We start from the raw sequence: 72,089 nt of genomic DNA, 5'->3' as shown, positions 1-72,089 counted from the left end.
AAATGACTCGTCTAGGGTCACACAGCTAGTGAGTGTTAAGTGCCTGAAGCCGGATTTGAACTCAGGTCCTCCTGACTCCAGGGCCGGTGCTCTATCCACTGTGCCACCTAGCTTTCCCCAAACCATAAATTTTTATATAAAACTTGGATTGTGTTATTATCTCCACATTAACAGTACAGGTTTGGGTTTTCAGTCTAGAGCCCTGGGTCATCTTATATGTCAATTCTGTGGGTCCTGGGCTCAGCATGGTACAGGGGAGCCTATGGAAAGGTTGGTGGAGAAGCAGCTTCTAGGGGTCAAATAGAGTCTTCAATTTCCTAGGAGTTGGCCAGCCAGTGTGGGTAGGTACAGTCAACCAGTCAGTAAATAAACATTTATTAAGTGCTTTTTCTATGCCACACACCATGTTAAAGTGTTGAGTATAAAATGAAAGGCAAAAATAGTCCCTGTACTCCAGGAAGTCACAGTCTAATGGAGGAGATAACACGCAAACAACTATATGTAAGCAACCTATATATAAGATAAGCTGAGGGAAGGCAGTTGCATTAAAGGGAACTGGGAAAGTCTTTCTTGCAAAAGACAGGATTTTAGCTGAAAGCTGAAGGAAGCCAGAGGGTAGAGACAAGGAGAGAGAATGTTCCAGGCCTGGAGGACAGACAATCAAAACTCAGAGTTGGGAGACAGAGTATTTTGTGGGAGGAACAGCAAAGATGCCAGTGTCATTGTGTTGTAGAATACATGGGAGGGATGAGCATAAGAAGACTGAAAAGGTAGGAGGGGGGCAGATGATAAAGGGTTTTGAATGCCAAATAGAAGATTTCATATTTGATCCTGGAGGTGATAGAAAACCATGAAGAATTACTGAATAGGGAGTTGGGTGACACTTTAGGAAAATTAATTTGACAGCTGTTTGGAGAGTGTTCTGGAGCAGGGAGAAACTAACCAGCAGGCTATTGCAGTAGTTAAAATGTGAGCTGGTGAGGACTGGACCAGGGTTTTGGCAGTGGAAGAAAAGAGAAGGCAGCATATATGAGATATGTTGCAAAGGTAAAATTGACAGCACTTGGATACAGATTGGATATAGGGGTTGGTGAGAGAGAGTGAGGAGTCAAGGATAATCCCTACGTTGAAAGCCTGGGTTATTGGAAGATTGGTATCATCCTCTACAGTAACAGAGAAACTAGAAAGGAGAGAGAGTTTTGGGGAAAAGATAATGAGTTCAGTTTTGTTTCATGCTACTGAAGGGACACTGGGACAAATACCCATTTATGCAGGGAAGATTTCTCTAGGTCTGATGAGAGATCTAAACAATGCCTTCCCTACACACTAGGCTCAGAGCAGTGAGGTTGAGATAAATTACCACCATGACCTTCCTATAATAATTAAAATTAAAGCCTAATTCCAAAGTTATCATAGGGGAGAGAATGTTCATATCCAAAAAGAGGAACCAGGGTAGGAAGTAATGTGTCCATATACTTCTGCTACTCAGTAGGAAATAGAGGGAAAGAATAAGCAATTCCAGGGGTTAAGTGTAGAATTAATAAGTACCTGAAAACCATGACTAAAACAAGAGCTTAGACACCATCCTCCAAGAGATTGTCAGGGAAAATTGCCCTGATATTCTAGAAGCAGAAGGCAAAAATAATAAAAAGGATAAGGAAGGAAGGGTGAAAAAAAGGGAGTGCAGAGAGGGGGAGGGGACAGTCAGATGTAAAACACTTTTGAGGAGGAATAGGTTAAAAGAAGATAGAAAATAGAGTAAATATAATGGGAAGGGAATAGGATGGAGGGAAATGGTTATGTTGATTGATTATAATGGCAAAAGGTATGGTACCTACCTTGCTGGGCTATTATGAAGAAAATTCTCTGTCACAAGAACAATTTATATAGCAAACAGACCTGAGAATGGCCTTTATACTCCTCAAAAATTTATAGATAACTGAATCATATCATCAAAGTATACAGTGTGGAATTTTGTTCCAAAAAACTTATTTAAATAATTCAGAAGAGTAGCAAACTTTTATTTTCTTATTATCTTTTTGGTCCAGCTTATAATTGATACTCCTACAAGTCCTGTTACCAGCAGACTTCTGTAATTCTTTGTGATAACCGTAACTGCCATAAAGACTGGTTATGGCACAAATCAGATAACGAAGTAAATGGAGCACCTGTCTATGTCATTCGAAGTGGTGGCCTTGTGAAAACTAGATCAAAAAACATCTGGATAGGGGATATTGTCAGAATTGCCAAAGACGAGTCAAGTATAAGATACTATATACACGTTATCATGAACAGGATACTATCAGAAAAACCTGGAAAGACCTACATGAACTGAAGCAGAGTGGAAGGTACTGTATACAAAATAACAGCAATAGTGTAAGATGATCTGGGAAGCATGTGATTATTTTCAGCAAGGAAATAATCCAACATAACCCTGAAGGACTTATGAAAATTGCAACCCATCTAAGAGAAAGAACTGATAGTATCTGAAAACATGTAGAAACACATTTAAAAAAAATTTTTTTTCCTCTTTGACAATTTCTCAATCTGAAGTTTTGGGGTTTTTTGACAGTTTTCTCTCACAACCTAGCTAATGTGGGAATATTTTCCATGACTACTCATGTATAACTTAGTTTAAAATGCTTAAGTTCTAGTGGGTGGGGGGTGGGAATGGAGGAGGAAGAGAAGTTGGAACACAAAGTTTTAAAAAATTGATGTTAAAATTTGTATTTACATATATTTTGGAAAATAAAATTCTATTCCAAAAATTGATGAAATTAAAACAATATAAATTTACTCCTGCTTAATTCACTAGCCCATATTTTTCAAAATTAAATGATCCCATTATGGCCTTTTAAAAATCCTAATGTAAAATGAAAAATAAATTGATGCAGTCTTAGTAATTCTAAATCACCAGTCTCTTTATATCAAGAAATGTTGTCAATATCAGCTTCAAGGTCACTGTTAACTTGGTAGGTCATTAGGAAATAAAGTGATTTAATTAAAGCAAAAAAAAAAAAACAAAAGCAAAAAAAAAAAAAAAAGAAAACTACCTGTTCATTTCCTTTGACCATTTCTCAATTGGGGAATGACTTACCTTCTTATAAATTTGATTTAGTTCCCTATATATTATAGAAATGAACCTTTTATCAGAAATACCGGCTGTAAAAATTGTTTCCCAGCTTTCTGCTTCCCTTCTAATTTTGGCTGCATTGTTTCTGTTTGTACAAAACCTTTTTAATTTAACATAATCAAAATCATCCATCTTGCATTATGTAATATTCTCTATTTCTTGTTTGGACACAAATTGTTTCCCTCTCCACAGATCTGAGAGCTAAACTACTCCTTCCTCCTAATTTACCTATGGTATCACCCTTTATGTCTAAATCTTGTACCCATTTTGATCTTGTTTTGGTATATGGTTTAAGATGTTGTTCTTTGCCCAGTTTCTGCCATACTATCTTCCAGTTTTCCCAACAGTTTTTGTCAAATACTGAATTCCTAACCCAGAAGCTGGCCTTCAGGTTCATCAAACACTAGATTACTATAGTCATTTACTACTGTCTCCTGTGCCTAACCTATTCCATTGATCCACCATTCTATTTCTTAACCAGTACTAAATAGTTTTGATGGCTGCCACTTTACAGTATAACTTCAGATTTGGTGCAGCTAGCCCACTTTCTTGTGCATATTTTTTCATTAGTTCCCTTGATATTCTTGACATTTTGTTCTTCCAGATGAATTTTTAAATTATAACTCTATAAAATAATTTTTAGGTAGTCTAATTGGTATGGCACTGAATAAGTATATTAATTTAGGTAGAATTGTCATTTTTATTATTTTAGCTCAGCCTATCAATGAGCAATTGATATTTTTCCAATTATATAGATCTGATTTTATTTGTGTGAAAAGTGTTTTGTAATTGTATTCAAAGAGTTCCTGGATTTTGGCAGGTAGACTCCCAAGTATTTTTTATTTTCTACATTTCCTTTAAATGGAATTTCTCTTTCTATCTCTTGCTGCTGAGCTTTTTTGGTCATGTATAGAAATGCTGATAATTTATGTAGGTTTTTTAATATTTTAGCAACTTTGCTAAAGTTTTTAATTGTTTCAAGTAGTTGTTTAGTTGATTCTTTAAGATTCTCTAAATATACAATCATATCACCTGCAAAGAATGAAAATTTTGTTTCCTCTTTGTCTATTTTAATTCCTTTAATTCCTTTTTCTTCTATTATTGCTAAAGCTAATATTTCTAGTACAATATTAAATAATGGAGGTGATAATGGACATCCCTGTTTCACCCCTGATCTTATTGGGAACGGCTCTAACTCATCCCTATTACATATAATGTTTGCTGATGGTTTTAGGTAGATGCTGCTTATTATTTTAAGGAGAGCGCCACCTATTCCTATGCTCTCTAGTGTTTTTAATAGTGTGATATTTAAAATCTAATGTGTGGGGGCAGGTAGGTGGCACAATGGATAGAGCACCGGCCCTGGATTCAGGAGGATCTGAATTCAAATCCAGCCTCAGACACTTAACAATTACTAGCTGTGTGACCCTAGGCAAGTCACTTAACCCCAATTGCCTCACCAAAAAAAAAATCTAATGTGTGTCCTTACCTGCTCCAACATTTTACCTTTACTCTGTGTGTAACTCTCTGCTTCATATGTGTTTCTTGTAAAGAACATATTGTAGGATTCTGATTTTTAATCCACTCTGCTATGTGCTTCCATTTTATGGGAGAGTTCATCCCATTCACATTCACATTAATGATTATTAATTGTTTATTTCCCTCCATCCTCTTTTCCCCTTTGTTTGTACTCTTTTTTCCCTTCTTTCATTCTATTCCTCCTGATCCGTGTTTTGCTTGTAACCACTGCCTCCCCCAATCTGCCCTCCCTTTTATCAGCTGTGCATCTTTTCCCCCACTTTTCTCCTCTGCTTATGCCTTTCCTTCTATCAATACCACCCTTTTCCACTTCCCCTTTTGCTTCCTTAATGAGTAAGCTAAGTTTCTTTATACAATTGGAAGTGCATGTTATTCCCTCCCTGAACCAAATCTGATGAGAGTAAGGTTGAAGCAATGCTCACCCCTACCCTCTTTCCCTCTATTGTAATGGGTTCTTTTTGTGCCTCTTCATATGATGTAATTAAACACATTATTCCTCCCCTTTCTCTTCCTCTACTCTCCTTTTATTCTGCCCCTTAAGTTTCTTTATATCATCACATCAAAGTCAATTTAATAACAATACCTTAATAGAGATACAGATTCCAAGAGTTAAAAGTAGTATCCTCCCTCGTAGGAATGTAAACATTTTAACCTCACTGAACAACCTTTCTGCTCCCCTCCCCCTTATTTACCTCTTTATACTTCTCTTGAGTCTTGTATTTTGAGATCAAATTTTCTGTTCAGTTCTAGTCTTTTTTTTTTCAGGAAACCTTGGAAGTCCACTATTTAATTTAATGTCCTTCTTTCCCATGAAACAGAATGCTCAGTTTTGCTGGGTAGTTGATTATTGGTTATAATCCAAGCTCCTTTGCCTTCTTGAATATCATATTCCAAGCCATGCGATCCTTAAATGTTGTAGCTGCCAGTTCCTTTGCAATCCTGACTGTGGCTCCATAATATATTTTTTTAAATGTATGAGGTATTTTATTTTTTCCATTACATGTAAAGATAGTTCTCAACTTTTGTTTATACATGCTTTACAATTTCAGATTTTTCTCCCTCCCACCCCTCCCTCCCCCCTCCCCTAGACAGCAGGTAATCTGATATAGGTTATATCTATATATCTCTATACATATACATATAGATATATATATATACACACACACACACACACACATATATATATATATATATATATATATATATATACACATAATAACATTAATCCTATTTCTGCATTAATCCTGTTACAAGAGAAAGAATCAGAGCAGTGATGCAAAACCTCAAAATAGAAAGAAAAAAAAAACCAACAGCACCCAAAACAAAAGAAATAGTATGGTTCAATCAGCATCTATACTCCACAGTTCTTTCTTTCTTTTTTTTTCTTGGATTTGGAGATCCTCTTCTATCATGAGTTCCCTGGAACTCTTCTGTACCATTGCATTGGTGAGAAGAATATGGTCCATCACAGTAGGTCAACACTCAATGTTGATGAAACTGTGTACAATGTTCTTCTGGTTCTGCTCATCTCACTCATCATCAGCTCACATAAGACCCTCCAGGTTTCTCTGAACTCTTCCTGCTCATCATTTCTTACAGCACAATAGTATTCCATTGTATTCATATACCACAACTTGTCCAGCCATTCCCCAATTGATGGGCACCCCCTCAACTTCCAATTCCTTGCTACCACGTAAAGAGCAGCTATAAATATTTTTGTACATGTGGGTCCCTTTCCCCCTTCCATGATTTCTTTGGGCAAAAGACCTAAAAGTGGGATTGCTGGGTCAAAGGGTATGCACAGCTTTATTGCCCTTTGGGCATAATTCCAAATTGCTCTCCAGAATGGTTGGATCAGCTCACAGCTCCACCAACAATGCATTAGTGTTCCAATTTTCCCACAGCCTCTCCAACATTTATTATCTTCCTTTTTTGTCATTTTAGCCAATCTGATAGGTGTCAGGTGGTACCTCAGAGTTGTTTTAATTTGCATCTCTCTAATCATTAGAGATTTAGAGCATTTTTTCATATGGGAATAGATAGCTTTGGTTTCTTCATCAGAAAACTGCCTGTTCATATCCTTTGACCATTTCTCAATTGGGGAATGACTTGGATTCTTATAAATTTGATTTAATTCCCTATATATTTTAGAGATGAGGCCTTTATCAGAAGCACTGGCCTCAAAAATTGTTTCCCAGCTTTCTGCCTCCCTTCCAATTTTGGATGCATTGCTTCTGTTTGTACAAAAAATTTTTAATTTAATATAATCAAAATCATCCATTTTGCATTTCATAATATACTCTATCTCTTGTTTGGTCAAAAACTGTTTTCCTTTCCAAAGATCTGATAGGTACACTATTCCTTTCTCTCCTAATTTACCTATGGTATCACCTCTTATGTCTAAATCATGTATCCATTTTGACCTTATTTTAGTATAAGGTGTAAGATGTTGGTCTATGCCTAATTTCTGCCATACTATCTTCCAGTTTTCCCAGCAGTTTTTGTCAAATACTGAGTTCCTATTCCAGAAGCTGGAGTCTTCGGGTTTATCAAACACTACATTACTAGTGTCATTTACTACTGCATTTCCTGAGCCTAGCCTATTCCATTGATCTACCACTCTATTTTTTAGCCAGTACCAGATAGTTTTGATGACTGCCGCTTTATAGTAAAGCTCCAGGTTTGGTACCGCTAACCCACCTTCCTGTGAATTTTTTTTCATTATTTCCTTGGATGTTCTTGATTTTTTGTTTTTCCAGATGAATTTTGTTATTATTTTTTCTAGCTGTATAAAATAATTTTTAGGTAGTCTGATTGGTATGGCACTGAATAAGTAAATTAATTTAGGCAGTATTGTCATTTTTACTATATTAGCTCTGCCTATCCATGAGCAATTGATATCTTTCCAATTATTTAGATCTGATTTGATTTGTGTGAAGAGTGTTTGGTAGTTGTGTTCATAGAGTTACTGGGTTTGTCTTGGCAAGTAGACTCCCAAGTATTTTATATTATCTACCGTTACTTTAAATGGAATTTCTCTTTCTATCTCTTGCTGCTGGACTTTGTTGGTCATGTATAGAAATGCTGATGATTTATGTGGATTTATTTTATATCCTGCTACTTTGCTAAAGTTGCTAATTGTTTCAAGTAATTTTTGAGTTGATTCTCTAGGATTCTTTAAGTATACCATCATATCATCTGCAAAGAGTGATAGTTTTGTTTCCTCCTTGCCTATTCTAATTCCTTTAATTCCCTTCTCTTCTCTGATTGCTAAAGCTAACATTTCTAGAACAATATTAAATAATAGGGATGATAATGGACATCCCTGTTTCACCCCTGATCTTATTGGGAAGGCCTCTAATTTATCTCCATTGCATATAATACTTGCTGATGGCTTTAGGTAGATACTGTTTATTATTCTAAGGAAAGCTCCCCCTATTCCTAAACTCTCTAGTGTTTTTATTAGGAATGGGTGCTGTACTTTGTCAAAAGCTTTCTCTGCATCTATTGAGATAATCATATGATTTTGGTTGGTTTTCTTATTGATGTGGTTGATTATGTTAATAGTTTTCCTAATGTTGAACCAGCCCTGCATTCCTGGTATAAATCCCACCTGGTCATAGTGTATTATCCTGGTGATCACTTGCTGTAATCTCCTTGCTAATATCTTATTTAAGATTTTAGCATCAATATTCATTAGGGAGATTAGTCTATAATTTTCTTTCTCTGTTTTTTCTTTGCCTGGTTTTGGTATCACCACCATATTTGTGTCATAAAACGAATTTGGTAGAACTCCTTCTTCACCTATTTTTCCAAATAATTTGTATAATATTGGAATTAATTGTTCTTTAAATGTTTGGTAAAATTCACCTGTAAACCCATCTGGCCCTGGGGATTTTTTCTTAGGGAGTTCATTAATAGCTTGTTCAATTTCTTTTTCTAATATGGGTTTATTTAAGGATTTTATTTCCTCTTCAGTTAACCTGGGCAGTTTGTATCTTTGTAAATATTCATCCATTTCATTTAGATTGTCAAATTTATTGGCATACAGTTGGGCAAAATATTTCCTAATTATTGCTTTAATTTCCACTTCATTGGTGGTAACATCACCCTTTTCATTTTTGATACTGGTAATTTGGTTTTCTTCTTTCTTTTTTTTAATCAAATTAACCAATATTTTATCTATTTTATTGGTTTTTTCATAAAACCAGCTCTTAGTTTTATTGATTAATTCTATAGTTTTTTTGCTTTCAATCTTATTAATTTCTCCTTTAATTTTCAGGATCTCTAATTTAGTGTCTAATTGGGGATTTCTAATTTGTTCTTTTTCTAACTTTTTAAGTTGCATGCCCAATTCATTAATCTCCTCTTTCTCTTTTTTATTCATGTAAGCATTTAGAGCTATAAATTTTCCCCTAAGCACTGCTTTGGCTGCATCCCATAGATTTTGGTATGTTGTCTCATTATTGTCATTCTCTTGGATAAAGTTATTGATTGTTTCTATGATTTCTTGTTTGGCCCATTCATTCTTTAGAATGAAATTATTTAGGGGCAGCTAGATGGTGCAGTGGATAGAGCACCGGCCCTGGAGTCAGGAGTACCTGAGTTCAAATCCGGCCTCAGACACTTAATACTTACTAGCTGTGTGACCCTGGGCAAGTCACTTAACCCCAATTGCCTCACTAAAAAAAAAAAAAAAAAAAAAAGAATGAAATTATTTAGTTTCCAATTGATTTTCATTCTACTTTTCCCTGGCTCTTTCTTACATGTAATTTTTATTGCATCATGATCTGAGAAGGATGCATTTACTATTTCTGCCTTTCTACATTTGACTATGATGTTTTTGTGCCCTAATACATGGTCAATTTTTGAAAATGTGCCATGTACTGCTGAGAAAAAGGTATATTCCTTTCTATTCCCATTCAATTTTCTCCAGACATCTATCATGTCTAACTTTTCTAGTAATCTATTCACCTCTTTCACTTCTTTCTTATTTATTTTTTGGCTAGATTTATCTAATTCTGAGAGGGGGAGATTCAGATCCCCCACTAGTATAGTATTACTATCTAATTCCTCTTGTAACTCATTTAACTTCTCCTCTAAGAACTTGGATGCTATACCACTTGGCGCATACATATTTAATATTGATATTACTTCATTATCTATAGTACCTTTAAGTAAGATGTAATTTCCTTCCTTATCTCTTTTAATGAGATCTATTTTTGCCTGCACTTTGTCTGAGATAAGGATTGCTACCCCTGCCTTTTTTACTTTAGCTGAGGCATAATATATTCTGCTCCAGCCTTTTACCTTTACTCTGTGTGTATCTCTCTGCTTCAAATGTGTTTCTTGTAAACAGCATATTGTAGGGTTCTGGTTTTTAATCCACTCTGCAATTCGCTTCCGTTTTATAGCAGAGTTCATCCCATTCACATTCACAGTTATTATTACTGACTGTCTATTCCCCTCCATTCTATTTACCCCCTTTGTACTTTTCCCCCCTTCTTTCCCCCTATTCCTCCTCACCGACGTTTTACTTCTTACCCCTGCCTCCCCCGATCTGCCCTCCCTTTTTATCACCCCCCTCTCTTTTCTTTACCCTTTTCTCCCTTGCTTTTGTCCTCCCTTCTATCAGTCCCCCCCTTTCCCTTCCCCTTTTGTTTCCCTAAAGAATGAGTTAAGTTTCTTTATCCCAATGAACGTATATGTTATTCCCTCTTTGAGTCAAATCTAATGAGAATAGGGTTGAAACCATGTTCCCCCCTCCTTTCTTTCCCTCTATTGTAATAGGTTTTTTTCCACCTCTTCATATGATATAATTCATCCCATTCCACCTCCCCTTTCCTCTCCTCCCCGTAGACTCCCTTTTTATCCCCTTAATTCTTTTGTATCATCACATCAAAGACAATTTATATTTATACCCTCTATATAAAGTCCTTCTCTCTGCCCAAATACATTTACAGTTCTTAAGAGTTATGAGTATTATCTTCCTGTGTAGAGATATAAACAGTTTAACCTAATAGGGTAACTTTTTTCCCCCTCTGTTTACCTTTTTAAACTTCTCTTGAGTCTTGTATGTTGAGATCAAATTTTCTATTCAGTTCTGGTCTTTTCACCAGGAAAGATTGAAAGTCCCCAATGTCATTAAATGTCCATCTTTTCCCCTGAAAGAAAATGCACATTTTTGCTGGGTAATAGATTCTCGGCTGCAATCCAAGCTCCTTTGCTTTCCGGAATATCATATTCCAAGCCTTGCGGTCCTTTAATGTTGAAGCTGCCAGGTCCTGAGCAATCCTGACTGTGGCTCCATGATATTTAAATTGCTTCTTTCTGGCTGCTTGGAGTATTTTCTCCTTCACCTGATAATTCTGGAATTTGGCTACAATATTCCTTGGAGTTTTCCTTTTGGGGTCTCTTTCAGGAGGTGATCGGTGGATTCTTTCAATGATGATTTTATCCTCTGATTCTATGATATCAGGGCAGTTCTCCTTAATAATTTCCTGGAATATGGTGTCTAGATTCTTTTTCCGGTCATGGCTTTCAGACAGTCCAATGATTCTCAAATTGTCTCTCCTTGATCTGTTTTCCAGATCAGTTGTCTTTCCAATGAGGTATTTCACATTTTCTTCTATTTTTTCATTTTTTTTATTCTGCTTGACTGATTCCTGGTGGCTCATGGATTCCTTATCTTCCAACTGTCCCACTTTAATTTTTAAGGCATTATTTTCTTCAGTGAGATTATGCACCTTTTTTTCCATTTGGCTAAGTGAATTTTTTAAGGTATTGTTTTCTTCAGTGAGATTATGCACCTTTTTTTCCATTTGGCCAAGTGAATTTTTTAAGGTATTGTTTTCTTCAGTGAGATTATGCAGCTTTTTTTCCATTTGGCCAAATGAATTTTTTAAGGCTTTGTTTTCTTCAGCTTCCTTTTCCAAGCTGCTGATTCTTTTTTCATAGTTTTTTTGTTTTGCTTTCATTTCTCTCCCCATTTTTTCTTCTACCTCTTGCAATTGATTTTTAAAATCCTTTTTGAGCTCTTCCAGGAAGGCTTTTTGTTCTTGCGACCAATTCACCTTCCCTTGTGAGGCTTCAGATGTAGCCAATTTGAGGCTATTGTCCTCATCTGAGTTTGTGTTGGCTTCTTCCCTATTGATACAGAAGCTCTCAATGGAGAGGGCTCTTTTTTGCTTCTTACTCATTATTGCAGCCTATTTATTTATTCTTTAAGTTGAAGTCTGCTCTGGGGGCACCAGGGTCCCTGTTTTGGGCTTCTTGTGCAGGTGTATAGGTGCTGTGTGACCGGGCTTTTACTCTGAGGCCTTTATGGTGTGTGGAGATCCCCCGCCCTGCACTTCCTGTCTGATTGTGCTCGGCCAGCCAGGCACCAGACCCCGGTGTCTGATCCCGCCGTTCGTGGCCCTCTCGGCCGGTGCAGGTAGGTTTTTCCACTGTCCTTCTTGGCCACCAGATTTTTGAACCAGGTTCCGGGAGCCTCAGTTGTTCGGCTGTGGCCTGCAGCTCCTGCTGACTTGCCCTGACCCCCTCGGCGCTGGGTTGCTGCCCTGTGCTGGGCCTCCCTTTTGCCCGAGTCAGACCGACCTTTTCCTGAAGTCTTCTAAATTATCTCTGGTTGGAGGACTGTGTCTCTCTGTCTCTTTGCAGGTTCTGTAGTTTCAGAATCCGTCCAGAGGCTTGATTTAATGTTCGTTTTGAGGGAACAGAAGGAGAGCTCAGGCAGCTTGCTGCTTCCTCTCCGCCATCTTGGCTCTGCCCCCGGCTCCATAATATTTAAATTGTTTCCTTCTGACTGCTAGGAGGATTTTCTCTTTCACCTGATAATTCTGGAGTTTGGCTACAATATTCCTTGGAATATTAATTTTTGGTCTCTTTCAGGAGGTGATAGGTGGAGTCTTTTAATGATAATTTTATCTTCTGATTCTACAATTTTGGGGCAGTTCTCCTTGATAATTTCCTGGAATATGGTGTCCAGATTCTTTTTCTGATCATGCCTTTCAGGTAGTCTAATAATTCTCAGATTATCTCTCCTGAATCTATTTTCCAGGTCAGTTGTCTTTTCAATGACATATTTCACATTTTCTTTTATTTTTTTTTCAGTCTTTTGATTCTGCTTGACAGATTCTTAGTGTCTCATGGAGTCATTAGCTTCCATCTGCCCAATTTTATTTTTTAAGGCATTATTTTCCTCAGTAAGCTTTTGCAACTCCTTTTCCATTTGGCCAATTTTTTTCTCCCATTTGGCCAATTGTATTTTTAAAGGAATTGTTTTCTTCAGTCGATTTTTGTGCTTCTTTTTCCAGAGTAACTCTCATTTCTTTTACCATTTTTTCCCTACCTTTCTCATTTGGTTTTAAAAAGCCTTTTTGAGCTCTTCAAAGGCTTTTTGGTCTTGAGATAAGATCATCTTCCCATTTGAGACTTCATTTTCCACATTTTGAAAAACTCATCTGAGTTTGAGTTTTGGTTTTCCCTTTCACCACAGGAGCTGTCAATGGCAAAGGACCTTTTTTGTTTCTTACTCATATTGTAGCCTATTTTTAAACTTATAAAGATGAAGTCAGCTCCTGGGGCACAGGGGTCACTGTTGCAAGCTTCTTAATGCTTTCAGCTTCACCACTCTCAGCTGCCTCACTCTCTGCAGTGTTGAGCTGAAGTTGTGTCAAGCTACTGGTGTCTGCTGAGCCACGCCCCCCTTTTGCCCAGGTGAGACAGACCTTTCCTGAACTCTTCTAAATTATCTCAACTATGAGGGTTGTGTTTCTCTGTCTTTTTGTAGGTTCTGTAGTTCCAGAATCTGTTTAGAAGCTTAATTTAATGTTTTTGAGGGAAACACAGGAAAGCTCAGTCAGCTTCCTGGCTTTTCTCCACCATCTTGGCTCAACTCCCCAGAAGTTAGATGCATGTGTTTCTATCACCTGCTTCTTAATGGATGTTTTCAATTAAATGTCCCTTAGGCTTTTTAAAACCAAAATGTTCAGAACACAATGTATTACTCCTTGTAGCCTTGTCCCCCAAACAGGCCCTTTTTCTAACTTACCTATTTTTCTTATGGGTATCATCTTCTAGTGACTCAACTTCATGACCTTGCAAGTCATCCTCAGTTCTCTTTTTCTCAACTGCCATATCTCATCAGGTAGCAAGTCTTATCAATTCTACCTTCACAACATTTCTAGTAAATATTTTTTTATTCATTTCACAGCCATTGTCTAAATGCAGGACATTATTACTGCTCCCTTGAACTCTTCCTTACAGGTTTTCTTGACCCACGTCCTCCATAAAGACAAAATGTAATTCTTTTAAAGCAGAGGTCCAACCAGGAATCCCTTTCCAAAGCCTTTCAATTCTAGTGCCTTCCTTCTGCTAATTATTTCCCATCTTTTCTTCATGTAGCTTGCTGTGTGTGTGTATATACATATATTTATGTGTATATACACATACAGGCACACGTACAATACATGTGCAACACATGCATGCACTCAAATGCATGCACACACATGCATACATATATGCATACATGTATACACGTTTGTATGTTTGTAAGTTCCTTAAGGACAGGGACTGTCTTTTGCCTCGTTTGTATCCCTAGCACTTAACATAGTGACTGGCACATAGAAGGCACTTAATAAATGTTTGCTGATGTCTTGATTGACCAGGTCATGCCCTTAATCACAAAGTTCTAGGAGTTTTCAATTTCCTCTGAACAAATTGTCAATTCCTCAGCTTTGCTATTTAAAACCCTTCATAATTTTGCCTCCAACTTATCTTTCTAGATTTTTTTCACATTATTTTCTTAATTTACTCCGTGTTCCTGTTGAACTAGCATATTTGCTGTTCCCAGAACACAATTTTCCATCCCAAGTCTGTATGCCTTTGCGAAGGCTGCCCTCAATCCCTGGATTATACTCCCTCCTTATCACTGCCTGGAAGGACCCCTAATTTCCTACAAGGTTCATTTCAAGTCTTACCTCCTATATGATGTGTTTCTAGGTTCCCCAACCTGGTCCATTCCTCATGTTCTCCCCTTACCTTGACAATTACTTAATATAGATTTTTGTATCCCTCCCCTTTTCCTTCCCTCTCTCCTTCCTTCCTCTTGTTGAATGAGTAAATAGATGTGTTCTTGAGATACAATAAAAAGAAAACTGACCCAACTTCTGTGTTGGATTGGGTTAGGGGGTCATAGAATCCTGGAATTTAGAGCTGGATGATTTATCTCTAATATATCTTTGTTACCCCTAAATTCTATTATTCTATGATCCTGTCCTAGGGTGAGAGAGATACTAATGCTGGGGGCAGCTAGGTGGCACAGTGGATTGAGTACCGGCCCTGGAGTCAGGAGTACCTGAGTTCAAATCCGGCCTCAGACATTTAACACTTACTAGCTGTGTGACCCTGGGCAAGTCACTTAACCCCAATTGCCTCACTTAAAAAAAAAAAGATACTAATGCTTACATTGAGAACTAGTCTGAGGAGCTAGGGGCCTGTGGTAAGTCTCAGTTCTGAGCTGGAAGAGGGTACTTACTACCCCAGGGAGAAAAAGAATTAATGAAACAACAGAGTAAAGATTAATGAGAGACTAAGGCATTATAATTTAATTTTATAAGAGTGTATGTCTTGCAATGTGATTGTTCAGCTCCTAACACACAGCTCCTTTTTCTGGGTTTGCTTGCATCTTGTATCACACCTAGAACTATTCTGGCCACATTGTGGAGAGTCCTTTCTCTGCAGTTGAAAGATTACAGGTATGGGAGTCTTCATTTCCAGCCCCATCTTTGCTGCTAATTCATTGTTGTAACCTTGAGTAAATCTCTTAATATATTTGTGCCTCAGTTTCCTCATCTGTAAAATGATGTGGTTGGGATGAGATACTCTTTAAAGACCCTTCTAGCTCTAACATTTTGTGATTCTAAATGCTCAATAAATGCTTATTGAATTTAATAATCTTGTTTTAAATGCTGGTTATGGTAGTAATACTAACATAGCTCTTAAAGTATATTATCTCATTTGATCTTCATAATATCCCTATGAGGTACAATTATTCCCATTTTAAAGATGAGGAGACTGAAGCTCATAGAGTTATAGTCATTTGCCCAGTGTCTCACAAATGTGAGAGCTGAAGTTTAAGGTTTATCATTTCATCAGAGCTAACCTTCTCTCCACTATACCTTGTTTCTCCTCTAAAGAAAGTATAAACAACCCATGTCCTGGTCTTAAGTAGTTTAGAAATTCCTAAATGTGGCAGGGGCCTGGATCAGATTCCCTGGAAAGCTCTAGGCTGAACAGGAAGAGGATAAATCAACTAATATTACCACTGACCATGTAGTTATTGTGGAAATTCAATGCATTATTTGCCCAAATACCAGAGAATGACATCAACCTTTTTAAAAAAGCATGTATTGACTAGGAAACAGTTAAAAAAAATGAGTCTCATTTCTGACAAGAAAAAACAAATCTAACTTAGAGGTCACTTCACCAGCTTGGCTAGACTGATGCCCTTTCAGGGCACCTGACATTAACACCTTTCCTTTGACCCCTGGCCCCTTTTTTCCCACTTTGGACCCCCTTCTCTTCCTCTGAAATATGTATGACCCTAGAAACTGTGGATAATAGAAATTCATAGAAAATCCCCCAAACTTCATCTTAACCACTTCAAACTCTTTCCCAACCAATTTTTGCAAGAATTTTTAATGAAGAGAAAAACAGACTAATTTCTGATCCAACTATTCTTGGTTTTGTCCAGGGGTCTAGTTGAGGGAATAACCCAGAAGGAGATATCCCAGAAGCACATCAACAGGAGGAGAAGGAGAGGGTTTGGATTATTCAGGCCTGGATAATTCATAGACTGGATCAATAGCCCTTGGAAAATTGAGTTAGCTACAAGAGGCCTATAAAATTCTGGGTAACTAAACCTGTGGTACAGGTCCCTTAGGGATGTTATGAGATTCAAAAAAGATAATGTATGTAAAGTACTTTGCAAATTTAAAAGGGATATGTAAATGGAACTTATTGTCATTATTTTACTCCCTACATTGAATCCTGACTGGAATGGGGCTGACTGAGCTGCCAAAGAATTGAGGTCCCTGTAGCCAGGTAGCACCTCATACCAGAGTTTTCGATTATGATGCTAGTCAATGGGAGAAAGTGTAGGGTGAAAATGAAAATGGAATATTTGGTTAGTGCTCTGACAAGCCATGGATCAAAACCCAGTGAAATTGCTCTGGGGTCTCTTGCCCTGTCAGTTTTCACCATCCATTTTGTAAACCCCACAGGGCCATGTAATTCTGTGCACAGCCAACTGTTTATACAGAAGAGCTAGCTCCTCCCTCCAGTGGCCAGTGGAGTATTTGAGTGCTTCTTCTCTATGTCATGGTGAACACAGATTAGACCCTGATGTTTTTTCAAGAACATTATTTAATTTAAAGGGTAAGGGTTCTGGGAGTGGTGGAATGGTCAACTCAGAAAGTATAAACATTAAAGTATGCCTGATGGATGTTTCCCAGACTGTCACACTGCCTGGAATTTTTGTTCCTATCTCAAGGGACTACCCAACTCCTCCTCCCAAATGAACACATTGATTCTTAGGCTGAGTGGCTATTAATTCTTATTAGGGGAACTATGGCAGGGAGAATGTTTATAGCTACCACATGCTGGGATTGGGGTGGTGATGGGGGAAGCAGCATGAGTGTGAAAGGTTGAGAGGGTAGGTAAAGGGAGTTCTGTGCTCCTGAGGACAGGAAGATGCAAGAAAGTGTCACAAAGGCTGAGCCTCTATTAGGAAAAGAGACTGACATTAATCTACTCCCACCCTTGACCCCACCCCAATACTTTTCTCTACCTTGGATTTAACAATGATTACAGAATAAACAACATATGGTAGGATAAAAAGAAAGCCAAATTGCTGTCTGGACACCTGGGTTTATATCTCAGCTTTGCCACTAATTTACTTTTCTGAAAATGTGTGAGTGACTTCTTTCTGGCTCTCAATTTCCTTTATCTGTGAAATGAAGAGCTTAGACTAGATGTTAGGGGTTATTTATCTAAGGTCTGTTGACATGTTTTATTTTTAATATTTGGATAATTGCATTTCATTGTAATTGTTTTCATTTGTAATACTATGCATTTTATTTTATTGATTTAAAAACATCATTCTGAGAAGGCAACCTGAGGCTAAGCCAGACTACCAAAAAGGGTCATCTCTCCTCTCTCTCTCTCTCTCTCTCTCTCTCTCTCTCTCTCTCTCTCTCTCTCTCTCTCTCTCTCTCTCTCATGCACACATGCACACACACACACACATGAATATTAGATTAGAATATCTTTGAAGTCCCTTCTGGGTCTCATACTCCCTCATTCTGTTTGTATTTGTTGGACTCTTATCATTTGGCTTTGATGGTTATTTTTCTTCTGACTTGTGAAAGGGATAGAGGGAATGGGATAGGCCATTCAGAAAGCATTGACATTAAAATATGGTCTAGATGATGTCTCCTCAGTTGGAATTTCCATATTTATCAAAAGGATTACTTACCCTGAAAACCCCATTGTTCACCTTGGGTACATAGAAAGACACAACCAATGGCACCATTGGGATGCCATTCAAATGTCAAGTGGATCACTCACTTGGGCTGGATTAGCAGCAGAGCCAAAGTGAGGATTTAGGAATGAAGAATGAAATTACAGACCAAATATGATGAATACTAACAAATGACCACTGAGGAATGCTGTAGATGATGCTGAGATAATGTGCTTTAATGCACAGTGACCCTGGTAGACCCATTCTTTGGGTTCCACAGATGTCGGCACCATGAACATTGAATCATTAATTCTAACTCCTATGAATGAGTCTAGCAAAAAGAAGTAGTTGAATAAATGAAAGTAAGATATAATGAGACAAGTTTTGTGCTTTCTGCTTACCAAAACCCAAGTGAAAATAGTTGGAAATGAAATTTGAATCAATAGAAGTAGAAATAATGGGCAAAAGAACTTCCCTGACCATGGCCATGGGAGTTTTCTTTGCAATGTATGAGACACTTATGTTACATGATTCTTGATTTTGAGTATTCAAGGCACATTTGCCAATTTATGAGGCCCTTGGAACCCTCATATTCCACAAGTCTATTCTAAGATTCTGAGATTCTCTCAAGGCTATGCGAACTTCATTTTTACCCATGGGTGAACAGAGATGATTGCAAATGAAATCCAAATCAAAAGTATTTGTTAAGCACTTGCCCTAAAGGATGTTACATTCTATAGAGTAGCAGGTTTAATATTTACTGAGATAAATAAATACAAATATTCAACTTAACAAGTCCATGTTAAGCATCTATTTTGTGCCAGGCACTTCACTAGGTGTTGGGGAAAACAGAAAATACTAACTATTAGAGGGGGGTGGTCAGGAAAGGCTTGCTATAGCAAGCAGTACCTAAGCTCAATCAGGAATAAAGATAATAATCTAAGAGGTAGAGGTGAGCAAGGAGTGTGGGATAGAGAAAGGTGATAGAATGTCAAGTGCAGGAAATAACATGAAGATAAATTAGATTGAAATGTAGAGTACATGAAGGGGAGCCATGTAGGTAGGTTGCACAATGTTTAGAGTGCTGGGCCTGGATTCAGGAAAGCCTGAGTTCAAATGTGGTCTGGCAGTAGATATGGGACCTTGGGCAAGTCACTTAACCTTCATTTGCCTCAGTTTCCTCAACTGTAAAATGGGGATGGTAATAGCACTTACCTCCCAGAGTTTTTGTGAAGATCAAATATTTCTAAAACACTTATTTAGCACAGTGTCTGTCAAACAGTAGGCATTATGTAGCTGCTATTATTATTATTACTATTATTTTATGTAATAAGTCTAGAAAGGAAGGCTGGAACAGGATTATAGAAGGCTTTAGATGCTAAGCTGAGGAGTTTTTATTTTACCCTTCTGTCAAGAGGGAATGATTAATACTTCTTGAACAGGGTATGACATGGTTTGTTTGACTCATGTATTAGGAAGATCATTTTGGCAGTTGTGTAAAAAATGGATTTAGCAGAAAACCTAAAATCTGGGGCACCCAAAGGAGGCTAATGCAGTAGTCCAGGAGAGAGGTGATGAGGGCATTAATTAGGGGGATGGCCAAACATAACAAAGGAATGAGGCTATTTTTAATGGGCTTCATAAACTGACTCTGAAGATACTTTTAATAGAGGACTTAATGAGATGTTTTGATCAATGACTGTATCATTAAAATCAATTTGTAGTTTCTTAAAGTGATTACTTTGAAAGACAGCATTCACTTGAATATTCTGATTAGTGTGTTAAAAAAATAGTCATTTAGATTTAGAGTCACGATTTATTTGAAATAGTTTAGTCAAAGATCCCATAGACAATCTTAGGCCATTTCATCAAATGTTCAACACTGGATATTTGAGTTGAATGACTTTTTAAAAATTTTATTTGACTAAAATGACCAGTTATTTTGAGATTTCACAGTATAGGCTCTCAGGCCCTAATTTATACTTTTATCTTTTCTTGCCTGGACTACTATAAGAGTTTCCTTGTAGGTGTCCCAGCTTCCAGTGTAGACATAGTCATGAAATTTTGAAGCTAGAAGGGTCATAGATTATAGATCACAGGAGTTAGGATCTTTCTTTAATGGGGGAGAAGACACATGTGACCTAATATTAGGGTTCACTTAAGGACAAGTTTTCAACTTACTCAGGGTCTTGTTACTCTATTGTGTGGATAACCTATTCTTTTCTTTTTTTTTTTTCTGTTCTCCATCCCTGAGTTGTACTTATTTTGTAGTTTTACCCAATGATAGAATAATAGAAGAAATTCCTGAAGACTGAAAGTATCTAAATTTATCCTAGTTTAGTAATATAAGGTAGTGTGGCACAATGGAAAGAGCACTGCCTCTGAAGTCATAAGACTCCAGGGTTCAAATCCCAAATTGTCTGTCTGTCTGTCTATCTATTTGATCTATCTAATAGTGACCTATCACATAGGATTGGCCCTTAGTTTGTCCATCTGTAAAATTAGGGTGGGTGCAGAGGATTGCTTCCAGCCTTAGATCCATGATGCTATGACAGAATATCCCAGGCAAGAAAAACAAATAAAGAAAAATGTACTTCAATCTGTACTCAGTTCATCAGAACTCTATCTGAAGGTGGATAGCATTTTTCATCATGAGTCCTTTGGAATTATTGTGCATCATTGTATTTATCAGAGTTGTTAAATCTTTCACATTTGATTATAGTCACAATGTTTTGTTACTGAATACAATGTTCTAGTGGTTCTGTTTATTTCACCTTATATCAGTTCTTATAAGTCTTCCCTGGTTTTTCTGAAATATTCTTTTCATCATGTCTTACAACACAATAGTATTCTATCACAATCATACATTATTCACCTTTATTCACTGTGTGTTTGAGTCAGACTGGTTCATTAATATTCCATATCCTATTTCCAAACCATTACACAGGTTACCTGCCCCTGACCCTCATCCATGTAATATATACTCTGTTCATCTTCACCTTGTAGAATCTGTACCCACTCTCAAATGCTACCTTTCATGTAAAGACTATTATGATCCACCAATTGGTAGTGACCCTTCATCTCCCCAGTCCATAAATTACTTTCTGTATCTTTTATTTTTATTTATCTGTAGTCATATTGTTTTCTTCTAGTAGAAAGTGACCTCCTTAAATGTAAGACAATTTCATTTTTGAATTTGTAACTCCAGCACTTGGCATAGTACCTGGAACATAATAGGCACTAAATTAATGCTGTTATAGGGATAAAGCAGCCAGTTAATAATCCTTTATTTTTATTAAGCACCTACTGTGTACAAAGTACTGTGTTAAACACTGGGAATACAAATGCAAAAGAGAGGAGAGGATAAGGGAGGAAAGGGGGGGGGGGGAGTGAAAAGCAGAGGAGGGGGAGGGGAAAGGAGGAAAGAGAATCCCTGACCTTAAGAAGTTACATTCTAATGGGAGGCGGGGCAGCATAGGGAAGAGGGTACATAAAAGGAAGCTGAAAAGTAAGGTAGAAGAGCAGCCAGGAAAGAAAGCTACATGGGGGCATGGTGGAAAAGTCAGAGAAACACCAAAGTAATGTAGCCAGGTAAGAAATGAGGACAATTAGCAACAGGGGTGGGAGGTGGGGGGTAAAAAATGAAGGACATTAAATGCCAGGGGGATTTTATATTTGAGGTTCTAGGGAGCCCCGGAGTAGGGGGATGACATGGATAACTCTGACCTTTAAAAAGATAACTTTAATAGCTTAGTTGTAGATGCATAGAGTGGGGAGAGACTTGAGGCAGGGAGAACCCTCAGGAACTATTGTAATAGTCCAGGTGTGAGGGGATGAGGGCCTGTGCTAGAGTGCTGACCATGTCAGTGGAGAGATGGGGACATATTGGAGAGATGTTGCAAGGGTAAAATCAACAGGCCTTGGAAACAAATTGGATAAGGGGGTTGGGGTGAGAAATCGTGAGGAGTCCAGGATGATTGCTACTTAGTTTGTAAGTCTGGGGGACTGCTTTTCTGTGGTGTCTGTCCACTGTTTATGTACAGATATACTCAGAGTTCTCTAAGTGTGAATTAATAGCAAACTGCCAGTGGTTTCCCAGGGTGGAGCCAAGATGGCCAAGGAAAGACATTAAACACACAGAGCTCCTGGCACAATTACCCCCCAAACAGCAATAAAACAAGTCCTAGAGTGGCAAAACCCACAAAAAGACACTGAGATTATTTTCCAGATTAAAGGGGGCCATACTGGGCTGTGAGCAGAATCCAACCCACCCCCCACCAATTGCGCCAATATATACCCCAAATGTGCTGCACAAGGAGAATTTATTCCCAGCCTCTAAATCAGCTGCAGTACCAGCATCTTCTGGAACAAAGCTTACTGTCAGGTGAGAGGACTAAACGGCTGGCCCAGGGGTGGAAAACACAGGGGTATCTGTGGGACCTGAGGAAGAGTTCGAATATCTCACCCCAGCAGGGAACCAGGAAGAAATCTTGAGCAGCAGGAGACCCAGGTGGGGGAGGGGCTCAGGTTCCTCAAAGCTGAAAACCACCACAGCACTGCTGGCTGGTTAACTAGTGAGTTGGCTTGAGGTTACCTTCAGACCAGAGAACAGGCCAGGCAAGAGAAAAAAACCTTCCCTCCCTTAAATCAAAACACTTGGGACCCTCTAAAGCTTCACACAGTGTAGCTTGCAAGGAGGGCCCCACTGTAAGAGGGAGCTAAAAGTCAAGTAAGAAGCTGCAAGATGAGCAAGTAAAGAAAGTTTTGAACCACTGAAATTTTTTCTAGCAACAGGGAAGATTGAGGTGCACCCTCAGAAGAGCATAACAACCTCAGGGCCCCTATATCCAACACTTCCAAGGAAAATATGAATTGGTCTCAGGCCATGGAAGTGCTCAAAAGGGACTTTAAAGAGAAAGTAGGAGAGATAGTGGGAATATTTAGAGAGGTGGAGGAAAGAATGGAAAGATAAATGAGAGCAATGAAAGAGAACTATGAGAAAAAGTCAACAGTATGAAAAGCCAAATGGTAAAGGAGATAAAAAACCTGTCTGATGAAAATTATTGCCTAAGAACTAGGACTGAACAAATAGAAGCTGGTGACTTTATGAGAAACCAGGACACAGTAAAGCAAATACAAATGAATAAAAAAATAGAGGGCAATATGAAATATCTCCTTGGAAAAACAACTGACCTAGAAGATAGATCCAGGAGAGATAATTTGAAAATCACTGGAGTACCTGAAAACCATGACCAAAATAAAAGTTTAGACAGCATCTTCCAAGAGATTGTCAGGGAAAACTGCCCATATATTCTAGAAGCAGAAGGCAAAATAGAAATTGAAAGAATCCATCAATAACTTCCTGAAAGATCCCAAAATGAAAACCTCCAGGAATATTATAGCCAAATTCCAGAGTTCCCAAGTCAAGGAGAAAATATTGTTAGCAGCTAGAAAAAAGGAATTCAAATACTATGGAGCTCCAATAAGGATAAAGCAAGATCTTGCAGCTTCTACATTAAAGGACCAGAGGGCATAGAATATGATATTCCAGAGGGCAAAGGAACTGGGACTACAGCCAAAAATCACATACCCAGCAAAACTAATCATAATCTTTCAGAGGAAAAAATGGAATTTCAATGAGAAAGAGGATCTTCAGGCATTTGTTATGAAAAGACCTGAACTGAATAGAAAATTTGCCTTTCAAATACAAGTCCCTGGAGAAGTATAAAAAGGTAAACAGGAAAAAGACTTCATGAGTGGTATTAAAAGATCAGACTGTTTACATTCCTACATGAGAAGATAATATTTCAAACTCATAAGAACTTTTTCAGTAAGGAATTCATAGAAAACACAGGTATGAACTGAATATGAAGGAATGATATCTGTAAAGCATTTATGTTTTGTTCTTTACTGGGGAAATGGGGTGGGGTGTTTTATTCTGGGGTTGTATTTGTGCTTGGGGCCTCCTGGGTCCAGGGCTGGTGCTTTGTCTACTGTGCCACCTAACTAACCCTATGATGACATCTTTAAAATAGGGTTGAGGGTAGGAAGAATACACAGGGGGAGGGGGGAGGGGAGAGGTGGAATGGGGAGAAGTAGCTCATAGGAAGGAAACAAGAAAAAAGCTTATGGAGGGGAGGGGAAGAGGGGGAAGGAGTGGGGGAGTGAGTGAACCTTAATATCATCAGAATTTGCTCAAAGAGGGAATAACATACATACTCAAGTGGGTATAGTAATATATTTTGCCCTTAGGGAAAGTGGAAGGGGAGGGGGTTGGGGGGAGAAGAGAGGAAGGAGGGAAGGGCAAATTCAGGGAGAGGGCAGCAAAAAGCAAAACATTTTCGAGGAAGGTGAAGATGTTCTGCATAACTACACAATTATGACATATTGAATTGCTTGATTTCATAGGGAAGGTTGAAGAGGGAGGGAGGAAGAAAAATTTAGAACACAGAATGGCCTCAAAGACCTTAATCTCATCAGACTGGGCTCAAGGAGGGAATATCATTCATACCCAATTGGGAGGAGTAATCTATTTAACCCTACAGGAAAGTAGGAGGGGAAGAGGATAAGGAGGGAAGGGTGAAAAAAAGGGAGTGCAGAGAGGGGGAGGGGACAGTCAGAAGTAAAACACTTTCGAGGAAGAATAGGTTAACAGAAGATAGAAAATAGAGTAAATATCATGAGAAGGGAATAGGATGGAGGGAAATAGTTATGATGATTGATTATAATCCCAAAATGTATCATATCTACCTTGCTGGTCTATTATGAAGAAAATTCTCTGTCAAGTTTAAGGTACTATATACAGGTTATGATGAACTGGATACTATCAGAAAAACCTGGAAAGACCCACATGAACTGAAGCAGAGTTAAATGTACTGTATACAAAATAACAGCAATAGTGAAAGATGATCTGCTGGGAACCATGTGGTTATTTTCATCAAGGCAATGAATGATCCAATATAACCCTGAAGTACTTATGAAAATTGCAACCCATCTACAGAGAAAGAACTAATAGTATCTGAAAACAGATGGAAACACATTTAAAAATTTTTTTCTTTGACAATTCCTTAATCTGAAATTTTATATTTTAACTGTTTTCTCTCACAACCTATCTAATTTGTAATATTTTCCATGACTACTCGTGTATTTTGAATTGCTTGAGTTCTTGTGGGTGGGGGGTGGGAAGGGAGGGAGGAACAAAAGTTAGAAAACAAAGTTTTACAAAATTGATGTCAAAATTTGTTTTTACATATATTTTGGAAAACAATAAGGAAATAAAAAAATAGCAAACTACAATGAAAAGAACATGAGACTTAGAATCAGAAGAAATGGTTCTGATTTCTCACTTTAGATACTCTGCGGTCTTGGGCATGTCATGTAACTTCTCTGAGTCTCAGTGTTTCTTATCTGCAAAATGGAGATTCTTCTTATACTACCTATTTCACTGGGTGGTTGTGAAAACAGTTTGTAAACTAGTTGTTTTAGTTATGTCTGACTTGGTGACCCTCTTTGGGATTTTCTTGGCAAAGATACTGGAGTGGTTTGACATTTCCTTCTCTAGATAATTTTACAGATGAGGAAACAGAGGCAAACAGGGTTAAGTGACTTTCCTAGGGTCACATATCTAATAAGTGTCCAAGGCCAGTTTTGAACTCAGGAAAATGAATTTTCCTGACTTCAGTTCTGGCACTTTATCTACTGCACCACCTACCTGTCTTGTAAACTATGTAGTTTTATATTAATGTGATTTGTGGTGTCTCTTTCTCAGTTAGAATATTACAGGTTATACAACAACTTTCAAGAACAATATAGTAATCATAGTTAAAATGATAGAACTTGACATTTACTATATCAATATATTTTGCGAGTGTTATTGTATTTTATTACTCAGCTAAGAATACACCATTAGTCATTCTGATATCTCTAAATGTTTTGTAAAAAATATAAAAAAGGACACTATATATATATATATATATATATATATATATATACACATACATACATTTCATGAGCTATGGTGATCTTGAATGAAAGACGGATGGTTTCATTTTTTATTTTACATGCTGCTTTCTTGATCAATGGAGTCTTGAATCATCAATGGATGACCTACTTGTTCTTATAGAAGCACAGAATCTCAGAATTGGAAGGAACCAAGGATGTCATGTAGTCTAACATACCTGGAAAGAAATCCCTTTTATAAAATCTTCTAGAAGCCTGAGCTTGAGGACTTCCATTTAGGGGGAACCTATTACTTCCTAAGAAAGACCACTCTCTTTTTTTTTGTTTGTTTATTTGTTTTGTTTTGTTTTGTTTTTTGTTTTTGTGGGGCAATGAGGGTTAAGTGACTTGCCCAGGGCCACACAGCTAGTAAGTGTCAAGTGTCTGTGGCCAGATTTGAACTCAGGTCCTTCTGAATCCAGGGCCAGTGCTTTATCCACTGTGCCACCTAGCTACCCCCCCATTCTATTTTTATACAGTGTGATTAGGAAGTTTTTCCATATGTAATGGGGATCCAGTCCTTGTGAGCATGTGCTGAGTGTTTGGCTGATGCAAGAACATGTACAGACATTCTGTGCTTGGCTTTTTTCAATTGAATGCATAACCAGAAGTGGGGGTACTCTCAAAGGACACTAGTTGACCAGAACCTTTTTTTTTTCTTCTTTTGGTCTTACTCCTTTCTGTTGTTTTTATGAGGAAAGAGAGGCAATGCTGTAAGGGGGAGAAGCTTTTTCTCTTCTCCAGCAGCAGTTGACACTTGAGTCAGGAATATGGATCTTTGGTCTTTGATTCTTCATTTGTTCATCCTTCTTGGAGAGATCTCTTGCAAGGTCCATGCTAGGTTTTCAGCCAGCCAATTAAGCACTGATGTGCTGGGGGGCAAGGAGTACCTTTTGGGACTCAGCCTAACAGTAGTTAAGATGGTTTTTCATCTGGCAACTGGTCTGCATTTGGATGTAAACTTGGTGTGACCAATACTATGTAGAAACTGCATTAAGTTTGAACATATTCTACCCATCAGAGACAAAGAATACATAACTGAGAATGTATCTCTGGGGTGCTGCAGGGAAATGTTGGTACTTCTACTCTTGTTCTTTTCTTTTTTTCTTTCTTTCTTTTTTTTGCAGGGCAATGAGGGTTAAATGACTTGCCCAGGGTCACACAGCTAGTAAGTGTCAAGTGTCTGAGGCCCGATTTGAACTCAGGTTCTCCTGAATCGAGGGCTAGTGCTTTATCTACTGTGCCACCTCCTGCCACACTCTTGTTATATTTTCAAAGGAAATATCCCTTTGTAAAAGTGAATTTATTTTAATTGGCTAAATGGAAGTAGGACATTAATTACGAGCGGTTAATAATAGAAGGAACATAGTAGGCTTAAGCCAATATCATTAGAAAAGACATACTCCAACCTCTCAAAGGTACCCTTTAGATGTAAATGGATTCACTCTAAAAAAGTAAGGTCAGAGAAATGGCAACCCTCATATCAAATCTAAATCTGCTTTTCTGAACCTTCTTCCCATTGTTCTTAGTTCCATACTCTGGTTCAAAAAAACATGAGAGAGGTGATAGAAATGTGATATTGTAGTAAGATGACTTAGGTTCAAATCCTGACTCTGCTACTCACTACTTGCATGTAAGTGCCTGTCACTTCTCTAGCTTTCATCATCTTCCTCTGTAAAATAATGGGATTGGACTAGATGATATATGAGACATTTTTAAAAGTTCTTTGATCTAGTTTAATGTCTTTTCTACCTAGTAGCCCTTCAAATACTTGAAATAGAGTCATCACATGTCTCCTATTCTCTTCTTAAAATTAATAATCATAGTTCCTTCAGTTGACCTCAGTATGAAAGCTTTAATATGATGATCATAGTTAAAATGGCAGAATTTTACATTTATTGTGATATGTCAATATGCCAATTTAGGGTAATATATCAATAGATTTCCTGAGTTAATTAAAGTAGTGTGATGAAGAGAATGGAGTGCTTGATAGAATTAGGGAACTCTGAGTTTGAATCCTGACTCAGACTCAAATTAATGCTTTCACTTTAAGGTACTTCATTTGTCAGTTTCAGTTTTCTAATATATAAAATGGGGATATTAGTAGCATCTATCTCACAATATTGTTTTGAGATTCAAATAAGACAATATACATAGACTGACTTATAAACTTTAAAGTGCTATATACATTTTAACTGTTTTTGGATATAGACTGGACTCTTTTAAGGAAATTCCTAATTGTGATATTCCCTCTACTAATGCAGGTTAGCATCCACTCTCCAATTAATCATTTTCACAAGTTACCATATACACTGAGAGGTTAAATGATTTGCTCATGATCACACAGGCAGTATGCATCAGAATCATGACTTGAACCTATGTCTTCCTAGCTCTGAGGCTACTCTGCCTTTCTTAATTATGGTAATAATAATAGTTATTATTATTATTACATATAGAAATAGTATAGCAAGATTGACAGTCCTCTTGCCATTCAGATTATCTTCTTTGGGATATGATCTCATTTGTAATTGTGCCTCTTTTTAAAAAAAAAGTTTTATTGACATGGTTTATTTTTATGTTATAACAATTTCCAGATTACCTCCATTCTCTTAAAGATCTCTTATAAAAAGTTAAGTGATTAAGCAAAATTAACAATACAGTGACTTTATCTGACAGTGATGCAACATTCTACCTCTTTTGTACCCCACCCCAACCTCACAAATTTTAAAGTGTTTTAAAAATCAACAGAAATCTATTTTCGATTAATAATAAAAGAGAAAATAAAATCCTTCTAAGAAATGTTCATAGTCAAGCAAAACAAATTCTTGCATTGATGATACACTAACATACATACACACACATCTATATATCTATATGTCTATATGTCTATATGTCTATATATCTATATCTCTCTATCTCTATCTCTATCTCTTTCTCTATCTCTTTCTCTATCTCTATCTCTATCTCTATCTCTATCTCTATCTCTATCTCTATCTCTATCTCTATCTCTATCTCTATCTCTATCTCTATCTCTATCTCTATCTCTATCTCTATCTCTATCTCTATCTCTATCTCTATCGTACTGGAAATGGCCTTGGATGTTTAAGGCAATTGGGTTTAAATGACTTGCCCAGGGTCACATAGCTAGTGTCTCAGGAGAGAATTGAACTCAGGTCCTCTTGACTCCAGGGCCAGTGCTCTATATACTGTGCCAACTAGCTGGCCCTATACATAAATTAGGGACAGTAAGAATATGGAAAGCTATGGATTAATATCCTTAAAGAAACATTGATGGAAAATTTGATCTAGATACAAAACAATCACACCACAATCATATTAGAGAAACATGGAAAAAAAATCTATCAGGTCTATGGTCAGAAGAAAACTGCATGACCAAACTAGGGATAGAGAAAATAATAGAACATAACTTGGATAATTTTAAATACATAAAATTTAAAAGTTTAAGTACAAACAAAATAAATCAAAGATTCAAAGGGAGACAATAAAGTAGGAAAAAAATCTTTACAAACAAATTTCTTTGATAAAAGTCTCACTTCCAAGATGGTAAGGAACTATTCCAAATTTATAAGAAAAAAAACCATTCCCCAATTGATAAATAATATGATGTTATGAACACACAGTTCTCACACTAATTATAGTTATATTTTTAAAATGCTCCAAGTCAACACAAATTAGATAAATTAATGTTAAAAAAAATTTTCATATTCTACCTTATAGCCATCAGATTGGGAAAGATGACAAAAAAGGGAAAATGATAAATGTGGGGGGTGGGGGTGGGGGGAGGTGTGCTATGAGAAAACTGACACTTTGACATATTATTGATGGACCTGTAAAAGAGTACATTATTCTGGAAAGTAAATTGGAACTATACACAGAAAGTTACTGAAATATGGATGCCCTTTGACCAAAATATACCTCTTTAAATTTATTACTTAGAGTGGTGCCAAGAACTAAACACAACATTCCAGAAATCGCATTATCTGGGCAGCAAATAATAGAAATCAAGTCAAGTCACCAACTATTTATGAAGCTCTTACTGTATTCTAGGCACTGTGGTAAGTCCTGGAGATACAAATGCAAACAAAAATAAAGATAGCCCCTGAACTCAGGAGCCTATGTTCTATTAGAGGAAGATAATACATAAAAGAGATTTAAAAGGAGTGAAAGAGGGGGAAAGGTACTTATGTCAGGGCCTGGTGGTGCAGTCTAGAGAGTCAAAAGCAGAGCTGGGAGAGTAATGGAGGCCGGGAGTGAGCCATTCAAAATTAAGATTCTTACAAATGGGAAAAGGGTGTGGCATGGAGGGATTGTTCCCCATGAGAAGGTCACTGGGGGGAAAGGGTCTTTCAAGGTGAGAAGACAGCTGAGACAAGGTGCTGAAAACCATAGAGTAAGAAGTGGATCTGAGAGAGGAATATAAGTATCATCTCCCAAATTCTGGACATTATATCTCTTTTACTGCTGCTTAGGATCACATTGCCATTTCTGGTTACTATGTCACACTGTTGACTCATAATGACTTGTAATTCATTTGCTGTACCCCAAAATTTGCAAGCCCTTTTCACAAAATTACTGTACAGTGGTGCCTTTCTATAATATACTTGTGAAGATGGGTTTTTTGAACTTAAGTGAAATAAAACATTCATTTTTGTTAAATTTTATCTTATTATATTTGTTACTTTTTTTTTGCTCAGTGAGATCTTTTGGGATGTTGACTTAGTCATCAAATATGTTGGTTATCATTTCTACCTTGTTATCTTCTGCCCAAAAGAATGCTGCCTATTCATTCATTCGAGTTATTGAGAAAGATATTAGATAGCACATACCCAGAGGTATATTCCTAGGACACTCCTCTCTAAATCTTTCTTCAAGTTACTATCAACTCATTAATGACTACCTTAAGTCCTGTCCTGCAACCATTTTAAATTTGCCTAAAAATGCTGTGCTTTAATCATCTTCCCTATAAGAATAGCATGACATCGTTGGTGGAGTTGTGAACTGGTCCAATCATTCTGGAGAACAATTTGCAACTATTCACCAAAGGCTTTAAAACTGCTTAGCTTTTGACCTAGAAATACCACTACTAGATATTTATACCAAAGCAATCAAAGAAAAAGGAAAAAAAGACCTATTTGTACAAAAATATTTATAGTTCTGTGGTGGCAAAGAACTGGAGATTGAAGAGATGCCCATCAATTGGAAAATGTTTGAACAAGTTGTGGTGTGTTGCTTTTGATGTAATACTACTATTCTACAATAAATGATGAGCAGGATCATTTCAGAAAAACCAGAACAACATTATCAGCTGATGCAAAGTGAAGTGAGCAGAACCAGGAGAACATTATAAATAGTAACAGCAATATTTCATTATGATCAACTGTGAACGACTTGGCTACTCTGATGAAGACAATGATCCAAGTCAGTTTCAAAGAACCTATGATGAAAATTGTTATAAACCTCCAGAGAGAGGACTGATAAACTTTGAATACAGAATTCTTTCTCTTTTTCTTTTGTTGTGTGTTTTCTTTTGTAACATGGCCAATGTTCATGACCTCACATGTATAATTGATATCAGATTTCTTACCTTCTCAAGGAGAGGGATGGGTGGAAGGAGAAAGAGAATTTGGAACTCAAAATTTATTTGAAAAATGAATGGTAAATTATTTACATATAATTGTGAAATATTTAACAAAATAAAAATATATTGAAGAAATAATTTTACAATTATAAAAAAGAATAGCATAAGAGATTTTGGAAAATGCTTGATAGAATCTATGTGTAATATGTTTATAGCATTTTCATGATCTGCCAGTCTAATGATGCTGTCAAGAAAGGACAGGAGGTTATTTTGACATGTCAGTATTTTTTTTTGCCTCCTCTCTTCTTTCCAAGCATCTGTTCAGTGTATCAACACTCCTTTGTGTGTCTCCACCTCAAGCCTTCATATTTGGGTGAATACCCTTCACTTTCTCCCCAATTGTGTCTGCCCCCCATCTTTTCTTGGGATATCTGAACTAGATTATTTAAATATACCATGACTATTTCATGAAAGATCTCCAAGAAGGAAAAGAGAGGGCATGTAATTGTCTGCTGTCAGCATGGATACCTTTACCAGGGAGAAGTAGATTTATAGTCTCTGCTAGAGTAGCAACTGGGATCTGATTTGGGTGATGGATGTGTACTTCAGAGGCAGAGAGGCTGCCAAATGAGGGTGGCAGAGGAACTATCTAGGAGCGGCAATGGGAAACAATGAGTCTGCTGACTCCTTTTCCTAGGCCAAATAACAAGTGGGATGAGAAAAGGAAGAAGGAATGGCCCCAGAAGATAGAAAGACTATGATAGAAGAAGAAATGTGGGATGGAGAGGAATTTATTAACAAGAGAGTGGGGTTTCTGGGGTTTCTGGGTGATGCAGTGGAAGGAAAGCACATTGGATGATAGGAATTGAGGAAAGGTCATGCTGAATGGGATAGGGATACTAAAAATACCTCAAATTTATATAGCACAGGGACAGCTAGGTGATGCAGTAGATAAAGCACTGGCCTTGGATGCAGGAGGGCCTGAGTTCAAGTCCCATCTCACACCCTTGACACTAGTTGTGTGACCCTGGCCAAGTCACTTAACCCTCATTGCCCTGCAAAATAAATAATTAAATAAATGAAAAATATAATTATATAGCACATTAGTTTCCAAAATCCTTTCCCCCCCCAATAATATGGAGTTCATTGGATAAGTCTTTTACAGATGAGAACACTGAGACTCAGAGCTCATAACTTGTTCATGATCACAAAACTAGTAAGTGTCTATGGCAAGCTTCAAATCTAACTTCTGTGATGCCAAGTCCAAATCTCTATCTACTAATCTCAGTTACTGCTTTAATGAGAGTATGGAAGAGGTGGCAGAGGAAAGGAGTTTTCTATTAGAAAATGACAACTCTACATAATAGTAGTATTAGGTGATTAGATAAGTTGCTGCTAGCTATACAACCAAAGAACTACCAACTATAGAGAAATGTGAAGATGCAACTGACCAAAGTTTTAATTCTAATTGATCCTTCTGATCCTTTGTATTCTTTGTTTTTTCTTTGAATCATTTCCATTCTTTCCAGAAATATTCCATTCCTTCTAATAACCTGGAAAATAAGGAGGTATTATTTTCCTCAGCCCTTCTTTTCTAGGAAGGAGAACCACTTGCTTGTCATACAGTCATTGTATGACATACTTATCATTATCAGATACCCAAACTTAGCTTTGCACTAGAGCCTGTGAACTGAATGCCCTAAAGTACTCGAGTGGGAACCATTCATTCTTGGTCTGACATGACACATCTGAGATGCTTCCCTTAATCAAGAGAGATGTTTTTACAGGTTGTAAATAAATAATCATAATTCATATGTCCTAGATAAGACCAGAGAATACTAGATTTAGAGCTGGAAGGGGCTTAGAGGTCATCTAGTCCACCCGGCTTACATTTTACAAAATGGATATAAGCATTTTACACTTCACCATTTCATTTTGTCCTTATAAAAACCCTATGGGATAGAAAAGGCAGGTATTATTATTCCCACTTCACAGATGGTAAGACTAAACTCAATGGCTTTCCCAAGGTCACAGAAGTAGTAAGTGGCCAAAACAGATCTTAAAACTTTTTTTTTGTTTTTACTTTTTATTTTTTGTTTTATTCCAAGTCTCATATTCTGTGCACTATATCAAGCTGCCTAAATCATGCCATATTTTCCCATTGCCTTACATTAACATTTCAGAAATGCTTTGTCTTAATTTCTGATTCCTCCTATGTTGGCAGTAGTTCCTGATAGATTAGCTTTCTCTACCCCCCAGTCTCTCTGTCAAGTAGTTAATGATCTATAAACAAACACCTAAATGTACTAGGGGAATTTAGTATTTAAAGGAATTATTTTGTATAGTGAGTTAAAAATCTTTTTGTAATGTGAATAATCACCCCCCTAATTGATCTCTGTTGGAAATTTGGATCCTTACATTGAATTTTCATAATGGAGCACTTCTCTATGTTTATAGATCATTTATTTTCAAGACAATTAGACAATTTCCCCCAAAGTATCCATCTATATCACTTGACTTTCTCTAGATAATAGCGTGGTTTCCATTCATACTATAAGGATTTATTTCCATGGTCATCAAATAATAAAAGTCCTGATAAATGGCGTAACCTAGCCCCTCACTTTACAGAGAAGGAAACTGGGTCTCAGAAATGAAGCAGAGATAAGAGCACTAACCTAGAACTCAAGAAATCTGGATTTTTGATACTGTGCTGCCTCAACCTTATGATGTCATCTTGAACAAGACACAACCTCTCTGAACCTCCACTTTTAGACTGATAAAACAAAGAGGTTGAACTTAATGACCCATAAAATTACTTCAAGTCTTAATAATTGGAAACTAGCCTTGAGATTTGTCCAAGAGCCAAGACTAAATCCCAAAATCTTGATTCTTAGTCAATTCAGCAAGTAGTTATTTAATATCTATTATACACAGTACTAGGTGCTAGTGATACAAAGATAAAAATGAAGTATCTGCAGTCAAGGAACTTTTGCTCTACTAAGGGAAAACCAAAACAAAACATGTTCATTGATAAGTAATTGCAAAATCGGCAAAGTAAATGCAAAGTATTTGGGGAGGGGATATCTATATTGACTACCCCTTTCTTTTCTAAAATAATTCTGTTGATGTTCTTTTCCTTTTATATTTTAGTACCATTATCCTACTTTTCATTGATTCCTCCTCTGTGCAATAAAATTCTATTTTTTAATAAGTAAGTAGTGATAAGCAAAAAAACCCACATTGGCCATGTTTGAAAATGTATGCCTTATTAAAAAACAACAATCACCACCTAAATTTGTTTTAAAAACAACTTTGAGCAACTAAGTCATTTTGACTATTATAAATGCACAAATAAATTACAAAGGACCTATGAAAGAAGAAGCCATCTGCATCCAGAGAAAGAATTGATAAATAGAAGTAGCTATAGAATGATTTTGCATATGTATCTCTCTATATATACATATGTACACATTTATATATGTCTGTGTATATACATATATATACATACATACATACATACGTATGTATGGGGAAGGAGGGAAGAAAAAAGAAAAATACATAGGCAAATTATATTTATATAATTTATATGTTTATTTTAAATTTTCATTATTTTATTATTGTGTTTTATTACTGTATTTATTATATACTTAATTATATTTATTTATATTTTATTTTTGATATTGTATTAATGTGTTTACTATTGTATTTATTATGTACTTAAGTATATTTATTCATATATTATTTATCATATAAATTATATGATTTATATATACTTTATATATTATATATTCATATCTATTTATATGATTATATTTATTATATACTTAAAAGTGATAGCAAGTTGTACATAATAGATTAGCAGCTTCATGTGAAATCATCTTTTTAAAAAATTATATATTTTTTTTAATTAAAAAAAATTTTTTTTTACTCTTTTTTGGCCAGGCAATGGGGGTTAAGTGATTTGCCCAGGGTCACACAGCTAGTAAGTGTCAAGTGTCTGAGGCCGGATTTGAACTCAGGTACTCCTGAATCCAGGGCCGGTGCTTTATCCACTGCGCCACCTAGCTGCACCACCTAGCTGCACCACCTAGCTGCCCCGCAAAAAAATTCTATTGTTATAGGAATGGGTGTGCTATTTGATAAATTATAAAAGAAAAGAAAATGCATGCCTTATTTTACAGCTGTACTCTGCCATATCTCTGCTGATTGGCTGTAGCTATGAAACAACACCAGTCTTCTGAAGTTATGAGTATTGACTCCATTGATCAGAGTTCTGAAGTCTTGTAGTATTGTTTTCTATTACATTATGATGGTCATCATGTAAATTGTTCTGGTCCTACTTCCTTTGTTAAACATTCACTCAGATAAGTTTTCCCAAGTTTCTGTGAATTCTTCAGATGTATTTCCCGTCTTTTTGTTGAGTTAATTGGATGCTTCATTTCATGAATACTTCTCTAAGGATTTATAGAATTCATCTCAAACTGATTCATGCCTCTACGCCAATGATCATGAATCTTGGTTTTGTGATAGCCCAAGAGGTTGCCAATTACCTTAAAGGGTGTCATGAGATTTTAAAAAGTATAAATTTTAATTTGATTTAATTAAATAAGTGAATGTTAAATAGGCACACACTTCACCTTTTCTCTCCAAGTTCTTCAAAGTCATTGCTGTTGGGATTAAGCAAAGGATCATAAAGTGTCAGTCACAATCAGTAGGGGAGTTTAGAATTTAAAGGAATTATTTTGTTTACTGAGCAAACACTTTTGGAATGTGAATACATATTTTAATAATCACTGGTCTACATATAAATTATCCTGGAGAAAAATAATTGGTAGGATTGAAAGGCAAAGGAGACTATTTTTTTCCCTTTTTGAAGCAGTGATTTATTTTTTTCTAGGAAAAAATGTGTTTAAAATTTTTGAAAAACTGAATTCAACTAATATTCTTCAAAATGTGTTTTTGTGTGTAGACATACCTTTATCCTGCTGTCTCTCTATGTTAAACATGGTATGTGTTTGTATGTTTGTGTGTATATATATACATTGAAAAGGTAGTATGTGTGTGTGTGTGTGTGTGTGTGTGTGTGTGTGTATACACATTGAAAAGGTATTAGCACTCCCGTCATGTTGGATACAGCACAATAGAGTGCCATGCTCCGGAGGGCTCTTAATAAATTGAATTTGATGATTTGATGACATAACCTTTGGAACTGAAATTGCAGTTGTGCTGGCCTGTCAGGTAAGCCTCTTCAGTACTTTTTCTGGCCTTCTCAGTGAAATATGCATTAATCTTCCATTTCTAAATTCGTCTCCAATTGCCATTGCCTTATTTAAATAATTCCTTCAGTTCCTGTTTTGAGAATCAATTGAATAGACTCCCATTGTCTTATGGAAACTTTTTTTTTTAATTGACAGAAAGGTGTTTGTTCTCCTGAAGAAGAAATGGATTGAGTTTTTGAGTGTTTGGTGCATTGACTTCATCATTTGTCTTCTTTATAAATGCATGACAAATGTAGTTCCAAGGTTTGCCAAGTAAAAAGTCTTGTAAAACCCATTGGCTCTTCATTGTGCAATCAGTTAAACTTTAGTTATTTTCCTAGGTATCTGTGCTCTTATTGGCATATTTCAGTACAATTTTCTACATGGCTACTTGCCCAAAGCAAGGGATGATTTATGCCAGGCACATAAGCTGGAATGCTGATTTGGGCTTAGATCTCTACCTAGGCCTTTTCTAAGAGGTGTGCATATTTGGGTTTTTTGTTTTGTTTTGTTTTGTTTTGTTTTGTTTTTGTTTTTTTTGGTGAGGCAATTGGAGTTAAGTGACTTGCCCAGGGTCACACAACTATTAAGTGTCAAGTGTCTGAGACTGGATTTGAACTCAGGTCCTCCTGAATCCAGGACCAGTGCTCTATCCACTGCGCCACGTGGCTGCCCCAGGTGTGCATATTTGTAAGAGTTTTTTGAAGGTAACTCTAGGTACTTTAGTCAACAAGTATTTACTGAGCAGCTGAGTACCCAGGAATAGAATGGACAGTTAAGTGTCTGACCTCAAGGAACTTTCATCATCAAGCAAAGTTAATGGAAAATTGACAATCTGGCATGCTCATTCCAGGCTGGTATAGGATTTACTTGCAGTCAGAAGACTAATGTTTGAGGATTTGCTACCTGCTAACTATGTGATTTTGAGGAACTTGCTTAATCTTCTGAGTCTCAAGTTCTTCATATGAAAGATAGGAATAATAAGTCTCAAACTACCTACATCATTAGGATGTCATGAGAATCACATTTGATCGTGTATGTGAAAACACTCTGTGGCTTTAAAGCATTATATAAGTGTAAGTAACTATTATTATTTTCATGATAATAATGTTCAAACTGTAACCTACTATACAGTGTATGATATTGCTATTGTTAATGTTTAATAACAAAGGTAGGATGGACTGAAAAATAATTGATGGAAATGTAATGAGGGCTACAAGAGCTAGATAGAGCAATGCTGTAAGAGAGGGTGAACTGGAGAATGGGAGGTGTCTCGGTATAGGTGGAAAGACTCAGAGGTTCAAGTGGGGGTAGGGTAATAATTATAGTTGAGATTGATACAGAGAGAGAAACGAATTTGGGGCAGACAGATTGAGCTACTAGAGCCTGGGTTTGGATTCCCATTGCATCTGACAGAGATTCCTGAATATTGCTCACTGATTATCCTTATTGGACAATGATTTTGCCCCAGTCTCCTTCCCTTCATATTGATTTTCAGGTATGGACATAGGTCCTCTAAAACAGAGGTGTCAAACTCAAATAGAAAAGTGGGCCATGAAACCTTTCATAAAGATTCCTGCTGTCAGAATATTGGCTTAGAAAATCATGTATTAACATTCTATTCTATTTTATTTTTTTATTTATTCATTCATCCATTTACTTATTTATTCATCCACTCAACTATTTATTTATTTGCTTATTTACTTGTTTATTTGTGTATCCATTTATTTACTATTTATTAGCCTATCTATCTATTTATCTATCTGTCTGTTTCTTTAATTATTGGTGGGGCAATGAGGGTCAAGGGACTTGTCCAGGGTCACACAGCTAGTAAGTGTCAAGTGTCTGAGGCTGGATTTGAACTCAGGTCCTCCTGAATCCAGGGCTAGTGCTTTATCCACTGTGCCACCTAGCTATTCCCTATTTTTATTTATTTTTAGAAATATTTCTCAATTACATTTTTTTTTTGTGGGCCAATGGGGGTTAAGTGACTTGCCCAGGGTCACACAGCTAGTAGGTGTTAAGTGTCTGAGGCCAGATTTGAACTCAGGTACTCCTGAATCTAAGGCCACTGCTTTATCCATTGCACCACCTAGCTGCCCCCTCTAAATTACCTTTTAATCTGGCTTCACTTGGGAGTTGGGGGTTGGGGTGCTCTATGTTTCACATATCTCTTCTAAAAGACCCAACCTCTGCTTGATTGGGCAACACCCTCTGAACAGGTTCCTGTTAAGCAATCTCACCTTAATTAACCAAGAATCCCTGCAGGGATATATGGCTGTGTTTCTATCTCTACACAGTCCACCCAGGGGTAGTGACTTCCTACCTCACAAGGTTCTCATGAGAAAAGCACTTTGCCAATTCTAAAGCACTCTGTAAATGTAAATGATTGCCATTATTGTTTTTGTGATTGAGTTGGACTCCAAAGAATCATAGAAACAGGCTTGGTGTCAAATGCTTGTGATCTCTGATCCTGGAGGAGGCTGAAGCTGCTAGGTCTACTTGATCTCTGGAGTTCTAAGCTACTATGCCCCTAAAGCCAATTGAGAGTCTACACTAAGTCTGGCACCGGTATGGTAAAGTCATAGGAGTGGTGGGTGTAGGGGGTGGTGGCAGAGACACTAGGCTGCCTAAGGAGGAGTGAACTAGGTCAGATTAGAAATGGAGGTCAGAGATTCTACCTGTTTATCTCAGATGAAATAGAGAAACTCAATTGGGGTGCTAGAAGGGACAGTACAGGTCATCTAGTTCAACAACTTTACAAAAAAGGAAATGGAATCTGGAAAGATGAAGTGGTTTACCTCAAATCACTCAGACTAAAGCTATATCAAAGAGTAGGATGGAGATTTATCTAGACCAGGCATTTATTAAAAAAACTGAAAGGAGTAAAATACCTCTTTTCTTTTATTTTTGGTCTACTTAAAAACAACAGCAACAACAACAATAAGCTAATACTGTACAAAGATATTTTTTGTTTGCTTTTCTGCTGATTTTTGTATTCTGTTACATTTACTCATTTTATATTGAATATTTTACAGTCATTTCCATCTTTAGCAGAAGCTTGGGAATACCCAACTTCCCTTGTACTACTTGGTCTTTACAAACAGTAGGGTCCCAGACTCAGTTCCTTCTCTTATGGCAGGAGTCCCTGAACTCATGGATGGGCAACTTCTGACAGATCTTGAAGCCTTCCCTTGTAATTCTCTAATTGATGTGCCTCACTCTTCACTGCACCTCCCTTTCTGAGATTCCCTGGGATTCCCCAAAGTGGAAAAGTCACCCCCCTCGATTCTGCTCCTGGATGTTACTTTTAGCAACTCTCCTCCTATTCCCTCAACACCCAATACAAACTATCCATGTCAGCACTCCCACTGATTGATGATGTCAAGGCTTCAGGGAAAGACTCCCAGCGATCAAAGCATGCTTTGAAGACTGGCAGTTCTGAGCACATGAAAGCAATGAAGCTTTCTGGGACTCATGGTCATAGGGTGGGGCCCCAGGCAACTGAACCCCTCTTCTTTCTGCTCAGGCAGAAACAGCACAGTGATTCCCCAGAGTCACTGTGCCCATATACAGTCCCCTCCTTTTGGTAGGCAGTTAACTTTGACTACCCTGACTTAGATACTGCTGAGCTTGGGGAAGGGTAAGTCCAGGCGGACTTTATTATTGGTTTTTTTGGCCTTGCTATACCTGTCCTACTTTACAGACACCAGATCTCTCCAGACACACAAGGTCACTTATTATGTCTTTAAACTATTTTACCTGACGCCAATTTATTTGGATGACTGACCCTAATATCCTTTTCTACTTGAACATTTATATTCTCTGATATATGTGTACACATATGTACATGTGTATATATGTACACACACATAAATAGATGTCTGCTTCTTCTTTTATCCCTTAGCACACACCATTAGTATCCTGATTAAAAATGTATCTCATATTGGGCAGGTTTATACCTGCTGTGGTTCCCACAGATATAGGGCAGGAGAAGGGTCCATCTCCAGCCTTTGCTGGCTATAATTCAAATGCTCCATCTTCCAGGTACTGCTTGATGGATAACCTCCAATCATCTGGGGCATGGACCCCATGTTATCTCTAGCTGTTTCCTGACAGCAGGGTGTTGATGGGTTGATTGTGAAAAGTAGTGATGAATGCCTCATTACTGGAAGACAAGGAACCCTGAGTGCTTAAGTGCCCCCCTCCCAAATATGTTCTCTGCTGGAGAAATCATCCTCGAATGCACCTATATTGACAAAATAAGACCAAGTCTCTAACCTTCCCTATTCAGAAAAAAAAAAAAGTATTCAGTAGGGCACCTCTGGGCTCCACAAGTTTTTGAGGCCACTTAATCTTTCTTTTATTAAGGGTGTGGATCCTTCTCTGGTATGGAAAAGGTTCAGTCTCATATTACTGATGATTTTCTCCTCATGATGAACAAGGGGCAGGGGGAATCTCCTTGTTGACCACAACTTCTTTTTTGAAGAGAATAAAGAACAGGTTAGTTAAATTCAATTTGAGTAATCATTATTAAGCACTTACTCTATATAGGTGCTTGATTTGCATAACTCAATAATTCATCATAACTCTTTGGGGTCTACAAAGCATATTAGTCACAAAAACCTTTAGAGGTAGTGTAATGATTGGAATGATGCCACCTGCTGGAGACTTACTGTAGAAAAGCTCCACCATGAGGTGAAGGCCTCTGAGGGCAAGCCATGTGGTCAAGGTCCTTAGTGTCAGGAAGTGATGTTTGCTTGTGGGTACTATCTATCAAGGCTACCAGCCAACAACTTGAGGAGCCTCCTATTTCTGGGAGGGGGACATGAAGTAGGAAGCAGACACTGGCAGAGGGGTTCTCTCTCTCTTTTGGTTCTTGACCTCGCCATGGTGGGTCGGATGATGGGGTCTCTTAGAAATAGTTAGATTTTTACCTTTCTCTCTGATCCTAATGCTCTTTTTTTTTTTTTTTTTTAGTAAGGCAATTGGGGTTAAATGACTTGCCCAGGGTCACACAGCTAGTAAGTGTTAAGTGTCTGAGGCCGGATTTGAACTCAGGTACTCCTGAATACAGGGCCGGTGCTCTATCCACTGCGCCATCTAGCTGCCCGATCCTAATGCTCTTTAATAAAATACTTAAACATTAAATACTCTTGCTAAAACTAATAATTTATTGGTGACCACTCATTAGATTTTAGATAGTATAGCTAGAATTTTAGCCCCTTACAGTAGGTAGTACAAACATTATGGGGTCACAAACATATATGTTATAGTATATATGCATATCTAAGAGAAACACATATACATATATATGTATAGAAGTATGGGGGACTCCATTTTAAAGAATTCAGATTTAGAGATAGATAGTACTTCAGAGACTATTATAAAGTTAACCTTATTTTAGAAATGAGGAAATGGAGACTCAGAGATGTTAATTTGACTAGGGGTGCCATTGTGCACAGAGCATTGGACCTAGATTTAGGAAGACTCTTCTCCTGAGTTCAAGTCTGGGCTCAAATAATTACTAGCTGTGTAACCCTGGGCAAGTCACTTAACCTGTTTGCCTCAGTTTCCTCAACTGTGTATTTTTTCAATAATAGCATCTACCTCCTAAGGCTGTTGTGAGGATCAATGAGATATTTGTATAAAGAGCTCAGCACAGTGACTGGCATATCATAGTCACTAAATAAATACTTATTCCCTTCCTCCCTTCCCATGATGTGAATGAAAGTCTTTTGACTACAAAGTTCCCTGTAGCATATTACCTAAGATATCTCTTTTGAAGTCAGGAAGACCTAAGTTCAAATTCTCCTTCAGATTCTAGCTCTGCAACCGTAGGCAAATTATTTAATCTCTCAAAGCTTCAGTTGCCTCATCTGTAAAATTGAGATAATAATAGCACCTACTAGCATCTACCTTACACGATCATTGCAAGGAACAAATAAATAACATACATACAGTGTTTAGCAAGCTTCAAAGTCCTAAATGAAGGCCAGTTATTATCCAACTCCCTACTCCCCACCCCCTACCCCCACCCTGCCTTTCTGTTTTTTCTTTGTTTCTTTTCCACTCACTTTGCTATTTATTTCTTTGATTGCTTGGAAAATAAGGCCACTTTTAAGAGTTTCTGAAGTTTTTATGGGACCTTCAGGAGGTACTCTCATCTTCAAAGATTTTATTTTTGTAGTGAGTGGGATAAGGGAAGAACAATTGAACAGAGAGCCCTTTTTAGAATTTATAACTACATTCTAACCCCTGGGCAGGATTCTGAACCCTGAAGCATTAAAATTCTCTCTTCCTGTTTTTCTCTTAGGATACATATCAGGATGGAGTTAGGAAACACTCTGATCATTTCTAAAAGATGAGAGAAAAACTTTCCCTTTGCTAGGCAGACATTTCCTCTGCCCTCATTCCCTCCAGGGCAGGACCTTACAGCTCTTGTATTTCAACTTAAAATCTATCTAGGAGTGTGTCACCAGGGCAAACTAGCTGACAGTTTAATTCTTTTTGGGATGAATTTCAGTATTTAATTATCATCATTTTGTGTGTTGGGAGGCAGAGATTTGTGTTTTGCAAGAATACAACACAAATAATCAAGGGCTTTGTTACAGGCAAGTATACATAATGAAGGCAGAACAAGTTAGGCCAGGAGGGAAGAAAGGAGGTCAATGATTTCATCTTCTTTGGTGACCTTTTGCTTTTTCTCAACTTTAATGATAACAGCTAGATTTTATATAGCACTCTAAGGTTTGCAAAGTGCTTTCCAAATATTATCCCATTTGATCCTCAACAACAACTCTGGGAGGTAATGTGCTACTATTACACCCATTTACCAGTGGAGGAAACTGAGGCACTGAGAGATTAAGTGACTTGCCTGAGGTAAAAAAGCTAGTAAATGTCTGACAGGATTTGAACTCAGGTCTTCCTGACTCCAGCCCCAGGACTTTATCCACTTTGCCATTTAGCTACCTTTCTTCTGTCCTAATTAGATGGAGAAATTGGGACCTAGCAAAGATCAAAGTGGGCTCTCTATTTTGTATACCCAACTTCTACATAGTTCCTGTTTTTCTTTGAGGTAAGAGTGGGGCAGAGTTCCAGTTTGGGTATAGGATTGACTTAAAGAATAAAATGTAAGTAACAAGGAATCTTTTTTGCTGGGCAGCGAGGGTTAAGTGACTTGCCCAGGGTCAACACAGTTAGTAAGTACCAAGTGTCTGAGGCCAGATTTGAACTCAGGTACTCCTGAAAACAAGGCTGGTGCTTTGTCCACCGTGCAACCTACCTGCTCCCTAACAAGGAATTTTTAATCAAAGTCTTACACTTGTTTGGGATCATGGACTTTGAATCAACACCATACCCATGTGGTCAAAAGAATAGATTTAATCTAAATTACCTGGTTTTTGTCTACTACCATTATCTAGGGTATCTAGTCTATAACTAAGCATCACAACTAGATAAGGGTAGTAGACAAAAGCTAGCCAAAGTGTCCTAGCTAACTTAGATTAAGTCTATTCTTTTGACCACATGACCATTAGCAGATGGGAGCTGAGAAACTCAACTGTGAACCTGAGAGCCCAAAGTACAGAATATGGTAGAAGAGAAAAAGTTGGTGACCACAAGACATGTGGAGACCTAGCCAAGACAACGCACCCAGAAGAGATGCAGTGCCTATTACAAAGAAATGTGATTGTGTCACTAGAGGACATCAAGTATGGCTTACCCTGACTGCACTTGACCCTACTATGTTTGCCCTCTGCATATGTACCCTTCTGTACTATGGTTGCGGTCACTTGTGGGAGAGTATACACTAGGTGGGCATGGGGAAACTGTTTAATCTTCATTTTGTTTCATATGCTATTTGAAATATGTTTTGTTTTGAACTAATGGATCCTTTCGCCACAACTGCCTGGTGAAAGTAATCGTTTCCTTGGGGCATCTCATGGATTCATGAATGCTGAACCCACAGAATTCCTGAAAGACAGGACAGATTTTCTGGGGCCTACATGGATGAGAGGGACTGCCCTTAGTGATGTGTGCATGTTGGGGAATATAGCTGACACAAAAGACATAGAAACAGTCATCAAGAGTGAAGTAACTTCCTCAACTCAATATAGCCAAAACTCCACCGGGCACAGGTCATCTAATCATAAGTAATGACAGCAATGGAGGCAGCTGCAATCATTTCCCTTTTGTCTCACCCAAATATCTGCCTGTCCCACATGGGGGTCCACCCTCAGGACCTACTTTTATGATTTTATTTTGGATTATCTTAATATTTTTGCATGCTGAAACTGGAAATTGATAGAGCACCAGAAAGAGAATGGGGGAACTTGACAGGGCAGCCTGGGGACATACGATCTTGGAAGAGAATACATCTCAGGATGAAGAAGCTGTCCTAATATCAAAGTCTCCCTGGAGGTGTTTCCCAGGAGGCACTAGGAGTACCTGGATCTAATTATCTGGTTCCTCCCTTATTATCTGAAACAAGGGAAGTTATTACAAAGTAAATTCTAAAAGACTCTCTCCCCCTAACTCCCACCTCCCTCTTTGCCTCCCTCCTCCCACTCCCTGTGTATTTTCACATCCTCATTTTAGAAATACTAAATTGACTAAAAACTAAATGTGATATGTATTCTAATACTGAAATAAGAGACTGCTTTTTGTTGTAAAGACTGATCAAAAGCAGAGGGATGTTGCTAATGGTATTAGAAGATGTCATTACTTCTTTACTCACTCAAAATTCAACAATACTAGTGACCACGAATAAACATCTTTTCCCAATGTCTGGAATCCCTGCCCCCACCCAATCTTTATCTGGGGCATTTCTACCCATCCTTTACATCTCGAATCAATTGCTACCTTTTCCTGAGGGAGCATTCCCTCATTCTTCCCTTTTGGTGCTGACTTTTCTTCATTGGATTGCATCAAGTACTTTGTTCCTTCCTCTCTTACACACTCATGCTATTATTAGAAAAGCAACGAAGTGGACTGCACTGAGAGTTTGGCCTTGAAGTCAGGAAAGACGTAGCACTTAACTAGGGGTAGAGTCAAAAATCTCTCTGAGTAAAGTTCCTCATCTATAGAATGGAGATCATAACACCTGTGGCGCTTATTTAAATACAGAAAGTTCATATCTACAACATGCTTTGCCAACTTTAAAGTAGTGATTCTTAATCTTTTTGGTGTTATGGGACTTCTCTGTCAGTCTAATGAAGTGAATGGCCCTCTTCTCTAAATCATGCTTTCAAATGCATAAAATGAAATATTAGGATTACAAAGGAAACCAATAATACTGAAATACAGTTATCAAAACATAACAGTGATGACTCTGCCTCCCCCAATTTCCAAAAACCAGATATGTTACATTTCTATCCTTTCCCTAGGATTCTCCAGTATCTGTAAGGTGGTTGGAAGACATCTAGTCTCTGCCATTGGCCTAAGGCCCCATTGATTGTATTCATTCAGATTTTAAAGGTCCAAAACACCTCATTTTCTTTAACCAGTCAAGAACAAACATACAAACATGCTGTCCCCTATGCCTACCTGTGGAGGTCATGAAATTTCCCCTTACACTTCTCAATCCCTGGCGGGGGTGGGAGGGGGGGTGGAGATTAAGTTCAAAATTAACTCAGTTCCTATGTTCTCAGTTCTTCAGTCCCATCAAATTCCAAGACCAAAGTCCCCCAGGGCTGGTTTATCCAGCACTCTGGTTTCTCAAATCTTCCCTTCTGGTCTGGTAGCAGCATTTGTCTGGAACCCTGCCTCCAAGGTCCTTAAAGCTCAAGACCTCAGCTCCTGGAAGTACACTCTGCTATACCTAGAGCTGGAAAAAAGATGAGTAAAACAAGAGCAAAACCTCAAGCTTATTTCTTGGGGCCTAAGGGCCTCTTCAGGAAAATGGTGTTCCTTCACCCCCCACCCCAGTTTAGTGCATGGTGCCCAGGGTGAGTAAAAGCTTCGCCACTGAATGCCACTAGTAAGAGGGAAAGATGAGAAGTTTTCTCAGTGCAGTAAGTTTTAAAAATATGGCCATTTCTGACTATATAGCCCATGGAATGAGACAGTTCCATTCACATGGTAGAGAAACACAGAAGGTTTTCATCCAGAGCAAGTCCTTTGCATCTTTCACATGGATGCCTCCATCTTAGGTGATCTGAACATGTTCCAAACCCTGGTAACAAATAATATATTTGTATACATTCATAAATGACAGCTAAGAATCTCCGATTAAAGCAGGGCTTCTTAACTTTTTCCACTCACTACCCCTTTTCTCAGGAGAAATTTTTTACACAACCCTGGGTATATAAGTATATAAAATTAGGTATACATAACCTTGTCTGTTGCCAAAATTTTTGTGACTCCCACATTCAGCTACATGACCCCATATGGGTTGTAACCCACAGTTTAAGAAGCTTTGATTTAAGTTTTATATAAATAGAATTATCATGCATAATTTTGTATTATTGTTATATGTGCATAGGTCATAGCTTCCTACTCTTAGTAGTTTCCCTGCACACAGGTATTTTCTCTTCTCTAAATTTCCACTTTTCCCTCGGCACTTACACAATGAAATGCTCATTGGACTCAATTGGATCCAACTGTCTTAATGCCTGTTCAATAGTCAGTATGAGAAAGATGGTGTAGAAGGCCATTGATTCCAGGGCCAAGAGGTTAGTGTGGTTCCCGAAGACTGCCCTGGGCCCTCTGATATCCTTCAATATTAGTGTCTAAAGAGAAAGTGAAATATCCGAATCAGCAATCCACATTGTCCCCGAGCAGGGGCTGGTTGATAAAAGGAAACAAAGCAATGCCATATGTCCAAGAGGTCATTTCTAGTGTGACACTTCCTGGAGAGGGGACCCTTTCCCATGGAAAACAGTCAGTTAAATGCTTGGCCTCATCCCTAAGCATGTTGTCATGATAAAAGTTGTGTTTTACAGCTCTGGTGCGCTGGCTGGCACCATCTGCTGCGCCCAGTTCATTATGTGTTCAATCCGTTTCTGGCAGAAAGGAAAGGCTGGTGAGGATTCCTAGAGGGGGATTTGGGAGGAAGGGTTCTCCACCTTATTCAGCAGTGGATTGAGCAGTGTGCTGGTGAGGGTCAGAGGTGATTTCCCAGCAGGCACTACTGAGGATTCCAAAACACCCACTTAATTCAGGAAACTCAGCAGGCAGAGTCAGACTAGAGCAATTACAGTCTGTGGATTTCCCTGAGGATGGCTTTAACAATGCAATTCTTAGGGAAGATTACTACAGGAGTTCTTTATTTATACCACTACAGAGGAGGTAGAAGGTATGGGCTTTTTACCCTGAGCTGGAGAAATAGTTCCTTTTCACTGTGTCTCTGGGCTATAAAAATAGTTCTTGGTTGTGAGATTTTTAAAAAATCAAATAATGAGTTAGGACAAATTTAAACATCTTAAAATCTGAGTTAATTTACTTGTAGACACAACTACAAATGTCATTTCTATTATTATTCTTCCCTGTCGACTCTTTTCCCCAACCCTACAAGTTTTAGTAGAAATTATAATTGGCTCTTATCTACTCCCTGAATTCATATTTCATTCAAACTTCAGCATGATTTGTGGAAAAGGGGACGGATGTAGAGTCAGAGGGTATGGATTTGAATCTCGGCTCTATGCTTTACTGTTTGACCTTGGACAAAAGTTGCTTCACTTGGATCCTCAGTTTCCTTATCTATGAAAGAAAGTATTGAACTATAATATAGGAATTCTCAACTTGAGTTTCCATGAACTTTAAAAAATTAGAGAACTATATTTCAACATAATTGGTTTCCTTTGTAACTCAATGTATTTTATTATATAGCAATTTAAAATCATGATTTTGAGAAGGGCACCATAAGCTTCACCAGAGTTCCAAAGGAAGCTGTGTACACAAAGGAGGTTAAGAACCCTTGGGTGTTCTTAACTTATTATTATTAAGGATCTAGCACAATGAGCATTTCAACAAAGATAAAATCCTTTTAACCAACCTTCTGATTCGGACTGAATGTTCTTACCAAAGAGCTTAATTTAGTTGAGAAGAGAGATCCAGAAAGTCAGTAAGGCTGACAACATTTTGAGAAGCCCCGCCTCATTTTTCTTAGCATGTCACACTTCTCCAGTTCATTGATGATTGGTCTTATGCCAAAGAGTATGAAGAACTATTATCCCATTTTTCCCCTTGTGGAGTTTCTTTTTTTTTTCTTAGCCATTGGCAGGGTCAGCTCTGAAAAACTGTGAAATAGATGGAATTTTCTTTGATGCTCTCTTAAAGGACAGCTTCTTCTAATGTCCCTTCCTGGCTTCCAGTGCCCTCTTCCTGGTTCCCGATGCTGCTATCCTTCCTTCTGGATACATACTGAAGTTTCCCCTTTGACCTAGCTTCCTTGGATAAAGACCCTATGAATTTGATATCCCTATGTTTCTGACTGTACCCCACATGTCCATCAAAACATCTGTGCTCTCTTCTCCTAGCTCTCAGAGCCCTCAGGAAGTCATTTGCTGAACATTGTGGTGGTAGCAGAAAGATCCTGTATTGAGATTTGGGTTCAAATTCAATTTCTGTCAGTTGTAGAATGCTATTCAAGAAATTTTATGGATTTGGGGGTATTTACTTATTTGTAAAATAACGAGGTTGAAATACAGCCAAGTCCTGATTAATGCGAACAAAGAATTCCACAAAATGGTGGAGTCGTTGGGATTCATACTGCCAATTTCCATGGGGCTGGAACCAGTGACTAGATTTTACAAAACCACACTTTGAATAGTGTGAATATGAATACATGCTAATGTGTAACAAATAGTCCCTAAATGTCTGCCAATATAGCTAGAAGATATTTTGTGTGGAGGAGAGAGTATTGAAGGTGAGTCAATTTTATCTTCTTAAATAACATCCATAGAGGGCTGACCTATTCTGCCATCTATGTGCAGGACTAGAGTCAATGATGCAATTGATGTCAAAAATCTTTCTAGCTCTATCTTTTTTTGGTGGAGGCATAAGGCTGTGATAGCACACACAGTGAATTCTTGGTATATAAATTCCTTTTGCCAATGCAAATTGGTAACTGCCACTAACTTATAGCTTTAGATATTTGCTTTGAGTACTGAGAGGTTAAGTGACTTGTTTGTGGTCACACAACATAGGTTCACTTGAACCCAGACCTTCTTTGATCTACTATTTCTTTTTTGCCTACCAACCATCTATACCTTTATAATACACCACACAATGGAAAAAAGTTAGCTTTTAAGGAATGAAAGGTCAGGATTGAGAGTGAGTCCATTAAAGGGTTTTTTTAGGAATCATGGTTGCACAAGGAAAGCAACTTGTCACAGAAGTAGATTATACCCCTTGCTCCTGGTTCCTTTTTTGAGAAGTAGTCTGGTTCCCTGGAGAATGTTATAAACCCAGCAAGTTAGAGCTGCTTTGGCAATCTCTATTACACTGAGAAGAGTCATGTGTCAGCAATGATAAGCACCTTCTAGCCAGAAGGAGAATGTGGTCTCACTAGGAAAAGCACTCTCCTGGTCCCAATAGTCCTGCATTCGAGGAAATGACCGCAAGTTAGTCTATTACTGTCTGCTGTGATTACTCCAGCAGTAAGCTATTTGATGAGTGAGAGTGATGTAAGAAGAAAGTGACAGCAGAGGGTAGGGAGACTTTCATATATAAAGTAATATCTTCACAACAAAAAACCACTACTCCAACATCAGCCTCAGAGGCCAGGTTAGATGGTAACCTAATTCAATTGAAGCATTTCAGAGTGAGTGACTGACATAGATCTTGTATAGAAATAGAGTGGAAGAGTAAGTGATTTCTATTCACAGCCACAAGACCCCAATCATTGGAAACTTTCTATACATAACATTGGCTTTTAGATTAAGTAGTCACAAAGTGGGATAGGCTAATAATAAATAGCATTACTATAATGTTGGTAAGCACAGCTAGGTAGTGCAGTGGATAGAGTGCTTGCCTGGAATCTGGACACTCTTCTTCCTGAGTTCAAATCTGGCCTCAGATAATTACTAGCTATGTGACCCTTGGCAAATCACTTATATTTTTTGCCTCAGTTTCCTCATCTGGAAAATGAACTGGAAAGGAAATGGAAAAAACTACTCCAGTATCTTGCCAAGACAGGAACAGTTGGACATAACTGAAATCACTGACAACACAAGGAAACTAATTAAATATTGGAATAGGTTATAGTGTTTTTTAAGCTCATGGACTCCAGTTAAAGAACGCCTGCCCTAATATATCCTGAGGTGTATGTGGGGGTATTTTTTGTAGTGGATGAAGGGAGCAAAGAATTTTTCAAACATCTAGCCTTTTTTAAAAACAACCTTTTGGTTAAATAGTGTGAACCATAAGACACTAATCTGATAATATTCCATAGAACAGACTATTAACCCCAGAAATGATCTTATAAACCATCTTCTTGATTAGCTTCATTTTACAGATGAGGAAATTGAGGGCCCACAGACATTAAGTGACTTTTCAAGGTTGTGTAAGCAAGCAAATGGTAGAGCTAGGATGAGGTTCCATGTTTCCTAAATCCTTACTCCAGGGCTCCTTCCACTGAGTCTGCACCATCAGCTTTTTAGCTGCTGTCTCCTACTGTTCTTCATGTACGCAAAATACCCATAGTCCTTGGTGGCATTATTGCTGCATGAGTCTACTACCAGTCATATTTCAGTGTCATCTTCACCCTCATTGACTTGCTAAATTACTGTATTTTCTTATCTTATTTCCATTTTTCAAACACCATCTTCCCAGTTTTATTTCAAGACGATCACCAGGATCTTTAGCCTTCTACATAATGATGGCATCAAAAAGGGAGTAAGTCTTTATGTGAAAAAAGAAAAAGAAGACTAGAGAATGAAGAAGGTGGTGAAGCTAACACTGCAACCTGAGTGCTTAAATGAAAGACGCTGAAAAGGAAAGAGTTTGCAGTTTTGCATGGTTTGTTCATTGCCATTTTAAGATCTAATTTGTTACTTGCCCAGTACTTTGCTTGCCTCCTCAATTCTACTATCAATTAAAATTCCATGGTTAAAATCCATATATATATAGGAGGACTAGTCATAGCATAAGACACACAGGAACCTTTTTTTTTTTTTTTTTGCAGTGGGGTACCATGGGTGTGCTGGTAAATGTTCTCTGGGGAAATGTATGCAGAACACACTTTTGAAATTTAATCTGCATTATTAACACTTTTTCTATCACTGTCTTAAGTCTAGGTAATTAAAAAATAAGAAATCAGGCATCATTTGTAGCATTTGCTCATTTCAGAGGTGTAAATCTTCACAACAAAAATTTAACAATCAGCTATTGAGCCTGTTGAAGTTGGCTCTAGAACATCCTTCATCATGTCCTACAAAAGAGCTTTTTAACAAAGACTATTATAAATTCAGGAAGGTAATTCACTGGTAGACATTTTTTTATTAATAATTTGGAAACATTTCCCCAACTGTTAAGTATTTAAAATGTTAGATATGTAAGAAAATACGAGGTAAGTATTTTTTTACTAATAATTTGGAAAGGGTTGATATTTGGTTGTCAGAAAAAATGGGTTCTAGTATCTGCCACTAATTTACTGTGGGCCTTAAAATAAGCTGCTTAATTTTTTCTGGACTTCGGTTTCCTCACATGTAAAATGAGGGAGTTGAAATCAATCAGAAATTATCTTTAAGGTCTTTTTCATCTCCTTCTCTGAAGAGACCCTAGAACAATACCTTATTCTGATACTGTAATGTCGCTATTGTATTACCTTCCACAGATTCAGGTTTCATCCTTTTCACACCCTCTCATCCTGTGTAATTCATATCCATATCTTTCTAGAAATTCTACATCAATTTTCTAACCACTCCTCTGGAAGGTTTCTTCTTTTACTATCTTGAAGCTATTAATGAAGTATTTAAGAAGTTTATCTGCTGTCTCTCATTCTCAGTACATGATAAGCCCAGTCTTTACCCCCTCCTGAGTTAGGAATATTTGCATAGCACATCTTATGTGCAGGTCATAGCTGGAGACTTATGTGCACCATATGTCTTTCCATTGACCTTTGGGTTCGCTATAATTTTGATTCTTCTGAGATCAGATAGAATCACTGAGAGAATTAGTGTTCAAGAGTGTCAAAGTAGGGGCAGCTAGGTGGTGCAGTGGATAAAGCACTGGCCCTGGATTCAGGAGGACCTGAGTTCAAATCCAGCCTCAGACACTTGACACTAGCTGTGTGACCCTGGGCAAGTCACTTAACCCTTATTGCCCTGCAAAAAAAATGGCTGTAGGCAAAAAGAGTGTCAAAGTATAAGTGTTAAAGAAATGAGTTTTTGTAACAATGAGAAATTTGGAGTCATTGAAAGCACTGCACAACTTCACAAATGCGATTCATCCAAATCTCCTTCTACTCAAATTTTGTCCAATATAGAGAATATAGTTGGACTAAATCAAAGGAATACTCATATCATAGGATCATTTAATAAAATTTAGAGCTGAAAGAGACCTTAGAAATCACCTAATCTAGCTCCTTAATTTTACACGTGAAGAAACTGAAGATCAAAGAAGAGAGTGAATCTAAATCTAGTGTTCTTTCCATACTATAAAAGAGAGGGGAAAGCTAGCTTTAATGTATTTTGTATAATGTATTCCCTGCTCTGACTACCAGAGAAGGATGGTAGCCAAATATTTCCCCTTCTTCATTCCTCCCAAATCTAACTCCTCCCCTCCAACATTACTACCAATTCATCATATATGTATTTTGGGGGCAGCTAGGTGGCACAGTGGATAAAGCACCAGCCCTGGATTCAGCAGGACCTGAGTTCAAATCCAGTCTCAGACAATTGACACTTACTAGCTGTGTGACCTTGGGCAGGTCACTCATGGGGGCGGGGAGTGAAAGAGATATTAACAGATTTAAAACAAAAAATAATGAAATGGGGGGAAATTAGGCACACACGAAAAAGAAAAAAGAAAACATCATATATATATTTTGTTTGTACATGTTATCTCCTCAATTAGATTAGGAGTTTTCTGATTAGGTACTTTATTTTTCCCTTTCTTTGTATGTCCAGTGCTTAGTACAGTTAGTACAGTGCCTGGGAAAAAGTAGGTACTGAATAGGTGCTCATTGAATGACTCTTTCTTGAATTCTACTCTTCAATTGCTGTTTGCAGGATACCTCTGATTGTCCCATAGACATCTCAAACCTCATACTTCCTTAATGAAACTCATTGTATTTTCCCAAAAACCCGTTCCTCCCTCAAATTTTCTTATTTCTGTTGAAGGGACTGTCATTCTTCCATATCCCTAAGTTTGCATCCTTGGAGTCATTCTTGACCAGTCTCCCTTGACTCCCACATATAATCATTTGCCTAGTCTAGTTTCTTCCTTCACAACATTCACTGCATGTGTCCCCTTCTCTCTATATAATTTCCATCTTAATTCAGCCCTTCATCATTTCTTTTCTATTATAATATCCTCCTAATGATTATAATAGTCTCCTAATTCCCCTGTCTCAATTTCTTCCTCCTTTTAATATATCCTCCTCACAGCTACCAAATTGAGATTCCTAAAACATAAATCTAACCATGAACCATATCAACCTCTCCCCTAATTCAAAAGTCTTCACTGGTTCTCTAACACCTCTAGGATATGACATAAAATCCTTAGTCTGATATTTAAAACCCTCCTCAAGCTAGTTCCTATCTACCTTTGCAGTCTTGTTTTATATTGCTCCTTTGCATTCTTTATTTCATTCTAATTGAACCATTAACTGTAACCTGTGTGCAACATTCTGGTTCTGAATTCCATGCATTTGCACAAGTGGCCCCTTTGTAGAAGCCTCAGTTTCTTTCACATAATAGTTCAAGTGCTATCTCCTATAAGACACCTTTCCTGATCCCTCTTTGTCTGTCTTTTTGTGTCTTTCTGTCTCTGTTTCTGATACACACAACTATTTTACATTTCTCTCAGTAAATTTGGCAAATTTAACATGTACTTATGTACATGTTCAATCTCTCTACCTGAGGGCAGGGACTGGTTCCAGATTATGGTTGTATCCCTAGCACCTAGCATATTGCCTTGCATATGATAGACATATGATAAATATTTGTTGAGTTTAATTATAATGAAGTGCTGGTCCTAGGGTAAGTGTTCAATAAATGCATACTGAATGAATTAATGAATCAATTTTTTAAAACTGTGTTATATCATTAGCATTTTATATCAGGGTGAGATGGAGAAGGAATACAAGTACATGCAGTGAGTCCCCCCATAGATGATGTTAGTTGATTGAATTCTTTCCATCTCAGTTTCTAAAACTGCAAGTCATTGTGTATATTCAAAGATTTTTACAAGGGTACCTAACTTTAGCAACAGATGAATTCCTGAAAGATTATGTATAAAAATTTTTAAAGTTTTCAATTGGAATTCCATTTTTCCCACGGAATTGTATTGTCATTTTTGGAGATCAAATTTTTATGGTGTAGAGGACTTAGAAAATCAGCTCCAGCTCTTCCTCTTATTGTTAACCTTGGACAGTTCACATAGCTTCCTTGAACTTCTTGAGCTTTGGTTTCATCATCTGTAAATAAGTGATGATGCTACTTCTATCATCAACTTCATAGAATTACTGTGAAGCTCAAAAGAGAATATCACATAGTAATCCTCTATTCTGTGTAAATACAAGCCATGTAAATGTAAACTACTGCTAATTTTAATTGATTTCCAATAGGTTGTAGAAGGGAGATTGACAGAGTGAAAGAGGAATTTGAGGAAGACTCAAAGTACTAGGGTCCATGCTACCATTTACTAGCTATCTGATCCTCGAGAAGACACAACTCTTTTGGGAATCAGTTTTGGGGGATGATGACACCTTCTCTGCCAACCTTATAGATTTTTGAAGCTCAAATTGGATAACCTTTGTGAAAATGCTCTACAAATATTAAAATACTATCTAAAATAAGGCAATATGATCATCATTAGTTTTTAGTAATATAGTTTCACTGGCCCCTAACTTTTATGTTAAGTATTTAATGATCATTCTTTATTTTAAAGGATACTTCACTTGTGAACTTCATATTTAAAGGAAACAAGAGGGGAGATTTCTATGTAAATAAAACAACCACTCCTTAAAATTAACTATCCTAGATGTGTGAATTTTTGTATATTGGCTTTTCTTTAAACAGAACTAGCCTGTATCATTATTGTACCCAAAATGAGCTGTCAAGCAAAGTACTTCCCTTCCTAATTAACATCTGGGAAGAAATACCTTAAGTAAAATGATTTAGCAGGGTATAATTGGGCCCTAATCCAGTTCAGTTTAAAAGATTCAGTTTTAAGATTTGAACTTCCCAGTACGAGAGTTGCCTTTCATCTTTTTCTAGTACACGCCCCTGCAACTGGGGAATTGGTGGTAGGCATAAAGAGAATCTGTTGAACAGTGGTTACATTGACTGTTATCTGAAATGCTTCTAAGACTCTTTAAAGATCTTATATCTGACAGAAGTCTTCTTTAAACAGGCAGGATAAACACACACACACACACACACACACACACACACACACACGCATACACACTGCCAGTCCATAGAGAGGTATGATAGAAAGAGACTTTTTAATATGTCAGGGGTGGTGCGCAGTGGTAAAACCATGAAGAAATCTCCAAAGTGAAAACAACAAGCTCTCTGGTGTGTCAAGCTGAAGGCCAAAGCTGCTGATATCTAGAGGATTCTTCTGATATGATCTGATCAGGCAATAATTAGGTTCAAGATTGGGTAAGCTAAACTGGATCTGATTGTGGAGAGGGAATTCTCCCCTTGTTCTGGAATATGAGGGACTGTCAGATTAGATACTGTTTGAATATGAGAAGAAGGGGTGAAGCTCTTCTCTCTCCATACTGGTGATTCAACAATAAGAAATGTACTTAAACTGTCTTTAGTACATTTCCCCCTGGCCTCCTCTCATTCCCTTCCTTATGAACCTGGGTTCAAATTCCCACTCACATACTTAATACTAGTATGACACTGGATAAATAATTTCATTTCCCAAGGCTTCTGTTTCCTCATCTCTTTAATGAAGGGGTTGGGCCAGATTAGCCCTGATCAGATTCTTTCTATCTGTAAATCTAAGATTGCTTGATCCTAAGATTCTCCTCCAAGGCACATTCCCTGACCTGCCTATATGTGGTTTAATCATGCCATTCAACCCAAATATCCCCTTGACACTTAAACATGGTGGAGTATGGGGGTAAGTACATCTCATATTGTTAAGACTAAATTTACCTTGAAGTCCCAGGGTTAAGGCTGAACATCTATATTGACTGATATCTCTTCCCCACCTGTCCAATGACAGTTGTTCATTCCTGAGTAACTACTATCACTCTGAAAATGAGTGAAATGTGTGATGAAATTTGCAGTGTTGTTACCCATATAAATGTATAAAGACATTCTAGCTCTCTTTAAAGTTGCTCAGAGCCCAAGAGAATAAGGGATGCTATACTCTATCCTGTATTACACTCCTCCCTCTTCTCCTAGTGGTATGCTGGAACCAGTTTCAACCAGCTAGGGGAAGCTAATTATTAAATTTTCAATGTGAGCATTTACACCTAAAAAAATGAGCAAATGCTACAAATCAAGACTTGATCGATTACTTTGTTGATTATCTAAACTTAAGAAAGTGATGGAGAGGGGGCAGCTAGGTGGTGCAGTGGATGAAGCACAGGCCCTGGATTCAGGAGGACCTGGGTTCAAATCCAGCTTCAGACACTTGACACTCACTAGTTGTGTGACCCTGAGCAAGTCACTTAACCCTCATTGACCCCCCCAAAAGTGATGGAGAAATGTTAATACTGCAGATTCAATTTAAAAGTGTACTGTGAAGAATTCCACCCTCCCTACTCTCAATAAAAACTGATTGTTAAACATTTTAGTGGCAAGTTACTACCCTGACCCACTTTGTAAATTCACTATTCAATAGCCACAATGACCCCAATCAATGCAATGCACACATGACCACCTACTTTCATCCCTGGAAGTGAATCCATATTTATAAATATCCTTGAATAAAATCTCCAGGATTAGCTTCTTTTCAGGAGTTATTTGTATCTGTTTACTGTTCCTTTTGATTTTTTCTAAAAAATCTTTCTTATTATGAAATAATACAGGTCATTCTATAGTTCTTTATCCAGTTCAGCAGCAGCCCACCATGGATACACAACTATTTCTTAAGGTACAAATATTTATCTGCCAGTGCTAACTAGCTAGGTATAGCAAACCACTTAAATTCTTCCTTTTATTTTGTGAATTTTATGTATTCATGATTTTGTTGGTATAGGTATCTTGTCTTATGGATATGGATCATATTCCTACCCAGGCCTTCTCTACATGTGTGTTTTCCCATAAATCTTTCATTTATGTTCATCCAGTGTGGTGGATACCATATATACATACATGTATGCAAGCATGCATATACACACATGTATATATGTAGCTTTTGCTATTTCTTACTATCATTAGATGACTAACCCTTCTCCCTTTTTAGTCAGACCTATATCCTCATTCATGTCTTTTATGTAACTTATGAATGTAAGCTGCAACAAGAGGAATTTAGGGTAGATGTGAGGAGTATCCTATTGGTTGGATACCACTGGTGAGGTTGCTGGATCTTTTCTCTGGATTCTTCAAATGGCAGTAATTAACTAATACATCATAAGGGATTGAGATTTGGGAGCCATAGTTTTAAACTTTCTTTTTCATTGCCAACAGAGACAGAGAAAGGTTCAATAATTTAGAAAGGAGGAGAGAGCCTCATCTGTGTGAGAGGATTATGGTGTGGCTATATTTCAAGATAGGAATCAGTTTAAATCCATTCTCAGCCATTTACTAGTTGTATGACTTTGTGCAAATCCCTTAACTTTGTTTGTCTCAGTTTCCTCATCTGTAAAATGAGCTGGAGAAGGAAATGGCAAACCAGTCCAGTACTTTTTCAAGAAAATCCAAAATGAGGTCACCAAGAATCAGACAGGACTGAAAGAACAAATCACAACAGCAATAACAATTAAGGATTATATAATCTCTCTTGGTCCCCTGCAGCTTTAAGTTCCCGAAGATCAACAAAAGTTTTCTTTATCCATGGACAAATAAGAATGAAAGAGCAAAATGAAGACACCACATGTAAAACTGTAAATTGCCTTTTTTTTTTTTTAGTGAGGCAATGGGGGTTAAGTGACTTGCCCAGGGTCACACAGCTAGTAAGTGTTAAGTGTCTGAGGCCAGATTTGAACTCAGGTACTCCTGATTCCAGGGCCAGTGCTCTATCCACTGCGCCATCTAGCTGCCCCTGTAAATCGCCTTTTGAACCCCAGATGGGGACATTCCCTTTTTGCAAGAACCATAGATGTAGAAATTGGAATTTTACAGCTTTATATTATCTTCTTCCATGTAGCACTCTGGATAAATGTACATCAACTACAATTTCAACTATAACATCCATGAGCATTTATTAAACATTCATTATTTGCCCAGGTGCTGGAGGGCAATGCTTCAATGGATCTTGTTGATTTAAGTACTTGTTTTAGTTAAGAAAAATTGAAGCCCATCCATTTCACATCACGCTGGGTTAGTCTTACCTATGTTCTCCCATAAATCCTCCACCAAAAGTTCACCAAATATACCTTCTCCAGCTTAGGTGTCACTTTCACTTGGTAACCCAGAAACCAAAGGAACAGGTAGTCTACCCATTAATTATCTTGCTCTTGTCACATTCTGGTTATACAATGGTACCTTTTAAAACTTCTATTGCATAATTCGTTGGTGGTAGCATGATGTAGCTGTCTTGTGCCCACCATGCACATGTCCAGTGGCTTTTGGATGACCTACAACTTTAATGCCTCAGACAGTGGCATTCCATGATTTAACAATGTCTACAGAAGAGACAGTTAAGATAGGGTTCCTACCCTCAGGAAGTTCATAAAATAATAGCTAACATTTACATAGTGCTTTAAGCTCGTTGAAGCATTTTACATACATCTTGTCACAAAAATCTTTGACACTATCAAATGGTTCAACATTAGAATCCAATATGGTCTTATTAATAGAAATATTATTTTTAAAAGATGTATTGCCATTTGTTTTGTTGCTTCACCATTGGGCCATTCCATCTAACTTGCAACTGAAACTTCCTCTATGTACTGTCTTCTCCATTATAATGTGTGCACCTTTGACCTAGTAATACTACTTATAGATCTATACCATAAAGACATCAAAGAAAGAGGAAAAGAACGCAAACATTTATAGGTATTACTTCTTGTGGCAAAGAATAGGAAACTTTATAGGATCCCCATCAATTAACAAATGGTTGATTGAATTATGGTATGTGAATATAATGGAATACTAATATGGCATAAGAAATGATGAAAGGGATAGTTTCAGAAGAATCTGGGAAGATTTTTGTGAACCGATGAAGTAAAAGCAGAATGAATTTATTCAATAATAGTAATAATAATAATTTAAAGACAAACCACTTTGAAAGACTTGAGAACTCTAATCAACACGCAGACTAAGCACAACTCCAGAGAACTCATGATGAAATGGACTACTCACTTCCTGATAGAGAGGTGATGACAAACTCAGAGTGCAATTTTGCTTGACTATACATTATTTGCAACAAGGGTTTTACTTTAGTTGCTTTCTCAATGTGGGGGTAAGGGGAAGAAGTAGGAGAGAGAGAAGGAAAATCACTTCAAAATAAAATAAAATTTAATTTAAAAAAAGAATGTATACACCTTGAAATCATGGATTACTTTGCTTTTGTATCTTTAGTGCTTAGCACATAGTAACTACTTAATATTTTAAAAATTCATTTATTTGTTTGATGCTCAGCACAACCTAGTGAGGTAGGTAAACTGTTTAACAAATGGGAGAACTGAGGCTCACAGGGGTTAAACATCTTGCATGGGCAAGATCATATAGTAAATGTCAGAGGTAAGATTCAAACCCAATCTCTTCTGAATCCATGTATATAGTATTGTTCCACCCTACCAAGCTGTCTAGAAGGGACAGATACAAATATCTCAGTAAAGGTAATACCAAATGATGTGGTTTTTTTAGCCACAAAAAGGAGGTGTTAACCAAGTGCTATGAAGGTCTAGGTGGAAGCATGAGAACAGTAAAAAAATATGTAGGGGCAGCTAGGTGGCACAGTGGATAGAGCATTGGGCCCTGGATTCAGGAGGACCTGAGTTCAAATTTGAACTCAGACACTTGAGACTTACTAGCTATGTGACCCTGGTTTTTTAGTTTGTAACTGCATTAAAAAACACCTGATGAGATTTTTTTGATAGTGAGTGCTCCCAGGAAGAAAACACCTTAAACTAATGCAAGTCATCACCTACTCTGCAACAGTCTTTAAAAGGTGCTGAGGTGTGCTAGGGTCCTGGGAGACAGTGTTCCCTGGTATATAGCTACTCTGAGAGTCAGGAAGATCTGGGTTTGAGTTCTGCTTCTTTCTCAAATCCACAAGTGATTTTGACTAAGTCACTGAACTTCATGGTGCCTCATACTTTGCACATAGAAAGTGCTTAATTAATGCTGATTGATTTGGGATTTTGTGAGATAGGGCTGGATTGCTATCTTAGTGCCCAGATGTACAAACCCTTAAATGGTCAAAAGTTCAAATTTTATTCCATAGGCAATAGAGAGATATTTTTAATAAAGGTTTTCAATAGAGGAATGAGATGATCAGGTCTTCCTATAATGGAAAAAACTCTATATTCAATATATTTTCTGATATTCCAGTGGGGAATTTCAAAAGAATTAGCTTTTATTAAAAGGTATGTATTTTCCTTATATACAAGTATAAGAAAACCATGCTCAAAGGGTCATCCCTAACTTTTAATTTTTCCCTTTGTTTAATGTGAATTTGGACTTGAGGCTGCCCATAGCTTGGAACTGCTTTTGTAAACTATTGTTTCCCTGATGCCCCATGAAATATGGGCATCTGGTAGAGAAGGTAGTGAATATTATTATTATTATTTTACCTATCCCTCCATCAATATTTGATGAGGGTATTTTCAAAGACTTGTTTAGTATGATCTGCACATAAGGAGTCCTTCAGAGTATTTATCACGTTCGGGGTATAATTACATTCAAATCCAGAGACACTGTTGCTAGGATACAGTTGCTCCTGGTTCCTGTGGGGGGGGGTGGAGAGGAGAAGGGAGGGTTGTGCTCCTTCCTCCCTCCCCCACCTCTGCTCCTTCCACTATCAGGGGCTGGTGACTGACTAGAATTATATTTTAAATTTCTCTTAATGAAGCAGTGAAGGCCATTAGTATCTTTTATAGTATGCGTGTGTTGGAGAGGGGGGTCACTTTGTACCCCTCTCCAGTTGGGGAAGGAGTCTTTTGGTTTGGGAGGATGAGGTGTTGGATAAGGTTGCTGCTCTAGGCAAGATAAAAAGAGGGGGTGGGGTGTGTATGACTGGGGGTTGGGGGAGAGAAGGATAAAGAGAGGGCATATTGCTGCTGTAAGAGGCTCCAGGGATTCAGGAACTCCACGGGAGGAATAATAACCACATCTTTCCTTCAGCCCTGGAATTCTGACTGAGCCTGTATCATGAATCCTCAAAGATAGGAAGATGAGCAGTCCAGCTTTATTATCAGGAGGCTGCCCTTGGCCAAGGACATGATCAGCCTCCAAGTCAAAACATCAAAACAAACAAAAGCCAACGCCCTTCCTGCTTGCTAAAAATCACCACTTCAGGCATAGGAGAAAGAAATTAATCTGAAGAGGGGTGACAGATGAGAAATCTGGGGCTGGCTGGGGGGTTACTTTAATTTCCTCTTCCCTCATCCTCCACTCTCTGCTCACTCCTTTCCATGTATATCACAGGATTGTAGGGTCATTAATCCAGAATGAGAAGGTACCCCTAAGGCTATCTAATCCCCTCATTTTGCAGAAGAGGAAACTGACTTGACCAAGGTCCCATAGATATCAAGCATTATATAAATGCAATTTATTTCACTTTTCTGTTTGTTAAAGTGGTAAGGTAGCAGGGAATAACAACATATCAATGTAACCTTTGAGGCCCCAAAAGATCTAGATTTAAGTCCTCCTTCTGACACACAGGAGCCATATAACCCTGGGTACACAGTGCCTAAAACTCTCAGTGTCTTAGGGGTTTAAGTAACTAGGCTATAAATTACAGAGAAGGTGCTGCCCTGCATTAGGTCACCCTAAACTTCAATCTGAACTCCTTATCCCAGTGACATCACAGATCCAGTCTCTGTCCCCTATCAGAAAAGAGGGTGTTTGGGGAATATTCTTCTCTATTTGGAATTCTAAGTTTTAAGTGCGGGAAGGAGCCATATCTGTTTAACTAATCTGGTGTAGGGCCCCTTGCAGGGCCCAATACAGATGAGGAATACAATAGATGAGCCCTGGTGCTGTGGGGGATGCTGCTGCTGCTGTTGCTGGGGCCTCTGCACATTGATTAATGACTGGTAAAGGCTAAATCCACAAATCTGTGTTCAATATACTACTGAGCCAGCTTCACTGGCCGTGGGAAAGGGAAAAGGAGATAAAGCCCCTTTGGGTAGGTTAAGGGTAGAATTTAGCCTTGGGTTTAGATTTTCTGACTCCATTCTGCAATCCATTTCATGTTGGCCTTCAGGAAAGCATTAGATTGAATTGTTTCCTTTTTCAAATTTTAAATAAGTCAGATCATACAGTAAGCCTTACTACCAACAATCCCCCAAGTATGCCTGGAAATAAGCTTTTAAAACAGAGAAATTTCTGCAATTCATTCTGCAACAGTAATGGCTACATTACATGCTCACAGACAAAATGCTCTTAGCTCATCAGTGCTGAGTATCGATTGTTGTCTATTTGTAATAGAAAAAATAATTAAAGACTAAGCATGTGGTCAAAGTATTTACAGATAGCCTTGCTATTAATGTCGATTCTCAGCATCACAAGTAAGGATCTCAAAGTAATTTATATAGACATGAACTCAGTAAACTCTATTTTCTTTCCACATCATGCAGTTTATAATTTTTAATGTAAGGAGTCAGAGTTGAGGGTAGCTTTTCCCCCAGTTCTCATGAACACTGACAACTTACAAATGTTAGGTATATACAAAATACAAAGCTATCTCTAGACTCTTCTAAGAAATGCTAGACAAAAATAACCTCAGGATGTCCAGATGTACTAATAATTGAATATTTTAGAAAACTGATGATCTGATCACTTAAACAATATTTGTCTATAAATTATTTTTTTTCTTTTATGAAAGACAAAAATAAGCACTTCATACTTGGTTGCCTCTTTTGATAACATTAAACATTTCCTAAGCTGACCCACTGACCTGAAAGTTAATAGTCTTACCAAATATTGCTTATGTTCATGGTTAGTATCTGAAGACATGCCATACTCAGAATGGGTCTCCAGACAAGCTACTCTAGATTTCAGGTATTCTGTGGATATTGAAAACCACAGCTCACAAATCCCCACTGACTTATTTACCTCTACTTGTCAGCTAGGGGACACAATTAGTTCAAAGCAAAGACACACAATGGAATGGCATATTAGGAGAAGTAATGTACATATATTTTGACTGATTTGCCTAATTTGGGGGATATAATCTATTTGAATGACTAATCTGGGGACTTTTGAGTATTTGGCTATCTGACTGCTTTTAACTTAATGTGGGCTGTTTATAAAGTTCCACCACACTGCTCCCAAATTGATAAGCTAAAGATTAAGAAGTCTCTTAACTAAATAATCAAAGCAGAGTTTATTTATGAGATACTATTTAAAATTAAGAATACGGAGAAATAAAATGTACAACCTGACTGCATTGCAGTGCATCTCTTTCCACCTGCTGGGCCTGGAACTTTTTAATACAATAAGGGCCTTAGCAGCCTCTTGCCTTAAGGTACTTTCACTTGCTCAGCTACTTTCACTAACTCCGCCAGTATCCTGTGCTGACCGCTTCTGTGCTCTCCGCTGCCTCCTGTTTAGTCTGTCTGTCTGTCTGTCTGCTCCGTCAGTCTGCCCTCTGCTGCTTTTGCCGCCCCTCTAATCTTTTCTGCCTCTCTTAATCTTGTCTGCCCGCCTTTCCTCCTTGCTCCTAGTCCTTTAGCCTTCTCCTGCGTCCTTCTAGCCCCGTTCCTAATCTTGGCAGCCAGCCTCCACTCCTCCTGTCAGCCCAGTCTCCTTGTCAGATTCCCCTAATCTGTCTCACTCCCAGGTCTATATATACCTTTCTTATCTATACTCCAATCTCAGGGCCTTTTTGCGCCCCCACAGAACAAGTTAATCCACCAGCCAGGGCTGGGGCTGGGGCGATGCTCGAGCATCATGGGCCTCTGCACAGGCTATGCCAGAGCCCAGCCTGGACAAGCCCAGGATCTCTCGGATAGCTCCGCTCAGGGTGGAGGGAGCTATCCCTTCAGCTGTCTGACCTGGCCTCTTGTACAGCCCACGGGGCTTTTTAGCTCAGCTGAAGCAGAGGGGGATGTGCACCAGCACCTCCCACACAGAAGAGACCCTGAGGGCCTAAGGCTTTCTAATCTCAGGCCAAAGGTAGGGTCCCCAAATCAAAATAAATTTCCACAGTAGCATTAGATTACCTACACTGTGTCTACCCTTCCCCTCATTTTGCAGATGAGGAAATTGACTTGATCAAGGTCCCATAGATGTCAAGCATTATATAAATGCAATTTATTTCACTTTTCTGTTTGTTAAAGTGGTAAGGTAGCAGGGAATAACAACATATCAACGTAACCTTTGAGGCCCCAAAAGATCTAGATTTAAGTCCTCCTTCTGACACACAGGAGCCATATAACCCTGGGTACACAGTGCCTAAAACTCTCAGTGTCTTAGGGGTTTAAGTAACTAGGCTATAAATTACAGAGAAGGTGCTGCCCTGCATTAGGTCACCCTAAACTTCAACCTGAACTCCTTATCCCAGTGACATCACAGATCCAGTCTCTGTCCCCTATCAGAAAAGAGGCTGTTCAGGGAGTATTCTTCCTTTGGAAGGTGAATATCTCTGTTCTGAACTTCTATCTGACTTTGAATTAGGAAGTTCCCTTTTATTTCTATCACTTCCTGATCACCAAACTACGTGTGGAAGGGTCTTCCTTCCAATAAACTGCAAAGAGTGGCCTGGGTTTGGGGCACTACAATTTTCCTCAGGCTTCCAAATCTTATGGATTTTAACAAATAAATGAATCTGAGTAAAATATAAAAGCTAAACTAAAAGGGCAGGGTAATTGTCATTCCCCTGGCTCACATGCTTGCCTTTATTATATCTCTGTGACTGTACATATGTTATAAACACGAAATGGTACTCAGCTTTGCATGGGACAAAAAGACATTGTTCTAGTCTATTCCTCCAGGTATTTAGCCAAGTAAAATGAAATAAAAAATAATGAAAATACAAGGTAGTTTATAATGAATGGTATGAGAAGTACAAAGTACTCTAGCAATTCAGTGGAATCAGAAATCCTTCTGATTGAAAGGATGAAGGAAGGCTTTGTTGGTCAGTTGTCATTAAAGCTGAACCTTGGAGGATGGGTCGGATTGTGATAGGTGAAGACAGGAGAGGACATTCCAAGTAGGAAAAAAAAAAAACAGAATGAGCAGATTTGTAGAGATGAGGAAAGCTGAAGAATGTTAGAATCAATAGTGGTCTTATTTGCCTGGATCATATCAAAGTAGTAGAAAACAAGAGAAAGAAAATAGAATAGAGTCAGATTATGAAGGCTATTGAATGTAAAAATTAATAGTTTTTAGTTCATGTTCTTTAAAAGAATTTGTTTTGGGGGACAGCTAGGTAGTGCAGTGGATAAAGCATCAGCCCTGGATTCGGGAGGACCTGAGTTCAAATCTGGCTTCAGACACTTGACACTTACTAGCTGTGTGACCCTGGGCAAGTCACATAACCCTCATTTCCCCTCAAAAAAAAAGAATTTGTTTTTGTAGTCAGTAAACATGGATGTGCTGGAGTCTGCTCCAATGCACTGTCTGATTAGTAAATGTTCAGCTTGAGCATTTATATCCCAGGAAGCAGCAACTGCTACAAATCAGGGGTTGATTTATTGATTGATTGCCTAGATTTAAGAAAGTGTTAATAATGCAGATTAAATTTTAAAATGTGTATGCATACATTTCCCACCCCCTTTTGATTATTAAAGTGCAGCTAGATGGTGTACTGGTTAGAGTGCCAGGCCTGGAGTCAGGAAGACTTATCTTTCTGAGTTCAAATCTGGCCTCAGATACTAGCTGTGTGACCTTGGGTAAATTACTCAAACCAGTTTGCCTCAGTTTCCTTATCTGTAAAATGAGCTGGAGAAAGAAATAGCAAACCACTCTAGCACCATTGACAACAAAACCCCTGATGGGGTCATGAAGAGTTGGAGACAACTGAAATGACTGAACAATAGCAAGTTTATTAAACATATACCAGAACACTCCTTTATTGCTCTATAAACATACTTTGATCTCAACAGGAGTACAGTAGAGGGGTCAGAGTATAAAGTCCTCATTAGACTGGAGGCCTGGTTACTGGAGACTAATAGTTATAATAATAATAATGAAGAGGAGGAGGAGGATGACTATGATGATAATGATGGTGATAAGAAAAATAACAACAGCAACACAAACAAGAGCAACAATAATAACTTTTATAGCCTTCAAAGTTTACAAAGGACCCTAGGTCCTTTAAGTCATTTGAGCCTAACAATACTTTGGCATTGGGGAATTATTGATGGTTTTTAGGCAGAGTGGGTAATAAGATCAGGAAGTTCCTGTGCTTTTAGATTAATAAAAAATAGTATCTATATTCCTAGCCCCTAGCATACCAATTGAATTATAACAAGACATTTGATAAGTACTTGATTGAATGATTGGTTTGTTGTGCAGGCTGTATAAGAAGGGAAAGGACTAGAAAAAGGTAGGTCAGTTAGAATTCTATTGAAGTGATGCATTCTACTTAGCATAGTAGCCCAGAAGTGGGATGGAAGGGACAAATTCAAGGGACATTCTGAAGGAAGAACCAACAGAATTTGGAGACTGATTTAATGGGAGGAAGGAGTTGGGTGAATAGAGCAAAGAAGGAGTCAAAGATCATGGATATCAGAGTTGCAAAGGATCCCAGAAATTATCTAGTCCAAATCATACTTGGAAAGGAATTCTTGCTACTATATCTATGAAAAGAGTCCATCAGATCTCTTCTGAAAACACCTTTAATGTCTGGGAACTCTGGAAACTCACTCTCTTTCCAGCATAATAGAGATCACCAAGGTGCAACTGAGTTCATCTTGAGGTAGCTCTTAATGGTAAGTTCTTCCTTATATTGAACTAAAACTTGCTTCTCTAAAGCTTCCACTCATTGCAACTTTGTTAATCCCGAGGGGTCTAATAAGGATAAATAGGTTTCACCTTCTACATGATAGCTCTTCAGTTTGAGGACAGAGGCTCCTTAGTCTCTTTTTCTCTGAACCAAGAATTCCTAGTTCACTTGTATTGGCACAGCTTAATTCTTTTCACCATCCTGGATGCCCTCCTCTTAATGCATTCCATCTTGTCAGTATCACATACAAAATATGGTCCTCACAGCTAAATACAAAGTTCAAGAGACAGTCTGACCAGAGCAGAGTACATATCATTCCTTCTCAACATTGTATTATAATTAATGTGGCCTGAGTGCATTAGCTTTTTGTTGTTGTTGTTGTTCATCATATCACATTGTTGGCTCATTTTGTGCCCGAAGTTTACTATGACCAAAAAGTGTTTCATTTCCCCCACATGGGCTATTGTGTAGCCAACCTTCCATTATCCTATACAGTTGAATTTTTGAACCCAAAGGTAGGACTTTACATTTATCCCTATGTAATATGGTAGAGTTGTTAGAGAAGCAGTTTAGAAGTTAGGAAGATGTAGGTTCAAATTCCATTTCTGATATATACTTTCTGTGTGATTTGGGACAAGACACTGAGCCTTTCCATGCCCCAGACAATTCTTTGAGTTGCATAATAGATTGATTTGCATTCATAGAGTGGGAATTTCCTCATTGGGAATTCTTTATAGAAGTGAAATCACAGGTTTAGTTCATTTCAAATTTCATCTTATTATATTTGGCTCATTGTTCTAGTCTGTCCATATCTTTTTGGAAACTTATTCTTTCCTCTAGTCCTTTGAGCTTTATGACATCTGCATCTTTGGTAATGATGCCACAAAATGTCTTCATCCAAGTCACAGAAAAAAAATATCGAACAGAACAGAGTTAAAGAGAGAGTCATGGGATATTTCACTGATACTTTTCTCTAGTCTGACATACATCCATTAATCACTCTCCTTTGGGTCTGGAGTTCAACTAGTTCTGAATTCATGTAACCAAGCTATCATCCAATCCACATTATTTTATCTTGTTCACAAGGATATTGTGAATGACTTTGTCAAATACCTTGCTGAAAAGTAATTATAGCATCAATAGATAAGGAAGTTGTCTAAAGAGAGCGATGTGGATACACAGGGACCTCAACAATGTGATGTCAGGAATTCAAACAATAGAAAAGTGAGATGGCTTACCCTAGCAGGAACTGGACTCTTCCTTAATAGCTAACCATCACCAATTAAAGGCTGGGTTTGCTTCTGTGTGTCATAAAAGGAATTCTTATTCTAATATGGGTTGGACTAGATGATCTCATAGAGCACAGAGGAGAATATATTATGAGAGTGAGTCTTAAAAATAGAAAGCGATTAGTTACCAGATTCTCCAACAGAGAAGCCTGGAAAAGATAGCAAAGGCAAGAAGAGTGTTCTTATTGTCAAGGATGAATCAGTATGTCCAGGGAGTAAGTAGAATAAACAGTACAAGGACAGTAAAGGGTCTCTGAGTCCCTGAGATTCAGTGGACATGAATATTTGCTTATGTCACTTTAATAAAAAATGAAATGAGGTGAGTCAATTATAACTTGTAATTTAATTTTTAAAAAGGATCTTTGATGCCTTTTATTTTTATGCCCCATTCATTTCCTTATATAGCTACCCGTACCCCATAAACTCTCTTGTAGCAAAGATTTTGTTTCAAGCATGGCAAGGCTAATGAATATATGGTTAGAAAGAATGTGCAATCCCCTCCCCCACCCCTCCAGTGAAAGTAAGGAGACTTATTTTCTCATCCCTTCTTTGGGACTATATATGGTCATTATAATTACATAAATTTCAGTTTTATTTAATTCTTCTCTCCATTTACATGGAGAGTGGTCTATTATTTATGGTTATACTTACCTTATTCATCAGTTCATCTAATTCTTCCCATATTTCTCTGAATTCTTGAATTTTATGTTTCCTCACAGTGTAGCAATATTCTCCAATATACAATGCATTTAGCAATCTCCCAAACAAGGAAGACCACTAGATTTTCAGTTCTTTGTAACCACAAAAATCCTGCCATGATTGCTTTGGTATACATTGGACCCTGCTTTCATCTGTGGCTTCCTTGGAGTATATACCCAAAGATGGGATCTTTGAGTGAAAAGTTATCATGCCGTTTTCTTAATTCATATTAGCCTGCAGTAATCATTTCTTTTATTTCTAAATGAGGAAGGAAGGGAAAAATAGAGTGGAGAAGGGAATAAGCATTTTATATGGCGTCTATCTTGTGCCAGACACTGTGCTAGGCACTTTACAAATACCTCATTTGGTCCTTGCAACAAACCTGTGAGATAGGTGGTGTTATTATCTCTATTTGACAATTGAGGAAACTGAGGAAAATAAAGGATAAGTGACTTCTCAGGGTGGTGCAGCTTGGAAGTTTCTGAGCCCAAATTTTAACTTAAGCCTTTCCAAATCCAGGCCCAACACTCTGTCTACTGTGCCACTTGGCTGTCTCTGTTCATAATGTTCATAAACTAGCATCGTAACAATCCATTTTAGAATTTTGCCAGAAATTTATATCAATAATTCATTTTAGAATTTTGCCAGGAAGTTACATTAAGCTTATCAGCTGGTAGTTTGTTGAATTCACCTCATATTCCTTGCTGTTCAAAATAGTGTTGAGGACTTTTGAGCTGAAAGAAATCTCAGAAGTTACTTAGTTCAGTTACCTCAATTTAGACAGGAGAAAGTGAGGCCCACAGAGGTGAAATGATTTGGCCAAGGTCACATTGCTTATCCTCCTTAAGTCCCGTAACATCTTTTTTTTTTTTTTAGTGAGGCAGTTGGGGTTAAGTGACTTGCCCAGGGTCACACAGCTAGTAAGTGCCAAGTGTCTGAATCCGGATTTGAACTCAGGACCTCCTGACTCCAAGGCCGGTACTCCATCCACTGAGCCACCTAGCTGCCCCCTGTAACATCTTTTTCATTCTCTGATTCCTCAAAGATAACCAACAACAGCTTGGAAATTGTATCTGCAAGCTCTTTGGGTAGCCTGAGATAATCCACCTGGGTCATTTCCCTTCTATACATACCACTCATGGACTAGAATAGCACCATGGTGCTTGGAGTATTCTATGGTAGGAGCTGAGTTTTAGAAAGGTTCTGTGCCCTGGGCTAGGATCAGGTTTAGCAGGTCCTAGCCAATCTGAGTTAGTGAGAGGCCAGAGAAGAATAGGTTATGAGATTGAGATTTACAAATAGAAAGTGATTAGTTACCAGATTATCCAATAAAGAGGCCTGGAAAAGGTAGCAAAGGCAAGAGGAATATTCTCATTGTCAAGGATGAGTCAGTATGTCCAGGGAGTATGTAGAATAAATAATACAAGGACAGTAAAGGTTATGTAGAAGCCAGATAATGTATCTATTAAAAACCAAGGTTTAACTTTTAAGCAGAGTCTCTTATAATTCATTGTATTTTGAGAGTTGAGTGTCCCTACAGGTTTTTAAGGTGAAGTATGTGGGACTCTCACTGTTCTTTTGCATTAGTCATAGCTAGGTAAAAGATAGTCAGAGATAGGTGACCTGACCTCATTTAGAATAACTTGTTCTCTTACCATCTCTTCATTTATCTTGGGTTTCAATTCCATCTTAA

The sequence above is a fragment of the Dromiciops gliroides genome, chromosome 3 (assembly GCF_019393635.1).
Source record: "Dromiciops gliroides isolate mDroGli1 chromosome 3, mDroGli1.pri, whole genome shotgun sequence".
Lineage (NCBI taxonomy): Eukaryota > Metazoa > Chordata > Mammalia > Microbiotheria > Microbiotheriidae > Dromiciops > Dromiciops gliroides.
Note: the sequence above shows the minus strand (reverse complement) of the source record.